General features: G+C 35.4%; 3 protein-coding genes and 1 pseudogene across 6 annotated transcripts; 1 reads left to right on the top strand and 3 right to left on the bottom strand.

Annotated features, from left to right (window-relative positions):
• Positions 1–18,785: 18,785 nt before the first annotated feature.
• On the top strand, positions 18,786–24,953 carry LOC127948862 (interferon-induced GTP-binding protein MxA). Its single transcript, XM_052545651.1, has 12 exons — positions 18,786–19,127; positions 19,628–19,765; positions 19,844–19,998; positions 20,111–20,249; positions 21,051–21,249; positions 21,538–21,616; positions 21,706–21,828; positions 21,921–22,062; positions 22,321–22,479; positions 22,844–22,920; positions 23,339–23,599; positions 23,689–24,953. Exons 1-12 carry the CDS (start codon positions 18,929–18,931, stop codon positions 23,911–23,913), a joined length of 1,896 nt encoding a protein of 631 aa, XP_052401611.1. The 5' UTR covers positions 18,786–18,928; the 3' UTR covers positions 23,914–24,953.
• A 1,072-nt stretch (positions 24,954–26,025) lies between these two features.
• Positions 26,026–29,253, bottom strand: LOC127948863 (PEST proteolytic signal-containing nuclear protein-like). Of its 4 annotated transcripts, none has more exons than XM_052545653.1 (6): positions 29,130–29,253; positions 28,321–28,347; positions 28,044–28,252; positions 27,690–27,764; positions 26,623–26,678; positions 26,026–26,517 (listed from the first exon to the last, which is right to left on the bottom strand). In XM_052545653.1, exons 1-6 carry the CDS (start codon positions 29,173–29,175, stop codon positions 26,409–26,411), a joined length of 522 nt encoding a protein of 173 aa, XP_052401613.1. In that variant the 5' UTR covers positions 29,176–29,253; the 3' UTR covers positions 26,026–26,408. The 4 variants fall into 4 exon arrangements, with proteins under 4 accessions (XP_052401613.1, XP_052401614.1, XP_052401616.1 ...); XM_052545654.1 differs by having other exon boundaries at positions 28,044–28,249; positions 29,130–29,241; XM_052545656.1 differs by lacking the exon at positions 28,321–28,347 and having other exon boundaries at positions 28,044–28,249; positions 29,130–29,245.
• A 2,032-nt stretch (positions 29,254–31,285) lies between these two features.
• On the bottom strand, positions 31,286–35,231 carry mylz3 (myosin, light polypeptide 3, skeletal muscle). Its single transcript, XM_052547237.1, has 6 exons — positions 35,111–35,231; positions 34,704–34,734; positions 33,083–33,226; positions 32,811–32,981; positions 31,985–32,062; positions 31,286–31,773 (listed from the first exon to the last, which is right to left on the bottom strand). The coding sequence occupies exons 1-6, from the start codon at positions 35,111–35,113 to the stop codon at positions 31,745–31,747; spliced, it is 456 nt and encodes a 151-aa protein (XP_052403197.1). The 5' UTR covers positions 35,114–35,231; the 3' UTR covers positions 31,286–31,744.
• Positions 35,232–38,508: 3,277 nt separating this feature from the next.
• Positions 38,509–44,321, bottom strand: LOC127948952 (glutathione S-transferase LANCL1-like; annotated as a pseudogene).
• Between the last annotated feature and the right edge of the window lie 18,689 nt (positions 44,322–63,010).

Below are 63,010 nucleotides of genomic sequence, written 5' to 3'. Positions count from 1 at the left end.
GGTTTTCCATTTCCCTGGCGACTACATAGGAAGCACATATCATTTGGTTTCATTTCCAAATGACGCATTGGGTCACAGTCCGATCATCCCTCTCCCACGGTGGGGAGTGGAGTGTGATGCATTTCAAAAGAAGCACTCACACCTCATGACCTCAGACACACTTAACCGTCTCACACAATCCTGGCTTCGCACAAACGTTCTCACACCGCGTTTGCGCTTTTTCTTACAGACTCAGATAAGGACCTCTAACCCTCCACAGCACATTATCTGTGACCCTTCCTCTACCCTCTGATGTTACAAACAATATTCCACCTTGAATACTAAGCATGTGTAGAGCAGAACAGGAAACGGTGTGTTTTGTTATTGAGGGACAGAACAATGGGGTGGTAAATCTACAAGTCATGCCAGCTGCCCATCACATTCGGCCAAAAGAAACACTTCTGTCATTTTACAAAAATCCCGCATCCTGGAATGTACTAGTTTCTGATGTTTTTTTGCAAATGCAAAATTTATTTTTCTCATCTCCTCAATCATTGAAACACGAATGGCAGTTTATTGCACACAGGTTTATATGGATATACTAAAAGTGTCTGGAGGTTGGTCAGAAGGTCTCTGTTTGTTTATAGGATATGGTTTCTGATACCGACCACCCAAAATGTCAACCAAGATGATTAAGCAGCTCATATACTCCAATTTGACAGAAACAGCTGATAAAGCCTGGTGTGTAAGGTTCTTCTTTGTGTCATTTGAGATTTTAAATACCTGGGTAAAATATGGTGTAACAAAACATACATATAATTTACCATCTCTGAATTGTTTTATTTGGCATTTAATGGGTTACTTCACCCAAAAATGAAAATTCAGTCATCAGTTACTCACCTTTATGTCATTCAAAACGTATGAGATTCATTCATTTTCGAGATCAAATGAAGTTATTTTTAACAAAACCTGACAGATTTCTGTCCCTCATCCAAAACCTTGGCACTTCAAAGAGCTTGTAAAAAAAAAAATATATATATATATATATATATATGAATCAAGTCTTTTGAAGAGTAACCTTAATAATGATCAGATTTGATGTAAGCTTTTATTCACATATTAAACACTGATCAATGCAAATACATAGTGCATAAATCAAAAAATGTGTTTAGCAGATGAATAAAAGACAACATGAGGGTGAATAAATTTGACAATATTAATTTTTGGGTAACTATGCCTTTAGTAACCCTTATCAATCAAGATCAAATTTGTAGCAATGTTTCCTGACTTGAACCTGTGAGAAAATTAAAACCAGCAGCCCAATATTCTGCCATCTGCTCCTAAACCAAAGTATAGATATCTTGAGAGTTTTTGTTCCATGCTCTTTACCTAAAAACTACTTACAATGAGTGAAATACATCATCCGCAACACACAATGCATCATTAAATCAAAGAGAGCACAGCTGAACTTGCATATCCGGAAGAAAGCACACATCTGGACTAGAAATGACAATAGACCTTTTCTAGTCGCTCCCCACGTTTACAGCTGGTTAAAAATCAGGAACAATTACTCACAATGCCTTATGCCATATTTGAATAACTTTTGGAGACGTGGCCGATTGTGCACTTTTTGTTAATGTCTGTGAGTCAGGACTCACAGGAAATGGGAAACTTTTTGTGAAAAATCAAGATATCATCATGTGGCAGGCACATTTCCTCCCACCAATGTGTGTAGGATGAAATAAAGGGCCAGTGAGGAAAAGTGGGGGTGCTGGAGGGGAGGTAGTGGGGGAAGGGAGACACATCTGTCATGCAGGGTGAGAAAAGAAAAGGGAGGAAAAGGCCTCAAGTATGTTTTTATTCCAAAGGAGAGCTATAGATCATTTCGGACCTGTCACTAAAGGTCTGTTTGAATACACTACTGTACACAGGTTTGAATTCCTGAAACGACATGAAGTTGCTTGACCTGTATTAGACTAAATCGAGGTGCTCACTTTGACTCCACAAGATGTCTAGTAGACCTGATCTAATAATGGGCTACAAAAGCATGTCTGTATAGCATTTTCATTATAAGACGCTATCGCTAATCTATAAATGTATCATTATTCTCTTGAAAGATCCAAAACTGTACGAATTTCTTTCTTCTCACAAACAAAGACTGAAATTTTGAAAAGTGTCATACAGGTTTGGAAAAACATGAGATGCACACTTTCAGTATAATTTTATATAAGATGTCACATCATTACAAAAATCACTGTAATTCCACATTTGCTCTCACAATTGGATGTTTATTATGAATTTTTCGGTTAAACCGACTTTCACTTTTTAATGTTAGCAAATGATGACAGAATTAAATTTAGTTCTTGTGAAATTTAATGAGTTCAAATATTGGTCAATAAATAAGATGTGACCCTGGACCACAAAACCTTAAGTCTTAAGTCACTGAGGTATATTTTTAACAATAGCCAAAAAAAAATAAAAAATAAAAATTGTATTGGTCAAATTTATCAATTTTCCTTTTATGCCAAAAATGATTAGGATATTAAGTAAAGGTCATATTTTGACATATATTTTGTATATTTCCTACCGTATATATATATCATAACCTAATTTTCGATTAGTAATATGCATTGCCAAGAACTTAATTTGGACAACCTTAAAGGCGATTTTCTTAATATTTCAATTTATTTGCACCCTCAGAATCCAGATTTTCAAATAGTTGTATTTCTGCCAAACATTGTCAGATCCTAATAAACAATACATAAATCAAAAGGTTGTTTATTCAGCTCACTATAAAAGAAATATACTCTTATGATGTTTTGTGGTCCAGGGTCTCATACTGATTAAGTGCACAAAGTACTCAACCTAACAATTTTCCCATGCTAATTTGGAAAATACATCAGTACATAAGTTGGAGGGAGGAAGTAATAAGATATCAAGGTCACAAATTATAAATTAATTCCATGGCCATGTTAGGATCATGGAACAAATTAGTACAAAGTGGTCACAGGCAGCTGACCTAAAAAGACAGAACAAATTAGTAAAATGTAGCCACAACTTAAGTACATTCATATAGGGAACATTAAATATATATATATATATGTATGAAGCCATTCCTAAAAGCAATATCCCAATATTAAATTGGAAGCAATAAGTTGCGAGTAAATGCAGAGCACAAAAGAAAAAAACGCAATCACTCAGACCTGCAGACAAACTGCCTGCGGATGAAGCCTTCAAAGTTACCCGAAATTTCAGTCTGTCTCTCAACTTCATATATCAGCCTCCTAACGTTCAAGTGAAAGGGAAAGTGGAGGAAAGATTAAGGGCTTGTGCACCAAGGAATGTTAAGTGTGGTTGAAGCATGTGTGCTGAGTATAGACTAGCGCACGTTCAAGGCCAAATGGTTTGGAAACAATTAAAGTAATGGAGAAGGAAAAGGCGTTCTGCCTCCTCTCACCCCAACCATCCTCACCCAAGCAGATGACTAACAGTCCCACCGAGCCCCAGTGTCACCTTTTTGATTGTGCCTTTATCTCATTTCTCACATTCTAGAGCCTAGTGTCACTGCTGGCAACGGCTTGGTGCATCCCGCAACTTCAAGGTTTAATAAAGGGTGTGAAAACATTTAAAAAACACATCCATTCTCTAGCTCGACTACACTTAATGCACAGGGCACAGGGTTAAAAGCTCGATTAAATCTGGCCGCCTTTCCAGCACTTCATACCAATGGACTCGAGGTCAAAAAAAATCTTCCTTTAAGAAATCGTGTGCATACAGCAGCATCACAACCAGTGTTAAAATGGCAAATGCTTCTACATTTGTTCCACCACCCAGTAAAAGTAAACCCACATTCAGCTGAAAGGAACGCACATTGACAGCCAGATGTGCTGTCTGTCGTCTATTTGGCTCTAGAAAGACTTTTGCCCAAGGGTGTGGAGTTCCCCTTCTGTTAAAGCTGTGATGTGACATCCTTGTCTGGAGGCCTTTTTTTTTATTTTAAGTATCTGCCGCTTCATTCAAGGTGTCAGCAATTTAGTCTTTGTAAAGTTAGTCAAAGCACTGAATTTAAAACATGACTCAATGAAAGCAGTTTGAAAGAGATGCAGACATCATTCTAGGGAAACAATTAGTGGAGTTCAACCCCTCAAAGCTGACCTCGTAAACCATGAGGACCATTCATTGGAAAGCCATCTGATTGCATTTTGTTACAGATCATTATGAAGAATGAGAGGTGGGAGGGGATGAATATCTAATCAGATCGCCAAAGAAACAATCTAACGTATGTTCATCTATCTATCTGTCTGTCTGTCTGTCCGTCCGTCCGTCCGTCTGTCTGTTGATACCTCGCATGTGCGACAGACATGAATGACTTCTCAAGTTTTATAAATTATTGGAGGATGTGAGACTTATGGTGAAATAAGAGGAAATAAATCTCAGCCTATAGCCTCACTGGAAAAAAAATTACCAACAGAAAATACCTACAAAACTAAAAAAAAACCTACTTAAGAGTATAGTTGTCTGCAGTTTTTGGCTAAAACGAACAGTAGAAGAAGTAAAACACCAACGACCTTTATTCTGTTTCAAGGTAAATTATGAATACAGAAACAGATTATCAATGAATAAATACTTATTTCTGTGTGCTTTCTTGCACAACACTATGTTATGACCTCAAAACATAATGCATGATGTGTAAACAAATACATTTTGATGTTTGTATCACATAACCAGCTCTATATGGCTTTTCTGATGTAAACTTGCTCAGTAGCTCACCTGGTACAACACTACAGTTGTAATGCAGAGCACTCAGATAATCCAATGAAATACAACTTATGATAAAAATACATACATACAATAGATACATACAAAAACCTGCGTAATAAAGCGGCCAGATTTACGTTCACCTCTGTTAAAGCTCCATTAACCTGACATTTCACTTTATAAAGTGGTGAAATGTGCAAGAAGCAACATAGTATCATTTTGCATGTAATATCCTTTTCCTCAATGAGCCAGAGTTGAACAATATCTTAGAAGTGCACTGAAAGAGGGGTCCAAATAGCTATTTTGACTTTGGGTTGTAAGCTAGGGAGACGTCTTTAAAAGAGCTTAGCAACAACATAGCAACCACCAGAATGTTCTGGAAACCATGTAGAACACCTTGGCAAGAGAATAGAAAACACTGGGAAAGATGTCAAGCCAACTTCAACAGCATGGTAGATGGGCTTTGTACAATCAAGCACTTCTAAGCTCTTCAGAAAAAAAAAGAAAAAAATAAAAAAAAAAATACTTATTTTATTATAAACAGCTAAGACAGAGGGAACAAAGCCCCCAGATCAAACCTCTATAGAGAGATTAGCTTTGTAGAGAAGTGTGAAATGTTTGCATGGAAACAGGTGAGAGCCAAACACGCTGTGAGAGCCTTACGGCACAGCACAAACAGTCCGCCTGCCACCTTCATTTCTACCCTCGCAGCCAACTGGTTTGTCTGCTGTCGCTCGCTCTGTAAATCACTCTTGCTAGTAGATTTCACACCCAGATAGAAGCAGCTCTAATTGGTAGTGTGTGGACCACAAAAGAAGATGACACCTTTGAACATTTGCTCTTACAACTCTGCAAACCTTTTGTTTGCCACATTATAATTGAATTAGAGCCTGCTAAGGTTACGTCTCGATGATAAAAGCTAGCATGTGGAATCTGCAATAAAAACATCTGTTGCAAATGATCACCATTTTTCCAAGCGAGTATATTACCAGTTTCCATTTAGAGTTGATGTTTCTTTGTTGTGACAGGTAAACGGGAATCGAATGGACAGGTTTGCTGGTGAACCTCTACTTTCATTGCAAAGCACTGGCACTGTTGCATGTGCATTTAGTCCACAGGTTACATGTCACATCCAATATTCAGGGTCCAAAAAAGTACAGACTTGCCAAAAGAATAAGTAAAATGAAGCTTGGGTAATTTGCAAGCAATTTTAAAATGTTAAATGCAATCTGTTTAAAGGAAAAAGGAACTGTAATGGAGAAGCAATAATAAGGGTGAATTTTCTAATGTTGTTCTCTTGCGAAAAGCCAAAACCGGTCATCACTGAAGCACTTTGATACAAAAGTGGCCTCTTGAGTGAAATATAAATCATGACAGCATTCTTCCTGAAAATTTGAATCGGATCAAGGATTTATGACTATGGAGATAACAAGCATTTGGGGAGCTTTTGATTCTAATAACTTTCTACTGCTGAGAAACAGATCCCATGCTGAACATCTGTGTGACATTGACTCTAAACAGGCTTAAATGGCTTCCACCGTGCCTTTCACATGCTCATGAATTCCCTCATCTCGAACGTCTTCGATTTCTGATTGAATACACAGTACAACCTATCACTCTCCATTGTGAGCGATCCTTTGCCTGAGAATAATGTTCAATCACGGGCTTTTCAATCTTGCGGAACTGCCGCTGGCAATTCAGGAAGATTTGTGGAACGTGCCAGCAGGATTTTGGATGTTTCTGCCGATTCGACAGAATCGAGAAACGCAACTCGGTTCACCAGCAACCTCCCCATTCTCAAGCAAATGTGCGATTTGACACAAAAGTGCCACTCCAGTGAGCTTGAGGCCATATGGGCGCCCTGTTGTAACAAGCATGCAATTAATCCTGAATTAGTCCACCCAATCTGCCACACGCTACAGTCTGATGAAGTCTCTGTGTGCACCCTGGGAAGCGGGCTAGAGAAGAGAGGAGAGCGTGTTAACGCTACGGTACACACACGGCTTCCAGGAAACATCAGAGCATCCATTCCACATTTGCTTGACACCTGAGTGATCATTCCAGCTCCTACCATCTCCAGAGATTCAACACAGCAAGACACGACGTTGAATCATTTAAACAAACAATAAAATCCATCCCGAGTTGTTGCACGGGAGAGACTACAATGTTTCAGTGGAATATGGTGGATCTGCACGGCTGCAGGATTTAGATAGTCCTGATTACAGTTTTAATATTTAGCTTTATAGTCATGAAAATAAAGTAAATAAATGAAAGAAGCTTTGGCATTCAAAAGAAGACAAATTCTATTGTAGGTTGTTACTGTAAGTCACGTATGAAGATCTCAGCCAATGACTTTTGAAATTCTACTACATGAGGATCAATGGAAAGTAAGAAAGTAAGACACACATATAGTTTTCTTGTCATAGTAAAATGAAAAAAAAGTCATAATAAAAGATGTTATACTACACTGTTTTAGTTAATTAAATGATTTATTTATTAAACATCATTACAAACTATACTCCCCACCCCCAAGATTTTCTACTTTTTATTTTTTGTTTATTTTTTCATATCATCCATAAAAATAAATAAACAAATAAAAAAATTAATTAATTGAGGCTTTTAATTTGGTTAATTTAATTTAATTTACCTTGTATTTGTATTTGAACCAGTATACCTGCAAAATGATTAGACGTGGTAAAAACTTGAATGAAATGAACAGGCCAATTTAATAAATTCAGATCAGTATGCACTAACACAGACTTGCAAGCTATTAAATCTGTCATATGTAAATATGAAGAAACTGTGCTGTGAACTATATGCTACATTACACACATTAAACTTTCAAAGTAATTATTAAAGTAACCAAATGTCATTAGCAGACAATTTTTAATGGTTCATGACATATTTCTGAGTGTAAGAGGAAATAAATAAAAAAAGGCACTTTTTCCCACAGGGAATTATTTAAATTGCAAAAAGTTGACTCTATATGACAGGTGGTTGGAGGATGATGGATCACGAAGATAAACATTTTTTTTTCTTTGGAATCGCATGCGCTGATTAATCATTCCCAATAAGACCGGTAATGTGTACTAAAAAAGTAAATAGAGTCCATTTTGATTCCATGCAGAAAAGTAAATCAAAAATGTTGGCCGCTACATCAGACAGTAAATCAAACTGAGTAAAGGCTTTTTAAAAGCTGTTTTAGTTTTTTGTCTCTAACAATCATTATTTAATCATGTTGAAATAAATTGCTATTGGCCATGTCAATACTGCTCTTCACTTTCGATCCATCCCCATTTAAAACATTTAAAGCCACAGTATTTTTCCAGCTTAGCCACAAGCACCATCTTTACTTTGTTTAAACTCTGCAGCTTCTGTGTTTGTTTTGAAAAAGAGACCACTACTGTTGTGTCTATGGAACCCATGAATCACAGAAAACCACAGCCATGCCACATACTGCCCAATGTACATGCACATCCTGCTTTGACTCCTGAGGTTCAGATTCTTATCTATCTAATTACTAATTATCACGGCTGTATTTTGGTTAAGTTAACTAGAACAAATCCGTGAATCGATTATGAAATGTTTCTTCCTCCTCCTTCAATTATCAGTAGCCTAAGTTGCATGCTTCTTTTAGGATTTAATTATATCTTATCTTGCATAAAGGTAGTTAACCAAAAAATTAACATATTTTTATTTCCATCATTTATTCATCGACCACCTGCTCCAAACCCAAATGAATTTCTTTCTTGTCTTGAACACAAAAGAAGATATTCTGAAGAATGTTACTGAACAGTTGACTGTAGCCATTGACTATCATAGTATTGGTTTCAATAAATGTATCAGTATCAACTGATTGGTTATTAAAGGTCACGTTTTTCGTGGGTTTTTTTTAAGCTTTGATTGTGTTTACTGTGTGCAATATAACGTGTTCATGTTTCGCGTGTAAAAAAAAAAAAACAACAGTATTTTTCACACAATTCACTTACCTGTATACCGCTGTTTTCACTGTCATAAAAACGAGCTGATGTTTTCCTTGTTCTATAAAGTCCCTCCTTTAGAAATACGTAACAAGTTCTGATTGCGCCAGCGGCTCCTGTGTTGTGATTCGACAGCAGCTGAGTGCACGCTTCTCTCCTGGAAACGCGATTGGGCTAGATTTGGACAAGTTTTGAGAAGCAAGTGGGTAGGATTTGTTTGAAAACCTGGCAATCCTGATCTGAACCATAGACAGTAAAAGAACGCATGTGCTGGAGATGTACTTATAATCACAGAAGCGTTTTTACTAATGAGATGCGCATGAAAATCGCATTCGATTTTTTTAACAGCCCATCTAGTTAACAAAGTTAAACAGCGTTGCCCTTTGTGTAATAAGTTACAGAAACTGTTAAAGGGCACCAATTTAAATAATAAAATACACTTACCGGTTGTGGTCCATAAGCAACGCCTTCTCCAGACAAAGAGGGAACTGCTCCATCTTTCAGGAATAATCTTTGTGCGAATCCGGCATTAAACTGATTGAGATTGAGGAAGCTGTCCTCAGCAAAATGTGCTGCACATAGTTGTGGATTATAATTTTCAAGAACCGAGTTAAACATTAATTGTAACCATTGATCTCTAAGTACAGCGTCCCTGGGAAGCCCAAACAAAGGTGATTGGACTCCGAGATGAAACAGCGTTTCGACGACATGGTGACAAACGCACTCTTCAAACATAACTCTTCCTCTTCTCTGTCGGAGCGCAACAAGACCACGCCCCCCTTTTTTGTGTATTCCTGTGGGTAGAGGTTAGTCAAAAAACTTTTATAGTGACATAATTAATGTAGGAAGTAGAGGGATGTAGTCCAAACAGGTTTGTTCATTGTAGGCGAATTCTGTTAAATAAAATATCTCGCTTGGCATTCAATTTTGAGTTTTAGAATTTTACAGATATTATTTATACTCCAACAACAACATTACACATTAACTGAAGTTTGAAACATGGGAATACGAAGAACGGGACCTTTAACATTCTTCAAAATTGTGTTGTTTTTTCAGAACATGTGTGTGCTTCCATAGCTTTTGTTTTCTTAGAATTACCCAGAAGGCAGTGGGGCAAAGGTTGATTGCTGTCAGGGTGTGTCCGCGCAACACTGGACTTGCATGGGCGCATTTCTAGGGCCCACTGCTTCTCTAAGATCCCGTGGTAGGTTTGCCTGAGGCTGCAAAACACACAGCTATTATGTGAAGACCAAGCAGTAGTTCTGGTACTAGAGAGGTTTTATATCAATAGAGATGCAAAGCTAGCAAGGAGCAGAAGTATATGTACTATATGCAGCAGCCTAGCATTTAGTTCATAAGGTGCAACACATGCACCCTGCAAGTGCATGCAAATATGCAAGTTACAGCAAAAGACAAGTCACTGTGAAAGAGAGAGTGAAATTAGAGAAGTGAAAGAAAAAAGATAAAGGGGAAAATAACACACAGAGAGAAAAAGACAGAAAAAGTAGGCCTGGAAAATATTCGGTGTAAAAAAAAACATAATTTCCTCTGACTGGTTTCTGCAGTGAGGGGGAAGGGAAGAGAGCAGTTGTAGCAAGGCTGACATCATGCCACGGCAGTGCTACTATAACTATAATATATAAGCAATAATATAAGACATATATACATACACACACACACACACACACACACACATATATATATATATATATATATATATATATATATATATATTTATATATATATAATTTAGCATAAATCAGTTTCGTCATATTCTAGGGTTATTATGTATTAAATCCCTTATACAAAACTGATAATAATAAATAATAATAATGGACTGGAATCCCACCAGTCACTGTTGTTGCCATCAACATGTTTAATCATCAAAACTAAATATTTCTGAATTCATATATTAATGCTAAACACCTCTGAGAATAAATTTACCAAAAGTGTTTGTCATATCTTTATGTTAACATACTTTACTAGCCTTTTGTTTTGGATCTCTGATGCAGCCATAACCTTCAATTGGTGCCAGCAGGAAGTAATTGTCATGTGACAATTTGCACTATCCATGTGACACTGTACATATTTAATTGAGACCCTTTATTTTTTCACGTCATTCAGTAACATTTTCAGAGCTTTATAAATGAAAGTTAGGGACATGCGCAAGTATTATGACAATAAGTCAGCAAACTGTAAAATCTACACTATGTTTTAAAGAAGCTGAACTACTTAGTCCCAATGCTAATGCACAGTTTATTAATCATATATATGTTTAAATAAAAACAAAAATTTTTATTAAAATATTTGAATTTCTTTGTAAGACACAGGAATCATGAGCTCTTAAGTACTTTTTTATAGGCTTTATACAAAAATGCATAGCACATATTTGCACTCTGAAATATGTAAATTGCAGGATAATGTAAATGCAAAATGTACAGAATTTAACAGATCATACTGAGTGAAATATTGCATCCCATGATGCAATGGGCTTGACTAGTGTGGAATGTTCTGGAAGTATTATCAGCTTTTTCTTTCATTCATTAATTAATAAGACACAATTTTACATTAAACTGGATTAAAAATGCAAAATAATTTTTTGACTGCACTAGAAGTTGTTCACTGCATTAAAGAGGTCACGTGGCAATAATGCAGCATCCGTCTTCTTGAAACTTTTAACGTTGCGTTCACGTGTTTTTTTTATTTTTATAAATAGAATAGGCAACACTAGTGAGTAGTTAGCTAATTTTGCATTCCGAACAGACTTTAGTTTGTCGTTTTTGTCTCATTTGTCTTTCTTTCTGTCTCTCTTTTCCTCTCAAAGTCTCTATGTGCATTGCACTTGCACCTAAATACCTTTTTTCCACTTGTGTGGTAATTGTATAGCGAGCTGTGTATGTGAACGGATTTCCAGGCCTGCCGTGAGGGGACCGTTTCATAGTCCAGAAGGTTCCAATTTAATCACACAGAATGTATATTTTGTATGGGGGACATTCTCAACATGTCAGAGAAAAATGGCTGGTGTATATCTGTAAAAATATATAATTATAAGTCACAAAAATCGTTTTAGACTGTTTCGTTTGCAAAAAGGGGTTAACAAAACATTTCACTGTCACAAGTGCAGGCTCCGAGCGTCTAGGGAGTGAAAGTTAATAAATGCTTTTCACAGCTTGTGTTTTGCCTTCCCGCTTTACTTTGACTAGGCAGTCAGCATTCGCCTCAGCAGCCATAAATTACAGTGCGGTGTGTTTGCCTCGGGTCCTGATGGTTTATTTCAACCCTGTTCCTTCATGACAGATTTGACAATGTGGCCGTGAGATTCTCTCCATTTCTGCTTTTTAGCATGTTGGATTGCGTGTGATTCTGTGGCAGAACATCTGTGAAGCCATGGAGGAGATACTGTCAGTTTTGTCAGGTGAGCATTTCAGCATCTGACGGAGGATCTGGCACAATCACACTCGCTCCAGTTTGAGTTTGCGCACTGAAAGGTGCAGAAGTCTGTAAGGCATTGAGGTGTGCGTGTGTGTGTGAACGAGGGAGCAGGAAAAATGATTTCGCCCCAGAGGAGACTCGCTGTATTATTTCAAGCCTGCATTAGCCAGATTCTGCTAATGGAGCAGGACTATAACTCAGCAGTTTGTAAGAGCTGTTGCCCTGAAGCACAAGTGTCCCTTTGACCCGAAATCTGAATATGAATTGCAATGCTGATGTGCAGTGACTGTACATAAATAGTGTTCACATGCAAACAAATATAGAGTGCATTCAGGGGCAGAAACACAGATTTGCGCTCTCTTTCACTTAGGTATGATGTAATTCATTGCATTATGGTCAAACAACCACAAAATGATGAAGCAGCATTGGTAGTTAATGTTTCTTGTGTAGCAAATCAGCAAATGTAGAATAATTTCTGAAGGAATCACAGGAATAAATGACATTTGAAAATAAATTCAAATTCAAAAACAGTTATTTGTAATTGTAATATTTCACAGTATTACTGATTTTATTGTGCATGTGTGTGTGTGTGTGTATATGTATGAGCCTATCTAATGATTAAGTGAAAGATAAAATTAGCTTTCAGTCAAAATTAAAAATATATTTACTTACCCTCATGTCATTCCAAAATCATTTGTGGATTTTTTTTTTCATGAAGCATGAAAGAGGAATTTTTGAAAAATATTCATGCATGCTATTTTTCATTCATTGACTGGAAAATCTTGGACTGTAAAGACAAAATTCTATATATATATATATATATATATATATTATATATATATATATATATATATATATATATATATATATATATATATATATATATAGTAGTCCACATTAATCATGTTACCAATTATTTTGAAACCATACAATATATCCTTATGTGAGGAACACTGAAAATGTAATAATTATTCACGAAAAATGTTGCCCTCTTCACAAACAAACAAACAAAACTATTGTATCTGTACTGTAAATTCTTGGAAAGTTTTGTGTTTAGTGATATTGTGGCTGAGATATTTCCAGTGAGCTTCTAAAACGGTCATTTTAATAAATGACTTCACTTTTCCTGTGTTTAAAGAACAAACACAGAAGAGACTGTTGCTAAGCAAATATCTAGGCTTGATCCAGCCACCAGTTTCATCCTGGTTTCATCTGCTTTTCAGTTTGAGTTCTTTAATTAACTCCATAACAAATATTGTCCAAGATAAGAAGGGACCAGAACTCTCTTTCTGCTGCTTCTCAAGGCAGAGAGGGAAGAGAGGAAAGGAAAGGAGGCACAATGTGGCGACAGAGTGCTCTGGTCCACACCCGGACTCAGACAATAGGGGAAGTCCTGCCTCATAATGCATTGTGTTTCATACAGAGCCAGGACGGAGAGAGGGAATTTGTAAATCTAGCTGTGGGCTGTAACACGGTACACAAATCAAACTGCCGGCATCGTGCCAAACCTTTGGAGGGTTCTCATGTGAGAGAAAACAAGCAATTTTTCTTCATCGTGTTGTACAGAGGTCTCAAAAGCACAAGATACTGCTTTAATGGGCTCTGTAAACAGGTGACTGCCATATGTACCCATACCCATGGCATGGCAGACATTTATGATTTAGTACTATTTACAAACTTTGGTGGGGAAATGAATGTGGTGTAAACATGTAGACTATTGTACACATTAAATACGGAAAAGCCTTGTCTTCATTATTTAGCCTAATGGGTTTGCATGGCATGAGCACACTGTTTGGATTGCTTACTGCTTAATGTAAAGTTACTTTACTGAAAGCGAACTAAAACAATTTCTGTTTATTTGCGAAAAAGTTAAAACATTATTATTATTTTATTATTATGCTGTTGGTTGGTCTTGTTAGTACATAGTGAATTAATCATATATCTAAAAAAAAAAATGTCTGCATGTAATGCGTTTTTGTGTAATTAAAAAAGTAATAATAATAAAATAAAAACAACAACAACAACTTAAAATTAGTGAAACTGAGTTCTCAATTAGAATTAGTTACGGATTTACTGTACACTGTAAATACTTAATCTCATGTGTAATTCAACAAATTAAAGATTAAATAATTTTTCTGTTTTTACAAGTTTCAATTTTAATTACTAATTAAAAACAACAAAGTTATCCAAATTAAACTTCATTCAAATGTTTAAAAATGTTGGGAAACAAACTGCAATTTCAACATTCCTCAACTTCTTTGGTTTAAAAAAATACTTACATTTTTTTTGTGTAAATATCCAATGAGATCAGTCATATTGTGGAATATTATTACAATTTTGACAATAAAACTGCTTTCTATTTGAATATATTTTAAAATGTAATTTATTCCTTTGATTCAAAGCTGAATTGTTATCATCATTACTCCAGTCTTCAGGTGTCACATGATCCTTCAGAAATCATTATCATTTGCCGATTTGCTGCTCAACGTTGAAAACAGTTGTTCTGCTTAATATTTTTGTGAAAACCATGATATATATTTTTTTAAACTTCGATGAATAGAAAGTTCATTTTTATTTGAAATATATATGTATGTATGTCACTTTTGATAAATTCATCCTTGCAAAGCAAAAGAGAACAAAACAAACAAACAAAAAGTTTCCTTGGAAAAGCAGATTAGGTTAATTTGATTACAGAAGTGCTTTTAACAAGTATGTTTATAAAGGCATTCTGTATGGCTTTTTCTCTCAGTAAGGCCAACTAATTAGAGCAAAATATACATTCTATAGACCCTAAAAGTTCATTTGCATTCAATTTCCATTAAGGTTGAAGCACGGTTATTTGAAAAACGTTCAAAAAATATAATCAAGTACCATACTCAAGTTTCATGATGAATCGCTTACAAAATACTAAAAGGTAATTTTTCCAGAGAGATTTGGAAGTTTATAACAAATCATTTTTTAAAAGACGGTCAACGTTTGCAGTGACTCTTTCAGACATGATTTGAAAGAAGTCGTTGTATAACGTTTTCAGCGAAGGGGAACACATCTGTTCATTGCCAAGCAATATGAGACCATTCTATATTACAGCACAGACAGCAACATAAGCAAACTGGCAGTTGTTATTGCAAATGACTTATGACAGTATTACAGTGATTAATCAGGAGAGAATTCTTTTAATGCATGGCTTTACATATGCATCGCATAAATCATGAAAAAATAGACGAGTAACGAATCCAAAGAATGAGGCGTTTCATGTTCTAATAAAAAGAAATAACAGCTTGTGGTGAACAAATGCATAAAAATACAGCCTGCCCAGACGCACAGACATCACTAAGCCAAAAGTGGTGATCCCACTCAAGAGATTTTGACAAAGTGACCAAACAAAGGCAGAAATAGAGGAAGACGTTTCAGCTTAGAGGTAGCTACAAGTCTCAATATGAAGGACAACATGGTCTCTGTGGGCTACATCAGGCAGGAGCGCGTGGGTGAGACAGTTTCATGCTTCTTGGACTATGTCATGCCTCCCATTTTCAGCCTGCCAGCATCTATGATTCCAGGCAACCGAGGGACCTTCACTCAGTGTGTGGTGGGCGACAACAGTGTAAAGAAGTACGATATGCAACAATGAACTGTTGCAGTGTTTATTCTTATGACAGATAGTTGGAAAGGATGCATAACCATTATCATGCATTAACTTTAGTGAGATCAAAGCTAAAGCTACAACGGAAATGGAAACATGCACAGGCAGGATTACGTAGCCTGTTGTTTTTAAAAGCTGAACTTGTGCATCAAGTATACAGAAAGACAAAATTAATGCTGTTTCTTAAATATGTTGTTGATAGTGACAGAGGTTATAAAAATAATGTCATTATGTATTTCTTTTAGACTGTGGTAAAAGAAAGGGGGAGAAAAAAAACGAGAAAAAAAAAACAACACTCCTGGTGTATGTCAAATTCAGCTCTGATTAAGCTCTGACATGCTTGAGTATAAAAATGTCCCTTGGGGAGGGCCATATGCTTAGACTAGTCTTCTTTCCATTGTCAAAGTTGATTTGACCTTTTTACATAATAACTTTGAACTAGACATTGAAATTGTCTTTGCGAGTAGTTTTTAATTCCGGGTATTTCTTTTTTTGTTCTCCAGATTCTTGTGCAAATGCCCAAACATGCAGCATACAGCATGTGATGTTAGCATGTTGAACTCTAGGCCTGTTTTTTGTTATTTTTAATCTCAGGCTCTCTAAACAAGTGCCTGATGGACTTTTTAAATAACTGGGTGGCTCTCCATACAAAAGCATCTGGGAAAAGGAAGGAAGCATTTCTCAATGAGGGGAAGATGTGTGTGTGTGCGTTTCATTTGCATGGGAAAGATTCAAGTCATAACAGACTGGACATTGTAGGTTACTCAAGCACATATGGTTCAGAGTGTCAAAAATAACATCTGTGAACAAAAAGTCTGGAATTGCAAACTTTACAGAAAAAAAGCCAGGTTCTGAAAAAAAAGAAAAAAAGTTCATACTCAGAAAAAAAACCTTCATTCTCTCTCACTAATGGGTCATCTTAGTGAATGGGTGCCATCAGAGAGTACAAACAGATGATAAGAACATTGAAATAATCCACAATTAACTCATATGACTTCAGTCCATCAATTTACAGAACCCTCTCGTGAAGCAATGTTCATAGTAAACAAATCCATCAAAATGTTTTATTTCTCTGAAATAGGATAGAAATGTGCAGATGAAGCATGTTTTGAGGCAACAGGACATTAATGAAGTGTTATTATAATTTTTTTTTTTTTTTTTTAATGAAGCAATGCTTAAAATATAAATGCCTTGTTGGAATTTTTTCTTAGAAAAGCAGCTTTTTTTTTTACTTTACAAGATGTTAACTTCTAAAAAGAGGATTCTAAAAGATTAAAAAAAAAAAGCACTTTTCCTGATTGGACTCTAAAAGTACTGAATGACAGACGATAAGTAGCTGCTAAAATTGGAAGATTGTCCTGCAAACAACAGATAGCACATCCAATAAAGGCAATGCACAACACAGTTTATTCTGTGGTTACGCACCATAGTTTTTAACATTTGTTAAGAAATATCGCAAAAGTTTATGTCCTTAGATCAATATGTGAAAAATTGTGCTACTAATGAAAAGGTCATCAGTTCAATTCCAAGGTAATGCATTAATCATAAATAAAAAAAGGATCTTAAGTGCAATGCAAATCACTTTGGATAAAAACATCTGTCAATTGTGTTATTGTAAATTTAATTGAAATTTTTTGTTGTGAAAATATGATCAATATGAGTGTCCAATCAAACAAAAACTTCAGGATGGCTTGTTTTCAGACTTTCCAGACACATAAAACCACAGTACAGCATGCAAGGCCTGAGATTGAGTCTTGGATGTGCTCTGCTTTGAGAACCAGCTAATGTAAAAAGTCACACAATCAAATATGGTCGATAAATCTTCTTCAACACTCTAGATGTAATGGGAAATATCTTACACAGAATAAATAAAGCTAATTTACAACAATATTTACGACATCTTTCAATGTCCCTGAAAATGTGTTCTGGTCAATAAACTCTGGTCAAACAGCTGGTGATACTAACAGTTCTCAAAGGCATTGAGCTGAGCTCGGTGCATTACTTTGAACTTGTGCCTTGTGGGTTTTGGGAAGTAAAATTGTCCAAATGCAAGAACAGAATGAATGAAAACACTTCTTTGAAGCAGTTTTGGCAAACAAACAGCATAAACAACTGCTGTAATTTTTGTTCTGTAACAATTTATGAAAACTTCATAGTTGAAATTATGCAGGGCACAATATATTGACAGTTTACAGTGCTAAAAATGATGTGATGACTTGTAGAATGAAAGAATTTGCATTTGGCAAGAGTGAGCTCAAAGGGAATTGATTTCAGCTGTTCTAGGACAAATTGGTTTAACTTTTAAATGCTTTTACTTAAGTCATGATACATAATACAGCACATATGGGTTCAAACTTAACCTCAAATCACTTATTCCTGGTGCTTGAATGGTCAAGGTCAAAAGAGCTGCTAGTCAGACAGTACTGCTCTGTTCACATAACTGATTACATTTAAACACTCCCCTCTAGAGGATATTTCAGATATTACAGAAAACAGTTTGAACAGGAACTATTACCACAGCCTAATAATACAAATTTAACATAAACATTCATACAGCAAATTTACAATAAATAAATATATTCTTTAAAATACCAATGTATTTAGATAACAACACATTATTGTTGTTTATTAGTATCTCATCTAGGCTTGTTAAACTCTAACCATTAATTTCAAATATGGCTATAACTTAATGTAAGGGATTAATATGCTAAATAAGATAACTAATTAATATTCTTAAGGCCTCATCATTGTGCCCGTACGTTTGGTGACTTCGACGTTTTTTTTTTTTTTTTTTTTTGTAACTTCTAAGCCAGTCGGTTGATGCTATGTGCGAAAAAAATTTTATTTGGGAGGTTAAGTACTCTTTTGTTAGGTATAAATTAATCGTTTTTTTTTTCAATTTCATTGTAATTGTATATTTGCTTTGATCTGCATTCCTTTAACCAGCGCTGAGTTTTATTTTTGTTGAAACGAAACTTATTGTACTGTATCTAGGAAATGAAACTTAGCAGCGCACAAAACCGGTCTAAGATTCAGCTTACAGCCGGGATACATCATCACTCTGTTCAAAACGACTGCACCTTGTCGTGTTGCGGAAAGAAGGATTCCTGTCATTTTGATATTTCGAAGTTATTTAAAGATGGAGAAAATGAGCTACACGTTCAGTCAGCAATATGAGGAAAAAATCCGTCCTTGCATCGACACCATCGACAGTTTACGGTCTCTGGGAGTCGAGAAGGACTTGGCGCTGCCTGCCATCGCCGTCATTGGAGACCAGAGCTCAGGAAAGAGTTCAGTTCTCGAGGCGCTGTCTGGAGTAGCGTTACCCAGGGGTAGTGGTAAGGACAACATATGATAAATTAATATACGTAGTATATAACATAAATTATATTACTTTTACGTAATACAGACAATCCCGCCAATGCTGTGGATGTTCAATGGCAGAGTAATGCTGCATTACTCTTGGAGTTTACCATGTTGAAAAAACATTAGGAACCATCACAGAATTTGTAATGTTTTTTTTTTTTTTTTTTTTTTTTTTTTAATGGATACTGTAATGTCCCTGTGGGTCTCTACCGGTAAATTTGTCGCCGTCTATTGGTGGCTTATTAAAACTGCTAAATGTTAATGGAATATTTTCCAAAACAGGTAGTTAAAGGTAAGCATTTTTAATGGTGTTAGTGGTTAATAGTTGATTGATTCTAATGATATTTGTTGTGGAAACCATTATAATTTCTGTAATGGATTCCGTTTTTTTTAGCAGGATAAATAGTACTGTAAGACACTTCAAAGAACAGCATGGTGAAACAATGTCTGCACCCTTTCATGTTTTGTTTAGGAATTGTTACAAGATGCCCTCTTGAACTCAAGATGATAAGAACTAAAGATGAAGATAAGTGGCATGGAAGAATCAGCTACAATGAAACAGAGGAAGATATTTATGACCCAGCAGAAGTGGAGAAAAAGATTTGTGAAGGTAGAGTGACTGCTTAGAATGGATCTGGAGATCTTACAAAAGAGTGTATATAATTTCTTTCTTGTATCTAATTTGTAGCCCAGGATAAGATGGCTGGAAAAGGTGTTGGTATTAGTGATGAACTTATCAGTCTGCAGATCACCTCTGCCAGTGTTCCTGACCTCACTCTCATTGACCTCCCTGGTATCGCACGGGTGGCAGTCAAGGGGCAGCCTGAGAATATTGGAGATCAGGTAAACATTTTATATTTACTATTTTCTTCATATCACATTTTATATATATATAAAAAAAAAGACTTTAGTGAGAGAGAGATACTGATACATCAAACAAATGCATTTCTTTTAGATAAAGAGATTGATCAAGAAGTTTGTTACAAAGCAAGAAACGATTAACCTGGTTGTGGTGCCATGCAACGTTGACATTGCAACCACAGAAGCATTACAGATGGCTCAGAAGGAGGATCCTGAGGGTGAAAGAACATTAGGTATGCATTACTGATTGCATTTCAATGATATCCACCTTATTTCTGAAATGCGGAAGTTAGCTATTTTCTTTGAATTTACAAGACTTACAATTAACCGGCTGCTATAGGTGAATAACTAGATTAACAAAGTGCTGTAAAAGGTACTATTAATAATGGACTGTTTTTGTACATGCACAGGTATCTATGAAAATGACATTCTAAATCTGGCACAGTCAAGTTAACAATGGCCACGTCTACTCTTACATTAAAAATAAGGTGTATACATCAAACAGAGTCAGTAAAACCAAAGGTTGCCATGCATATGATTTCTGATTATATATTGAATATAAACCTAACAGACCACTCAGATCACTAGGATCGAGTAAGTTAGAAATACTAAGGGTTCACACAAAACAAGGGGAGTCCACCTTCAGTTACTATGCTGCTCGCAGTTGGAATCAACTTCCAGAAGAGATCAGATGTGCTTAAACACCAGTCACATTTAAATCTAGACTTAAGACTTATCTGTTTAGCTGTGCATTTATTGAATGAGCACTGTGCAATGTCCGAACTGATTGCACTATATTTTCACAGTTTTTAAAAAAAAATGTAAAATCATTTTCTAACTGTTTTTAAATTCATTTTAAGTACATTTTTTAATCATTTTAAAAGTTTAAAAATTGCTGGTTTTATTTTTGTTATTTTTCTTCATGATTATTTTACTTTATGTAAAGCACTTTGAATTACCATTGTGTAGGAAATGTGCTATATAAATAAACTTGCCTTGCCTTGCCTATATTCTGATCATTTGTCTATCTACAGGGATCTTAACAAAGCCGGATCTGGTGGATAAGGGCACTGAACAGACAGTTGTAGACATTGTGCACAATGAGGTCATTCATCTTACTAAAGGCTACATGATTGTAAGGTGCAGAGGACAAAAAGAGATTATAGATCAAGTCACTCTCCATGAGGCCACAGCAACAGAAGATGCCTTCTTCAAAGATCATCCTCATTTTAGGTTCTTTGCTTTTGTAAATCACCTGTAGTATGCCCACACGGTGCACACACAGATTAGTACCTCTTATTTGGGATTTAGTTAATGTAATTAATTATGTATATATGGAATTTTGGGGAAGTCGTGGCCTAATGGTTAGAGAGTCGGACTCCCAATCGAAAGGTGTCAATCTGCGTGTGTGCACTTCGGATGGGTTAAATGCAGAAATTACAAATTCATACAAATTCTGAGTATGGGTCACCATACTTGGCTGAATGTCACATCACTTTAACTTTCACTTTTTTTCCCCAGCAAACTTCATGACGAAGGTTTTGCCACTATTCCAAAGTTGGCTGAGAAACTAACAATTGAGTTGGTGCATCACATTCAGGTGAAATTATTGTTCTTTTTACCAAAAGTAAACTATGGCCTTTTTGGGACTCGTAATTACATATCTCATATTTATAATATGTTATGTAGAAATCCCTGCCTCGTTTAGAAGAACAAATCGAGACAAAACTGGCTGAAACACAGAAGGAACTGGAGGCATATGGCACTGGACCCCCATCAGACCCTGCAGAAAGACTGAGCTTTCTCATTGATGTGAGCATGGAATCTACACAGCTACTATATCAAAGTATTAATATTTAAGTAAAAAGTCATTGAAATGTTTCATATCTCATCGCTACATTTAGAAAGTTACAGCTTTCACTCATGATATGTTCAACCTGACCACTGGGGAGGAAGTTAAATGTGCTTCAGATCTACTGGTTTTCCCAGAACTTCGGAACGAATTTGCAGAATGGAATATCTTCTTGTATCATTCAGGAGTTTCCTGTGAGTGAGGCATTTACTTGGTATCTCCTGATTGCACTGCTGCTTTTGGCCAGTGTGCTATGTTATGATTTTGCTTAAAAGGTTTAACATTTTAAAATCAGAAGCATCCCCTTTTAGCAAAATAGCAAACAATTAGTTACCAAACTAAACTTCTAACGTAATCTGAGTTGCTTAATTTCACCAAAAAACACACTTTTAGAAGCTCTAGAAGCTGTTTGATTGAATGTGTTTTTTTTGTATTCAAAAACCCCTTTGCAGTCAGCAGGAAGATTGAGAAAGAAGTGGATAACTATGAAGCCAAGTATCGTGGAAGAGAGCTTCCGGGATTCATCAATTACAAGACTTTTGAGGGGCTTGTTAGGGAACAGATCAAGCTGTTGGAGAAACCTGCATTGAAGACACTGAAGACTGTCTCTGGTCAGTGTTGTATGCTATTTGAAATACATTTTTAGGTTGTTGCTACATTGCATGTTGTAAAGCTATTCTGACAGTACTTTTCTACTTGATTATACTCCATACATGACTAAATTGGCGAAACTTCAAACATCTAAATCTCAAACCACTGAGTAATGAGTATCAAAGAACACCTTGTAAGATGACCCATGAACTCAACATTCTGTTCTTGAGTAAATCATGTAACACAAGATTGCTCCCGGTGCATTTGTTTAAACATTTTTTTTTATTAAAGGCATTGTGAAATTCTTCAGATAAAGGTAGCTATTAAGTCATTAGTGAAGTTTCTTGTGACAAAAATGAATGAACATTTGGTTTGCATTTACAGATGTGGTTAAAAGGAAGTTCATCCAGCTGGCCCAGTACAGTTTCATTGGGTTCCCTAATCTTCTGAAAATAGCAAAGGTAGGTTTTTGTGTGTTTATGGCAAAGTTTCTGGGAGCCATAACTCATCAGTTGGGCCAGGTGGGGCATTAGTAAACAGAGCTCTATATAAACTGAATCGGTAATAAATTAACTTGTAAATGTGTTCAGCAGTTTCTAGACTACTGTTGTAAAGCGTGCTGGATATATTGAAATGTAGCGCATTGGTTTGAAAGACAGGCTATGTAATGATCGTACGAAAGGGTGCTGCTGCCCTCCCATCTCACCATTCTCCATTATAAATCTATGGTGCTAAATAGAAATGCAATTTATGGGCTTTTATAAATGCTCTAAATGATAACTCACATTACTTTTCAGTGTTCAATAATGCCATTTAATTGTAATAGAAATTTAGTCTCACTAGAGCTTACCAAAACATATCTTTTATATACTTTCTTAGACTCAGATCGAAGCCATCAAGCAGGATAAAGAATGCCTGGCAGAATCCATGCTGAAGACCCAATTCAAGATGGAGCTCATTGTTTACAGTCAAGATGGCACATACAGCCAGAGCCTGAAACATGCAAAGGACAAGCAGGAAGAGGAAGAAAATTTCAAGCTTCAATCTAAACCGAAAAAGAGTATTGTGAGTGTAGACATTGGCACAGATAATCATGCCACTTTGCGTGAGATGCAGTTGCATCTTGAGTCCTATTACATGGTAAGTGTGCTAACTAAAACTTTCAGTACTGTCAGAGGTAGCTCGAATTTAAATGTATATCTGAAACATTGTCTTATCTACTTTACTAGATTGCAAGCAAGCGTCTAGCTGACCAGATCCCAATGGTGATCCGCTATCTGCTGCTCCAGGAAGCAGCTTTGGAGCTGCAAAGGAACATGCTGCAGTTACTGCATGATAAAGATGGCATAGACAACCTGCTTAAAGAAGACTTTGATATTGGCCAAAAGCGGGAGAACTTACTGAAACGGCAGAAACGGCTGATGAAGGCACGCAGCCTTTTGGTTACCTTTTAGAATTCACTTCAAATACTCGACTGCAACTATTTTGTTTATATACACTTAAGAGCAGCAAAGAATGCAGGGCTTCAAACAAAAAAAATCAAGTACGGAGCCACTAGCTCCAATAAGAAAAAAAAATTAATATATATTTTTTGGGTGTCACAGAATAAACGTGTTTTATTTTATTATTTTTTATATTTCAATCATACTGCCATTTCTTTAGGTCTCATCTTTCCTTGACTTTATCAGCATTTTAATCCATCTTGTAGATTACCTGGGAGCTAAGGTTCACTTAAAGTGGGAAAATGTCTTTTCAAACTTGAAATATACAGCCACACATTGTTTATTACATAGAATCTGTACCAATATCATGGACCATAAGCATCATCACTTGGCCACAGAGTGCCATAGAAGAACCTTTTTTTGTCTAAATGGTTTCGTAAAGAACCTTTAACATCTGAAGAACCTTTACGTTTCACAAGAGGTTCTTTGTGGCGGAAGAGGGTTCTTCAGATTACAAAAAGTTGAAAAAGAGATGGTTCTTTAAAAAACCTTTGACAGAATTGTTCTTTATGGAACCAGAAATTACTCTTGTAGAAGAGTGTATAATTTTTCACACTTTCAGTCTGTTTTTCTTAATTGGTAAACTTTTATTTTATAGGAAGAGTAGAATCATGTAGACAACAGGTTAAGTGAAAAATGCAATAGCGCATAAATATAGCAAAATGCTCTTCTTTATAGTTACTTTTCTAGCTGACTGAGCTTATGGACACCAAATGTTTATTCTGAGGTAAATGTAGACTATTTTTACATTGCAATAAGTTAGATGTACTGTAGGCCCTCATAAAATAACCTACCTTTTGAGGTTAATTCATGTTCATTAAATGGGTTACTTGCTGCTTGAACTGAGACGCTTGAGCTATTGCGCATGACGCATTAAAGAGCACCAAAACTGTATTTATTGTTTGTTATGAATTTTAAAGTATCGTCTCAGTTTTGTACTTGAACTGTAATGCGATCACAAAACAATCAATAAAAAAGGCATTACATGGAAATTTGTAAGAAATTCTTAAGGCAATATTAATGCACTTTTTATTGTTCAGTGTCAAATTTTGTACTGCTTTTGGGTCTAGTGCTGGACATTGTTGTATCTTAAGAGTATCTAAGTGAAGTGTCAACTTTTATATATAAAAATTATATATAAAAACCCTTCATTGCACCTAAAATGTATAATAATAATGGATTAAGTGGAGTTTAATACGTTTTACCAAAGTTTCTGAAATAAAGTTCTTGTAGTTTATCAATAAATACATTTTTAAATAGGAATACTGCAACGAATATTCTCTTAAATACTATATTCTTCCATTAAATTCAAGTCATTTCCTTTGCTTATTTTAATGACTGCAAGTCACTGTCCTCAAAAACGCCAAGCTGTGCTGAAAAAAGTTACTTGTATTAGTTTTGGGGCTTAATCAATTGTAGTATCTTTTCATAATATCAGTGATGTAGCAAAACTTGTTTTTCAACAAATTATGATTTAACATTGTACTTAACGGAATGACAGAAATCCATAATTGTTATAATAACTATTATGACGGTTTTTTCATGCAATTGTTGAACAACATTTCAGGAACAGTATAAAGTCATTGTAGTCTCTACATTAATAAAAAATATTATTAGATACTAGTAGTTTTATTTGCATGTCTTAAAACTGATCATGCCATTTCTCTGAAACTTGGTTACCAAAAAAAAACAACAACAACAACACCTTTAGCTTTCTTAAGGTAGGTATGAAAATCTGTCTTTCCCAATCTATAGTAAAAATGCATGTTGAAATGACAGACTTTCTTCAGGTTACATTTACCAAACCTTTCCAACCATCAGTTCATTTAGTTTTAAACCTCTCTTTGTTACAATCATCACCAAACTCAAATCTGTCCAATCAATTACCTTACCTACATTCTTTCTGCTTAATAACCAATTACCTTTGATGTACAATAAAAGGAAAATTTAATGGGTAATATATGAATTTATAATAATATATGAAATAAAAAATATATATTTTACTTATCTTCATGTTGTTTAACTGTCTACCACATTGATTACAACATAAAAAAGCTCTTCAAAGTGATTCAACATCTCTCATTTATTAATGACTTTATAAACTACAATGTCTTGATGAAACGATCCTAAATGATTGGGACACTACATTCCTTCTCTGGAGAACAATTCAACTAAAAGAGAATGATAACAGAGGTCGGTGTGGCACAAACCATATTGTACAGCGAGAAAGAGTATTCTAATTTTCTCTGTTGTGGTTTGCATCTTACACAGGAAGGCATTATTTAACCATGTGGTAAAAGAAAAAAAATCAAAGTAGCTACAATAAAAAGATGCTTTATAGTGTAAACATTCATTACATAAATACATTTGTACATTGTTCATCAAACAAAGAGACAAAAGGGGCAAATATTTCGCTACCAAAAAGCAAACTAGAAAGCAGCCAGACACTATTGATCTGGCTGGGTTTTAAACTTCCTCTCCCAGAGTTTCTGACAGTCTGAGAATCCCTGCTTTCCTTTGTTAAAGGAATTGGGTCCAGCAGATGTGGGCGTTTCTCTGCATATCAAAATAACATATGAAGATGTAGTAAACAGATCTGTATTATATTTTGACTTTCAATGAAATCTAAAATTTAAAGTTTTAAAAATGTGTAAATCCAACCTGCCAATATTCTTCATTCTCATCTTTGCCTCAGGTGGCATTTCTTCAGGCTCGCTCTGAAACGGAAAATAAAAAGCTTAGGACACTGGGTCCATATTCACAAAAAATCTTAAGGCTAAAAGTAGCTTGTAACTCACGGATTTAGCAGAAAATCTTAAAAATAAGTCCTAAATTATTGCTCTAAAAGTAATTCATAAATCATTAAATCTTTAAAACTAGCTCCTAATTCTGTGTAACATTAGGAGTAGGGAAGAGAGGAATCCTAAGAAAGACCAAACATACTATCCTTAAAATGGCTGTTGACTCAGAATGTAAACATTTTAGAATTATTTGACGATAATGAGCTTTTATGAAAGGTATCGCCTTTGGTTTTAAAGGTTATCCCAACTCCAATATTTTTCTCCAATCTTTATTTGAATGTGGCAACATTTTAATTTTTAAACCTTTTTCTTTAATATTTCTATGAATAAATCTCTGACAGAGACTATCAGCCAATAACTGTGTGCATAGTTAGTAAGCATACTGACATCATCCATAGCAATGAGGTTAACCCCGCCCTTACTCTAGCTTCAGACTTCTCTCTATTCCTTTGTAAAAGTTTGTCTCAGCAGCTTAGTGAATAGGCTTAAGAGAAAACTCTTAGCTAAAAACTTCTACTGTAGAACTCTTAGTGGTAAGATAAAATGTTTTGTGAATAGGGGTCCTGATCTTTTAACATATAAGGTAGTTTTGTCAAACTACAATAAAAAGATGCTTTATAGTGTAAACATTCATTACATAAATACATTTGTACATTGTTCATCAAACAGAGAGACAAAAAGGCCAAATATTTTGCTGCCAAAAAGCAAACTAGAAAGCAGCCCAGACACTATTAATCTTGCTAGGTTTTAAGTTTCCTCTCCTCTTCCCTCCACTCCCTTCAGTACCAGTCTGTACTGAAGTTTTAAAAACATCCATTTCAGCTCAAATTTGAGCGCTGCTGAGCCAATTCTTAAAATAATGGTTTTTAAAATTTCAGTACCAGCTGGTACCGAAGTAGATCCTTTTGAATACAGAATAATACGTACATCATCATCCTCATTAAAAACTGATGCAAGTCCAGCTTTCTTGGCAGGTAAGGCAGGTGTGGGTTCTTTAGGTTTCTAAAAGAGAAGAAGCAAAACACAATTTTTAAATGTTCAAAATTAAATGGTTAAATTTAATGGTCAAGCAAGCATTATTTTTAGTTCTTTTAAAAGAGATTAATAGTAGATATACACACATACACACATATACATACACACACATATTATATATATATATATATATATATATATATATATATATATATATATATATATATATATATATATATATATATATATATATAATAACATTGTATCTATCTATCACACACAGGCTATATAATAAAATGAACATACACTTGCTCCCAGCTTGATAGAGATTGGTGTAGGCTTCTTCGCAGTCATGCTAAACCCCAGTTTAGATATTTTAGATGGTGCTGGCTTGCTTTTAGACTCATCTTCGAGGCCGATCTCATCAGCAGACCGCTTTCGCAGACTGTCTCCTGATGCCGTGCTGGAAGAGACAGTCTTAGTTTTCACACTGCCTCCCTTCTCTTCCGGTCCTGCTGGAGGCGAAACAACTTACCAAGGTGAGCGACTGTTGGCTTGGAGACCAAAGATGAGCTACAGTTACCTGAAAGACGAGGGATGCCAGGAGGACCTGCTCAGAGAGACGCTGTTGAGCTTAAAATCTAATTGATTAGTCTGATTCATTTGATTAGCACTAACGGTCTTCAAATAGCCTCAACTGACACATCAATAAAGCTGAGATGTGCCACTGTCTATAATTACAAACATTAATACAGCAGTACCATGGTATTAGATGGTAATACTTTACCATGATACTGAATTATCACCATAACACCTATTTAATTTACATGGTACACCATGGTAGGTTCACTATACCATAGTTCTTTTTAAAAGTATTACTGAAAGAGAATTTATGTTTTTCCAAGTAAACCACAATTATAGCATAAAAAGGTAATTTTATATATACCATGGTATTAATTCATGTGCAATAGTATTTGCATGGTACACCAGCGCACTTGAAAAAATGACTAATGTGTTTATTAGTAACGTTAGTGGTACTATTAATGGTACGTTACTATGGTACGTTTTTATATTAGTTTATAGATCAAAGCCTTACAAAGTAAAACTTTGTTGAACTTATTATATGCAACAAACTTATATATTTTGCATTGATATTTTAAATCCAACATTAGCGTTAAATACTACATATCTACATTAGAAAACCCAAAATTGAGAAAAAACAGCTCGTTACCGGCTAACGTAGCTAGCGTGCTAAACTTAGCTAGAAAAGTCCAAATCTATAGCTATAACTTCACTTTAAACCTACATTTACAAAATACAAGCATTACAGTTATTCTCGAAGACCTTCGATTGTAAATTAACTGTAAACAAAAACAGTTTTGACAGTTTCACCTCCTTGTTGTGAAGGGCCTTCGCTGCAGCACTTCGCACTCGCCATCGTTAGAATCTGTTTTCAGAACGGCTTCTTCTACTTCTTTTAGTTTAATGGCGGATTACAATCATAATTTGTCAGGTGCATACCGCCACCTACTGTACCGGAGCATGGATTATCATAGCTTTACGTAATCTTAGCAACAAAAAAAAAACCCTCCTGTCTCCCCACAGGGGTTTGATTTGGAACAATAAAGATATTAAATATAAGAATAAGACACTTTTTTTCGATTATTGGTTCAGAAATAATATTATATTGGTGACACAGTTGTTTCGTCCTGATGGTGTTTTACTCTCATATGGAGAATTTTTAAATACGTTTAAACTTCCAATTTCTGCAAAGGATTATGCAGTGGTCTTTGATGCTATACCTTCTGGTCTTCTTCAGTTGATGCGAGCTCCTGATGCTTTTGATTTGAACATAACTAGTGACTTAAATGTAAAGTTAGATGGTATAAGTATTCTTGATAAAAAGTGCAATAATAATTTTCTTAGACAGATTTGTCGGCCATTTAGAATACCCCCAGCTAAAAGTTTTTGGAATTCCCGCTTTAAGGACATTAATTTGGAGGAGGCTTTTATAATCTCCAGGAGATACTGTGTCATCAATAAGATTCGCGAGGTTTCATTTAAAAATATTCATTGTATTTATCCAGTAAATGAGGTTATTCAAAGATTTAAGAAGGATATTGATTTGAAATGTGTTTTTTTTTTTGTAATTTGAATGATGAAAGTATATGTGATCTTTTTTTTTATTGTATTTGTACTCAATTATTCTGGTGTGATTTTAGGATCTTCTTTGAAGAGATTTCAGTAATTGACATTACTTTAGAAGAAACGAATGTTTTATTTTATTATGATAAGCCTTTAGAGAATACATTTTATTTTGTTATTAATTTGTTTATTATACTAGCGAAATATCACATTCATAAATGTCGATGGTCAAAGAGTACACCTAGTTTTTTACTATTTGAATTTGAGTTACCTCAGTAGTATCTTAAAGTGATGGAATGTGTAAGGAACTCTAAAGCAAAAAAGACTATAGATTGTTGTAAAGCCTTGAAACGTTATCCTTTTTAAGGAACTTTTGTATACTTATTTTGTAGTTGGAGATATTGATTTGTTTTTCATACCCCTCTGTATATAGTTCTTATTTTTGTTGATTTATTTAGTATTTACCTTTTTTTCCACAATTATTGTCAGGTTGAATATACAGTATTTATATTTTTGCTTTTATTGTTCATTTGTATGTGAATCGTCACTAAATAAAGCATTAAAAAAAAAAAAATAAAAAAAAAACCCTCCTGTTTTTTAGGAACACCATTCGACGAGTGTAAAAACAGCGCTCTCTAGCGTACAGACTGAGTAAACCACCCTAAACAATTAGAAAAAATAAATAATCAGATCTTTATCTATCTATCTATCTATCTATCTATCTATCTATCTATCTATCTATCTATCTATCTATCTATCTATCTATCTATCTATCTATCTATCTATCTATCTATCTATCTATCTATCTATCTATCTATCTATCTATCTATCTATCTATCTATCTATCTGCTTTTCGGTTACACTTTACAATGAGATCCTATTAATTAGCATCAGTTAATGCACTAACCTAAATCAACTGCACTGACCGACAATTATTTTCTTTTTCTTTTTTTTGGCTTATAATTATTTAATTATCTTTCCTAACATAGGTTAACACAAATAAAAAAAAATTCTAGTTCATGTATTAAATAAGCTATTATCTTCTGACTTGAATAATTTATTAGTAAATGCTGAAATTAACATATACAACTCAGATCCTCTATATTAATAACCAGCTGTGATCTTTTATAAAAAAAATAAATATTGATGTGTGGCTGTACATTTACTTACACTTCCTCAGACAAACTTCCAGTATGAGGGGAATTTACCTCCGACATAAGAAAAATCTTACACTTTCTTAGCAATTTTATGTTTATTTTTTTACTTTTGTCAGTGACCTGCAAATGATGTAAGATGATTTTAAACTTGCATCACCCACATAGTTGTCTCTTATATAGTATTTAAACAGAAACAGTTGTGTTTCATGTTGCAAACAAATTAGCGCACAAAAGAACAACTCTGTGTACTTTTGGAAAAAAGTTTATTGTGAAATGACTGTGTGAAAATCGGGATGGGGGAAACTGGCAGCCTGGCCACAGCAATGTCATGTGCCTTTAACACACAGCTAGCGGTGCTGTTGTAACCCTGGATGGGTGGAGAAAGAAGAAACCAACCCTCACTTCATGAGTGGCCTTTTCTTTCTTCCCCGGTCTCCATCCCACTGTGGAAGGCCGCCCCGGGCGGAACAGAAGGCAAGGAGGGTCAACTGCATGAAAGGACGATGTAACTTCAAAAAAAAAAAAAAAAAAAAAAAAGTGGGCGAGAGGGGAGAAAACAAATAAAGGGGAACAACTGAATGGTTTAGAAGTGACATCCCATAGTCCTTTTATTTATTGGTCTTCAAAACAGAATGGATGTCCTGACACCATGGGGTCTGCAGATATAGTTCAGCCTTCTTCACCACTCTCTCAGCGGACGGCCTCTTACACGGACATGATGTGCTTGACGAAATCTGTAAGATGAGAAGCAGACATGCATAAGGAATGATCATCACTACTGACTCGCCATACAAGGCCTGAGGGGGCTGCTAAAAATAATGGACGGGATGATTCAGTGACAGGTGAGCTTATTATATCATTTTAATAAGTGCCGAAAAGACTCAGTACAGTCACCGTTAAGCAATGTGTCTTAAAAGAAGCTAGAAGGGTTGAATCTGAACATACCCTCATAGTGGACACTGCCGTTCTCGTCCTCCTGTCCCTGCATGAGAGAGTCGATCTCGGGCTCGGTCATCTTCTCACCTGTCGGTGCCATGAAACGTATTGGTTAGGAATAATTTATTTCAGATACTTTTTCCTAAATAAAAAAGTATCACAGTATTAGATGCTATTTTGGACGTGCACCATGGTCATGTTTATTTCACATTTATTTCATTCATAGATAGATAGATAGATAGATAGATAGATAGATAGATAGATAGATAGATAGATAGATAGATAGATAGATAGATAGATAGATGGATAGATGGATAGATAGATAAAATACATAAAAATATAATGAATATTAGAAAGTCGTGGCCTAGTGGTTCGAGAGTTTTACTGCTCCAGGTGTGTGTTCACAGTGTGTGTGTGTGTGTGTGTGTTCACTGCTCTGTGTGTGTGCACTTTGGATGGGTTAAATGCAGAGCACGAATTCTGAGTATGGGTCACCATACTTGGCTGTATGTCACATCAAATTATTTTTATTATTATTATTATATAAAAAAAATATATAATTACATAATTACATAATTTTTTTATATATTTCAACATTTCATAATTTAAATTTTATTTTTAATTAAATAAATGTAGCCTTTGTGAGCATTAGTGACTTCTATATATATATAAAAAAAGAATAAACATTTGATTATTTCTTTTTTTTAACAGTAAATCAAAATACTGACACTACCATTTGAAAACTGTGCCAAGATGCAATAGTTTGTTAAATAGTTGTTGCAAATTACTTTCCCATGTGTGGTGTGAACAACAACATCATTTCATCTTCACTCACCCAGTGTTGAGAGCACAATGCGCAGCTCAGCGCCCATCACTGTGCCGTTGCCCTCTTTGTCGAAGACGCGCAGACCCTCAACGTAGTCATCATAGGTACCCTTCTGGACGGCGTCAACGGTCTTCAGCATTGGCAGGAAAGCATCAAAGTCAATTCTTTTGTTGGCCATATCTGTGTGCATATAGTTCCACATACACATCATAAATCATGAAGTGTTTGTAAAGCATTTAGAATTATGCCCATTCCTTTTTAATATAAAGTACATATCTCACCGTCAGCAGATGGGTCACCCAGGATTTTCTTCACGTCTTTGTTGGTGGGGTTCTGTCCCAGGGCACGCATGATGTCAGCAACCTGGTTGTAGGCAACCTTGTTGTCACCAACTCTGTCGAAGAGACCAAAGGCCTCTTTGAAGTCTGTAACAGAAGGACAGCAGAAGGTTACCTGGGAGTAGATTTTAAGGGTGGATCATAATGTCATAATTTGAACTAATGCAAAAAATAGGAATGCAGAAAACAGCATTTTACCTCACAACATAGCCAGACAAAAAATAAAAATAACAATAAATAAATTAGTAAATATTTTAATTTAATTTAATTTAATTTAATTTAATTTAATTTAATTTAATTTAATTTAATTTAATTTAATTTAATTTAATTTAATTTTATTTTATTTTATTTTATTTTATAACAGTTTAGGGACATCATTGCTTTAAAATGAGTTAAAGTCGAGGAAACATGGTATCTTAGCAGTGCCTCCTCTCCCACATTTCTCCTTTGCCAACTGTACGTGCAGCAGAGGAGGAAGGAAGCCAGTTTAAAAAGAGCATAGCAACTGCATTTCCAAGGGCCGTGAGGGAGACTAAGTTGAAAGTGATCTGCTCACAGAAAAATAGCATCCTATGACAGGTGATACCCTCACAGAAAGTAGCTTTTGCCTTACATGGTTACATTGCTTTACGACTGACCATAGTCAAATACAAGAATGCTGACAGCAACGTAACCTACACCTACAACCAACCGCATACTTTCTGCACCTAAATGAGCAACACCGTGCTGTGAGGTTTGGGGCTCATGAATTCTTTCTGTAGAGAAATATATGGATGAAATGTTTTTGAATATCTACTACATCACAAAATTCATTCGACAGGCACACTGAACCAACTGACAAAGTACTCAATTTATCAGTTAACTAAAACAAATATGTTTTAAAATTAATCTTGCTTCATGGTTTGCAATCAAGGTCTCAAATATTCAGATTTATCATTAATCTTTTAATAATAATAATAATAATAATAATAATAATAATAATAAACTATTATTATACTATTATTATATTATTAACTATTATTGAGCAGTCTGCACTTCAAATTACAATATATATGAATTGTAATAAATTATATTATATAATTCATAAACAAACTAACATTAATAATAATAATGATAATAATAATTCAAAAAAGTATTTTTCTAATTTATAATTTTTTGGTTTCTATTCTCCAATACAAATAATTTTTTAACCTCTTATTCATCCAGTTATAAAAATGTCTGTATATATTTAAAAGCTTTCCAAGGTATTATTTAGTACATTTAGGACCAATTTCAACTTCATTTGATCTTCAATTTATATATATATATATATATATATATATATATATATATATATATATATATATATATATATATATATATGTATATATATATATATTTTTTTTATATATATATTTTTTTTTTAAGTCTGTTGCTATGATTTTTTTTTTTAAGAGGAAGAACTACCCTTCATAAATTCATGACATCATACATTTCCATCATCCCCATTACATTGATAACAATAAATACTACAGTCATAAAACCATTTCCAAATCATATTGTGCTCAGATATGCAAAGACTCACCCTCAATCTGGTCAGCAGAGAATTCTCCAGCCTGCCAGAAAGACAACAATGAATCAATCCCACTGGCAAACCTGCCAACATCTCACAACACACATAACAGTCTGATATAAGGGATTATTTTAAAAGACAGCAGGTAACAGAAGCCCTTTTTGGACATGAGCAAAACAACAGCTTGGAAAGTGCACGTATATCCAGCAGGGGAACAGACCAGCTGCATGATTTTCTCTTTAACAGTGACAAACAGACCGGGGTTCTTTATATGACACCGTTGTGTCTTGCCCCACCAAAGTCAATTTGAAAATCGAAGAGGGTATCCTACTTCATTTGAGTGGGCTTATTGCCAGTTTTTGAGCCAGATGAATATGAAAAAGGAACGATAAAACAGCAAGAGTAATCCAAGTACACACCATGATGGAGTTTTGGGGTGCAGGAGCGGAGGGGCAGAAGTCAAGAAGCCGGAGTCCCAGGAGAGTGGTCCTGAGCCATGGAGCAGCTCCTTCTTATTTATGCTATGCTAATGATGTCACGGGGCGGATCTTGCGATGCTGTTGAACTTCTTTAACTTTCTTAGGTCAAGCTGGAAGGAAGGCTGCTGCTTCTTCTAGTGTACATGTGTGGCGGTATTTTTAGACTATACTCCAGGCTGCTTGTAAGAGCCCTTGGCCTCGGTCAGCACTTTAATTTGATGTATTGTGTCGGAATTTTTTTATCCTTAGTCAGGGATGATTGAATGTAAATCCTTATGCCACTTGTTATGCCGACACAACATCTCCGGAAGTCTTTTGATTACAAATGTTGATATTTTTAACTTGTATATGGAGGTCTCGGCCACTCACGGTTATATGGGAAGTCAGGAAATACAGCTCTTAAAGCTTATTTTTCACAACATGAATGCACTTACATTTCTCTCTTAAAATAGGACATTTTCCATGTTAAAAATGTGTATTTTTGTTACACTCAGATCAGTCCATGAGGCCTATGAAACTGAAAGAAAACAAGTTGACAATAAGATTGAATCCAAGATTTGGTAATAATATAGAACAATAATGAGATATTTTATTAGTAAAAAGTGGGAATAATCCTCAAAAAGTACAAAAATTACCTCTCTTTTTTAGCCAAGTTGTTATATCTTGTGTGTGCAAATCAGGAAAGTTTAGGCCAGTGCAACAACACTAACTAGTATTTTCATGAAAAGAAAATCATTGAGGGTTAAATATCACATTACAAATACGAGGTCTGCTATTCACTATGAGAATGTCCTGGTGAAACATCTAGAACTAACCCGTGCAGTTAGCAGATCAGTCATTACAGTATTGCTCTGTGTTTTTCATTAGAGTTATGTTGTTAAGACATTTTACGCGGGGATTGTAGCACCACAGTGCACGCATTCAGTCTTTCATGTGACAAGCTCTTTAACATTTTTGCTAATCCTTATTTTCATCTCATTCTACATTCGCATGTGATTATGCTGTGTTTATGCTGTCATATTTCCTCAGAAGACACATAACACACTACAGAGCAATCACATGGCTTTGGAAGATCTGTAGTTCTGTGCATCATTTGGGCTGTACGTAGACTATTTAGTTAAATAAATGAACAGCTAAATAAATAAATCATTACCCACACACAAGTTTATGCAACACAAGGCACTGATTAGGCTGCCTTGGTTTATCAATAATACATCAGCAATGTTTGCCCCAAGGCACTCATTTTTTACTTTTTGAAAAAAAAAAAAAAAAAAAAGAAATAATTTTTTTTTTTTTACATGTAAAAACAAGCTAACATGTTTTTTTTTTTTTTTTTAACATATATATTAAGAAAAAATAGAATGACACACACACACATACACACAAATAATGTTAATGGTTTTGCAATGGGAGTGCTTTAAAAAGTGGAATGAAAAATACAAATTAGAATATTTAAGTCACAAAACATGCATAATGCTCAAAAGTTTATAATCTATAAGACTATTTATTTATTTAAGAAGTCCCATATGCACACCAAGCTGCATTTATTCTCATATTATCACATCCCAGACTGTAAGCTTTTCGCACTGGCTCCTCGCTGCAAACTGTGAACATTTGCACCCCCCCCCCCCCCACACTTTACATATTCTGCACAAATAGAGTTAATGTTCATGATTATTTACTTATTTTATATTTTTATCTTTTAAAGACAAATTCCTTGTACATGTATACATACAGCATTTGGCAATAAACATGATTCTGAATCTGATTTATTTGCAAATGTCGATCTTGTTCTTGTTGGTGATGTTTGTATTTATTTGTCAAATGTTTGTGATTCGGGGTATGCATGGAGATTGGTATTTTATATATATCATGGAATGAAGAAAAGATTATCTGCCATGTCATAATGATTTTGTCAAACTATGAGCAGAGAGGCCATGTATTCCTGAAATAATTTTCAACATGAAACTGTCACTTTTGATCAGTTTAATGAATATCTTAATGACCTCACAATTGGTAACAATCACTATCATTTTTGCAATCTGGTCCATATCATAATATTGCATTTTGTTTATTTTTTTTTCATGCTGTGTAACTGCCCTTCAGCTACTTAGATGTGTTACTGCAAGCTAACAGTGCAGCCAATGCAGAGACATTCCAGTCCTCTGAATGCTGCAGAAGTCATGGAGCTGAATTCAAGACCTCGCCCCTGGGCAGATGAGCTCTATATTTAGCCATTCTTTTAGGAGGTGTAGAGTTTCTCTAGAGCTTCTCTGAGAGAGTCGGTAGCACCTCAAGGGTGGTTGACACGTCTTAGCCCTTTACACCCCCACATCTAACCGAGCGAGCTAACTCCAGATCGTAAAACGACTGCTCAGGTTACACTGCTCTCTTCTGACGTGGGATCAGTTCCTCAGATCTCTGGGACTGCCGGTGCAATTACACCTCACACACAGCGAGACTGACCTCAGATCAGCTGGAAGCATCACTGAGGAGACCAGCGTTTAAAAAAAGCCATCGTATGGGCCAAGCATTGTCCATCAGCCCTTGAGAAAGTGTGAGCCTTATTTGGATTTGCAAGGGGGTTTTCAAGTGAGAGTAAATGACTCCTTAACTCACTCATCTTTATGTGAAATATAGTGGGCTCAAAAAAAGAGAGCACTGGTGAAAAAGTTTCCAATTCGCATTTTTGAATCCAATGCTTAAAATTTCACATTTTTAGCAATTTTAGTAAAAACACAATTAAATTAACATTAAAATGAAAATATCCTCTTTTTTGGTTTATTAAGCTTGAGTTGCATTAAACAAAAGCTGATGATTGGACATGAAGTTCCAACCAGTGGGAAAATACAGAGTATAAATCAAATCTAAAAGGTTTAAGATTTCTTGAAAATTGGCAAATAAAGGCAAAGCAATTCTTTAATCAATTCTAACAAACAAACGAGGCATTTCTGCATCACTCTGGTGGGATGCTCTATTTGTAAGCAGTGTTTTTATTTCCTCCTTGACTTTTTTATTTAGATAAAAGCAAATGCATGCTCACCAAGGCTGCATTTATTTGTTCAAACATACAATATAACATTGATTATTGTGAAACATAAATGCAATTTTATAAAAACAGCTTTCTATTTTAAAATGGTATTTATTCCTGCGATAGCAAAGGTACATTTTCAGCAGCCATTACTCCATTCAGCATCACATCATCCTTCAGAAATCAAAAGTGGAAAACAAACACTTCAATATGTGTATATATATATATATATATATATATATATATATATATATATATATATATATATATATAAATTATTAATTTAACAAATCTTTTCCTGATAAAAATACTATTTCTTTTTCTTTCTTTAAAAAAACTAAACAAAACATGCTGACCCTAAATTTAAAATGGTGTGTTATTAAATGTAAAGTAATATCCAGATACAAGTATCATTGAACTTCATACAGCAAAATGGAAGCTCAACTCTTATTATTTTGAAAAACACAGCATCTTCTTAGATTCACTTCTTCATTACCTGTGTGGACAGCATCCTGTAGTGCTCACATAATACTATACCAACTATGACAAAAACCAGCACTGGTACACAAATGTTTTCCAGAATCAAGTAATTTTGAGGTTAGACTTCTGGAAAATGGAATGTTTTAAGTTGCTACACACTGACTGAATTTGTCCAAATTTGCAACCCACAAAAAAGTATCTTTCTCTCTCTCTTACACACTATATATAAAATACACAAAGTGACACACTGAATTGTGCTAGTATACATTTTGGTCTGTGGATTTGATCTCCTTTCATTCATTTTGAAATAAAATAAAGCTCACGTACATCTACAGAAAGTGTAGCTAAATTAAAAGATCACAACTTCCCAAAGATGTACGAAATGGTTTAAACAACAGAGTTTTTAGCTCCATCTAGTGGAAGAAAGTTGTGGCAGTCACTGTAAGACAAGACACCACCTATCAGATATAACATCTGGTTTCCCCTTAATTGTTATTGCTGTGCAGATGAAAATGTACAAATACTGATGGAAAAAGTCAAATGAAAATGCAAAAAAATATTCCACCACCTAATAAAACCTAAAATCATGTTGGCAGTGCATCCTCTGATATAACAAGAGAGAAAAAAGGGGGATTTTCAATGAGTCATTTTAATTAAAGTAATACTAACAACATGAAAAATTCACAAACAAAATTAGTGCAATCTGTTAAGCCTATTGAACTATTTAAAACTTAATAGTTCTAATCTATAACCCTAATCTATACAGCCTAGATTCCGATCCACCTTCCAGTAAAGGCAAAAATAACATCTCCTGCGTACTGTTCTCCACATGTACAGCAGCTCTCAAAAGACTTAGCGTGAATTGTGACAGATCAGCGACACATGCAGAGTGAGACAGTACTTTTCCACCATTACAGGACAAGTTCTTCTGGCTCCAGGAAGCTTAAGCGAAAAAGCTCAGTCATCTGGAACAGTCTGGAATGAGGAACTTCCAGACGTTAACAAGGGTTTTATTTGCATAATAATGTCTAGACAGTTAAACATTTAAAAGCAGACCTATATTTACCTTTACACCACAAAAGCAGGGAACTTGGCTTTAGTCGGTTGCAGCAAGTCAGCCAGGAAATAAATTGTGCCTGCCATCCCTTCAAGAGGAAATATGATAGACAGGGAGGTATTTTAATATTATTCAAGAGCCAAACCTGTTCATCTATCAGATAGATCAGACAGACAGACAGATAGATGTATTGAGCAGTAAATCATATTAGAGTGATTTCTGAAGGATCATGTGACACTGAAGAATGGAGGAATGATGCTGAGAATTCAGATCTGCATCACAGGAATAAAAAACTATAAAATAGGGGTGCTCCGATCACGATCGGCCGATCGTTATGCGCATCTCGTCAGTAAAGCCGGTTTTCTAATCAGCGGTTAATTCCATCAGGTGCCTGATTTCTCATAGAGCAGCTGTTACTACACAGAGCCGTTGTTAATAGAGAAGATGCGCAAATCACGTTAATTTTCAGCGTTTATTGGCCCATCTTCTCAGTTAACAACGGCTCTGTGTAGTAACAGCTGCTCTATGTGAAATCACGCACCTGATGGAATTTACCGCTGATTAAATAACCGGCTTTACTGACGAGATGCGCATTAACGATCGGCCGATCGTGATCGGAGCACCCCTACTATAAAATTGTAATTATATTTCACAATCTTAGTTTTTTTTTCTTCTTTTGATCAAATAAATGCAGCTTTGGTAAGCTTAAGAGAATTCTTGCATGAGCTTAAAAAAATACAAATACAAATCGGTAGTCTAGATATACATGTGTAATGTTTGCTCTACCTTCAAACGTGTATCTGGAGTCCATGTTTTCCATAATTCATGCACCAGTCTGCAAACTGCAGATGAGAAGACATCAAATCCCATCATCCTTCTGCACACACAACAGGTAATGACAGGTCCCTCTTGACAGCACAATGATTTATAACGGCCTTCATGTGTTGCACAGAACATGCATAAATTAACCCGGAGACAAAGTCATTTCATTGAAGTGGTTTGAAAAATATTAGAAATACTTTATGTGTGAACAAACACTTTGCTTCATGTAGGGACTGCAGCTTTCCCTGGAGTCCACTAATAATGTTAGTCAAGGTCTTTTGAATCAAAAATATAATGTAGTACTTCACGACCATTTATTGCTACTGTATTTTTAAAAATCTGAATTCTTATTTAATCTTTATTTATAACACAACATGTATTGTCAGGTCGAGAGGGGTCAGACTCACCATGCAGGCTCTGTAGAGGTGTTTGGGATCCTGGGTGAAGGATCTTGTATAGAGCCAGGAAGCTGTATGCGTTTCCGACGGCTCCATGACAAGAGGCCATAGCCCTTCTTCAGCAAACCCCTCTGCCAGATCACCTCTCCACAGCGCAGCGTGTCCTCCACATACTGCTTCACATCAAACACCTGGAGAAGAAATCTTATTTTTTCTGGATGCTTCTGTATGTCTGCTTGTGTGTAATGTTGTTTACTCACACTTGATGGCAGTGTAATACCAAGAGCTAAAAACTAGAAAGAGCTTTAAAAGGTTTCTGCTGGTCTCAACCCCACAACAACAAGAAAATGTACACAAAAACAAACTATAACATTGATATCAACAAAGTTTTGATTCAGAGAAGAGATATCATAGTTAACTATGACCATAAAACAAACACACAAACAAACACCTTCTGTGGCTCAGTGGTAGAGCATTGTGTTAGCAGCGCAAAAGGTTGTGGGTTCAATTCCCAGGGAACACACACACTTTAAAAAAAAATAAATTAACTAAAAATGTATAGCCTGAATGCACTGTCTATTTGGATAAAAGTGTCTGCTAAATGCAATATATATATATGCGTGTGTGACCCTGGACCACAAAACCAGTCTTATTGTCGCTGGGGTATATTTTTAGCAATAGCAAATAGAACATTGTATGGGTCAAAATAATCGATTTTTCTTTCATGCCAATAATCATTAGGATATAAAGTAAAGATTTCCTACCATAAATATATCAAAATTTAATTTTTGATTAGTAATATGCATTCATTTGGAGGCGATTTTCGTATTTAGATTTTTTTGCACCCTCATATTCCAGATTTTCAAATAGTTGTATCTCGGCCAAATGTTGTCCGATCCTAATAAGCCATATATCAATGAAAAGCTTATTCATTCAGATTTTGGGTGATGTATAAATCAAAATTTAGAAAAAATTATGCTTAAGACTTGTTTTGTGGTCCTGGGTCACACACACACACACACACACACACACACACACACACACACACACACACACACACACACACACACACACACACACACACACACACACACACACACACACACACACACACATATATATATTTGAAATAGAAATATTATGTTCATCTATAATCTATTTAATATATTAAATAGAAAGAATTATGTTTTACTACCACTTTTGTTCAGTTTAATACATTTTGATCAATTGTTCTCCTTGCTGAATAGAACATTAATTTCTGTCAAAAAATATCACTGACAACAAACTTTAAATGGTGTCAACTGGTCATCTGGCCTGCTTTCATTACATTACAGTCACTGAAAACAAACGAACATCTTTTTAACACTAGAAATAATGGAGGTCTTGGTTTCATCCATTGGGATTGGATTATGAAAGTTAGACTACAATATCATCTTTTGTTTTTGTCTATAAACAACAAATATTTCCAATGTGTTATATTTCACTGTCTGCATGTCCTTGGTTACATCAGCAGATGACAGAAGCAATTCCAGAAATTGGGAAATATATCATATTTTAATGATAAACAATAAGAGCAGGGCATTTAGAAAGGGCAGATCGTGATCATATTGAGTGCAACATATTGTCTTTATCATACATAACTCATTCTAGACATGCATCCTGTGTTTAAATGTGAGGTCATGTGCATTCTGTCAGGTCTGAGGCCAAAAGAATGGTGGCTGCCCTGTTGAATGTATTGAATGGGGATCTTCTCCTGCTGAAATTGCTGGTTAATGAAGATGAGGGAGTAAAGGTAGCCCACTCTGCCATAGAGCAGCTCATCAGGAAGCCTGCCTTTCCCCTGCACTACTGACTGGTGCAAATGCAACAGCCTGAACACAATGCAGCAAATAGATCACAATAAGATCCCATGGGAATGAAACCCAGTCAAGACTGAGAAAGAGAAACAGGAAACAGAAGCTGAGCTGCCCTACAGACCAAGAAATCTTCCACATTTCACAATTGTTCTGGAATCGTAGTATGAGATTTCTAATGAACACCGGCTCTTGGGAGAATTCCAGCTCAATTTCATTAAAGTGGTAATAAGTCCTAAACAAGCCAACAATCCAAAGGAAATTAGATTCAATGTGGACAGCCGACAGCAGACAACACATTTTGATAGCCGTTCCTTCCATAACTTCCCTTTTCTGACCAAATTAAATGATATTTAACTATACTACTTGATTAAAAAAATAATCTAAATTCCAAATGTAAATCAAGTTTATGTGGGTCAGTGACAAATAAGGATGTCTGAGATGATGACAAAGGGACAAAGTTCATATATAATTTATTATTCTTTGAAGAGTGATGTCACTGACTCTGGAGCAGGGTCAAACAACATCTGACCTGTTCACACACTCCTCAGCCTCTTGAGGTTTCTGGAGTCGATGATAGACCACTGCAGAAACAGGCAGCGGCCCTGCATCCCCTCACAGGAAGGTCACTCAGCTTTGTTAACCTCCTCAGACTGTGGCTGACATAGTCCAGAGCCTTCTGGAGGAAAGAGAAGTCTCCAAAGATGCTGTGGAGGTGCAGGTAGAGCAGGGCAATGCCTGCAGTAGGGGGAGGAGGGACTTAGCAATATGGGCCAAGGAAATTTATGACATACAACCATGAACATGAGAAGCATTGATGTGATAATAATCAAATTTTTTATCAACTTCATTTGAAATATCTTCTTTTGTGTTCATCAGAAGAAAAAAATCTTACAGCTTTGGAAAGATGGGGTAGATAGGGATGAGTAAATTATGCAGTATTAATTCAGTTTTAACACACATGTACTGTATGTGTATTCTCACCTGCCCAGCCCGTGTATCCAGTACAGTCCCTGGGGTCAGCGTTTTTTAGTCCATGCTCCATGATTGCCAGAAGCTCACTGATCTTGCTGCTTATACAACTGGCACAATGCTGGGTCAACTGCACAGAGCAAAAGATTCATGAATAAGATATGACGATGATTAAAGTTATGAAACACATATTAATTCAGTAGGGTAATGAATGTGTATTATATTCTAAGAACAGCACAGTATGATTTATTATAATTATTTATAGGAAAACTGTAAGTCTGATCAGTCTGAAAAGATATCGCACACTTCTCACAATCAGGGCCCAAGTCTCCCCAAGTTTGGGGCTTGAAGCCCAAGGATGAGTTGGAGTTAGAAAATGTGTTCTAAGAAAAAATACAACAAAAATATGTTGTTGGCTTTGTCCCAAGTCCCGTTTTGCAATCACTCACATTTCTCTGCATGTCAAATGGGTCTTGTGCACATTCAGGCCGTAGTAATCTGGATAGGGATTCTTTAAGGCTCGTTGTTCAGACATTTTTTGGAGTGACCTGAAATGAAGTCTATAAAACAAGAGGAGATTTTAAATTGACAGAGGGTTAGATGCATTCAATACTGGTTGTATTCAATGCTTACACACACACACACACAGACACACACAGACACACACACACACACGTACATACAAAAAAAGATGTTTGGAGCATCACAGGCGCGTTCTAGCATTTCAGGGACTCAGAGGCATATTTAAATTTTCAGTTACAACATTTGATCATGACAGGTGAATTTAGGGATCAATTTAAGCATGTCATTTGAACACTTTGGGCATCGTTAGCACAGTAGGACCGAACATCTGAGGGCAGCTTGAATTTGCACCTTATCGGTGTCTTTAGGAGACCGAACTGAAGATTTCTGTCGCATTATTGACGCACTGGGACGTTCTTCATAAACTAAGTCAGTGCTCAAAAGCCTATTATGTTTTGATTCACGATTAGGGCATTTCGCATGAACACACACAGGCCCAAAGTCCCGTTATAAACCAGTAAAATAGTAACTATTCCATCTTTACTTAATCAGCTGTTCTATAAACCTGCAAATCACTTATTTGGGATAAATTATAAAGTTTAGGGATATGAAACTGGGGTCAATAAACACACGCCCCCTTTTGCGTCATGCGTTAGGATGCTACTTGTGTCAAACGCACGCAGTACAGTATAACGTTACAGGCTACAAATCAACAGTACGTGTTTCTAATCAAATGCAACCCTGCTAAATAACTTTATAAACAACGCTTATTTTATTTTTAATAATAGTCAACATACCGCTGTTGTAGAGCTGCACTGTTGAATTCTTCTCGTCTGATCGCAGGACGGTCTGTTTGTGAACAGCTCACTGCAGCCATCTGGTGTTGAGAAGGGTTACTACTTTACTACACTATTTAGCTCATAAGAGGCCAGAATGAGATGATACTGCTGAGATGATACTGTTTTCCCCATTGCATAACGTGGTAAACCAAAGTTAAAGTTAGAAAATGTAATTCAACTTATTACGGTGATCTTTAATAAGAATTGAAGAAGAATATAATAGCAAATATTTAAGAATAACACCATAGACAATAAATGAAGTGAAACCAGAATGCCTTATAAGATTATGTGCATTTGTTTATACATTTTGGACATCAAATGCATAATTGTAATTATTTTAAAAGGAAACACTGGTTTACAATATAGCTTCAAGTGGGAAGAGATAATAATACGATAATAATATTGCAGTCATTTATAGGATAGTAATTTGAATAATATAAAATATATGAGATCACACTGAATGACAAGTATATGGCAGCAGCTCAACAAATAACCAATGATTCATACATTTCATAAATATTAATATTATTAAGCAGAGAAACACAAACAAAGTTCAGATATTTAAATCAGCATGACATCTAACAAAGGAATTACCTAAAAGAAACTTTGAGAAAGTAATAACTGGTAAGAGATGATTTCTTTTGAATATGTATCATCTGATTTGCTCTAACCTCTTTGAGAGTCTCATCAGAACTTAAATCATTTATGAGGGACTGAATGATAGTGATGGATCCTGAAACACTGAAGAGCGTGATCATGTTGCTGCCATGGCGATGGAGCTCTGATAGACTGATGTTCAGTAATGCATTTGACTCAAGAAAACATATGCATGTTTCATGGTATCCAAACTTTCCATGAACTTTCCAAATCTGTGATTTTTAAAACTCACAGAATAAATCTAAACAATTGTTAGTGTTTGAATGTCTCAAAAGTGGCAGAAATCACTGAAGTAAATCCTCATATTTTAATGCAACTCCAAGAGAAATCTCTCTCTCTCTCTCTCTCTCTCTCTCTCCCTCACACACACACACACACACACACACACACACACAATATACTTCTGATGTTTCAACAACTACATTTTTTTAAATTTACATGACCTTTCCATATAAAATTATAGTTCATTGACTATAGAAACCATGCATTATCTTTCAGTTTTAGAAAGCAGTGCTTTATTTTTGTCCATAAGAAGCACATTTGATGTGGAATATCCTCAGTGCTTTTACCTGAAAGGTCACTCTGTCATGAAATGATGGAGATGCATATAGAGCTGACAATAAAAGAGCACTTTTATGATTGTACAACCCAAGTTGTTATATAACTTTTATAAGGTTTAGATTTTTCTACTGCGAAATCTCCCTGTGGTCCTTTAAAAACCATTCAATGTAATGTGATCCACTTTTTCTTCACTTCTTCTCAACCTGTAGGAACGTAAATAGCACAAGTGAGATATGAGATATATTGTTAGTAATATTTCAAGACAAAAAAAACTTACTCGACTGAAACAAGCGTCTGCTAAATGCATATATATATATATATATATATATATATATATATATATATATATATATATACTGTATGTCTGTGTGTGTGTCAGGCTTGACAGCATAACTCCATAACTGTCTGTGAAGTCTCATGATTATTATTACTATATCTGCTATTATTACATACATATCATACTTCTTAGCAAACAGCATACAGTAAGTACAAAAACACTCACGATATTGTGATGGGATCGACAATGTCACTGGAAAGGTGCATTGCATGGGCAAAGGCACTAGAGCTTTACCAGTGTGCTCAATCCTCAACATGCAAACCTCCGCCAAATTGAGTAATGGAAATTTGATCAGAACGTTAAAGCAAAAATGGCCCAGTACAGTCCACTCCCACTACTGCCAACAATGTGGATAATCAGACTGCCACTCTCCTACTTAATAGAAGCATGGCAAGAACTCAGCCTGAATACTGATCTCCTCTCTATTCTTCACTAACCCTCAAAGGACAAAGTTCAGCAATGTTCTTTGTGCGTAACGACCTACAGTACGGCACGCGGGTTTAACAAAGAATAGTTCTGTTATGTTTGTGATTACAGTGTCGCTGAATGGGTTTGAGCGTGTGGGTGGTCATTATGCTTGAATATGTACAGGATGATTACTGTTGGTGTCATTGGCTAACTCCAGCTCTGTGAATGACGATGCTGTATGGAATTTGTAGAGTGAACAATGGCTTTTCTCTGGTGGCAATCACCTGTATAATTACTGTGCAGTTTGGGAACAATGGCTAGATCTAAGAGGTAATTGCACAGGTATATAATCCCTGTCTCTCACCACTCAGAAAAGTTTTAAATATCCAATAGACGCACTTGGAGATGAATATTAAGTGTTTTTGAAAAGCCCTTAGTGTGTGTCCCTTCAAACAAAGGATTTGGGTTTGAGAGCAAGACATTAATTATATTAAGAGGATGAAAATCAGACTTTTCTTTTTCTCCGGTGTATGTCCGCTTGGCTGTTGAGTCAATTACAAATCAGTCAGAATACAGTTATACAACAAAGGCAATTCTAAGATTGTTCTATGCCAAATCAAAGATATTTTGAGATGATTGTGATGATTTAACCTTTCACAATTGAATTAGAATTCTTGATTTTTTTTTTTTTTTTTACCTTTACAGTATATTAAAAATAGTCCTTTACAAAACAATCAGCCTATATTGCTTATAAGGCAAACTCTACCTATTACAGTAATTTTCACTACAAGTTAAATTTTTGGAATTTAAATAAAGCGAAAATAAAATAAAATTTAGAGCAAAAATTTAGATTAAAATGTATAGTTCGCCCAAAAAATGAAAATTATGTAATTAATTACTCACCCTCCTGTACTTCCAAACCTGACGACCTTTGTTCATCTTTGTAAAGCAACATAAAATATTTTTGATGAAATTCAAGAGCTTTCTGACGCTCCATAGACAGCAAGGGCCCAGAAACGTAGTAAGGAAAAGTTAAAACAGTCCATGTGACATCAGTGGTTCAAACCTAATTTTACAAAGCTATTTTTTTTTTTGTGCGCAAAGAAAACAAAAATATTGAGTTACCATGCATCTTCCGCAATTATCGTGAGTAACATGACACATGCATGTGTTCCTCTGCATGTAAACAATGCATGTGCATGGTGCTGCTGTGCCCTGTCAACAAGCAAAGGAATCAAACGCTGTACACACTGCAACCAAATTGGACAACAACTTCCCTGCACTATTAAACTAAATCTATGACGTCTGCCATGAATGAAGTGAAAACAAAATGAAAAGTGTCAATTAAGTTTTTACAGCACTGAGCTGTGTTGAGTTAATGGATGCAATGGCCAATCAGAGGGGTTTAGATTAGTCATGGCTAATGCGCTGACGTTTTGTTCATTGTGTGTGGCCGCTGACTGAATTCAGTACTCTCATTAATTCTCTTCTCATAAACAACAAAGCGCAGATGTACATGCGATTTCACACTGTAGACAGAGTCACTGATTAAAACAGGAGTTTGTTTAAGAGCGCTTAAACTGGCCCTAGACTGAGTCAGTGATCTTTTTCTTTTGCTCGCTTTGTATATTTAATTATTAGTTTTCTAAACAACCATGTTCATTAAAGAATTAGTAACTTCCAATGTTTTCATTTTCCTTTTTTAATATTTGATTAAATATATTATATGAAATGTCTGTTACTTGCCTAAAAAGACGGTTTTATGACGTGCATAGTTAATAAATTACGCTACTAGACCACTTTTATTTATACATTGATTTCTTTATTTTCCTTTTAGTTAGTTAAATAAAGAAATAATCTAAAATGGTCTGCTGTGTCTTCAAGGCATGATAACCTTTGTTCAGTGAAAAATCTCAGAGTAGACCTACACCTGAATCTTGCGAGTTTTGCAGACTGGTGTCACGACCAAACCTCTTGTGTAGTGGCTAGACGGGATACAGATAAAACCGGAAGCTAGCAATAAGTTAAAGACATACCCATTGCAAAGCAAAAACAATATTGTTATAAAATATCAATATATATTGATATTATGCAATATTGATGTTCGCATGTCCAGTAGCCACAGCGGTGTCCCTTCTAGCCTTAACCAACTTCTTGTAGCAATTCGTGATGCGGCTTCCCTGATCTGATCTCAGCTCTGGAGCTCTGGATGTCGTATCGTAGGAGGCCTATAGGTGGCAGTATTGCCATAAGCACCGTATCAGCTCCCTCTGCCAGCGCGGAACACACGCTTTATTTGGTCTGACTCATTTTCTTTGTCTCCCCCCAACACAGTGTCTCCCTCTCTGAAACTACACCTGTGATATCAGTGAACCACACACCTCTAAACCAGACAGTTTGGGTTCTCATTTACCAGACTGGTATCCACCCTCCCTTCTGAAGTGTCTTTCACTCTCTCTCCCCGTCAATCTTGGCTCTAGCCGATGTGCTAACGGTCAAAAAATAGATTGTGTACCATACCATATTAACAACTTCTGCCCCCCAAAACAAAAAAGGACTCGCTACTTTCTTGCTACCAGCTCTTGAGACTGCTTAGACTTCCTAATCAGAGAGCAATGCTAACAGCCTCTGTGGACAAGTCCCTGAATGGACTTAATAAACACACTCCTCATTAAAAAAGAACTTGATTTAATTGCATGGGGGGGCTGAGCCTCCCCATCTTAGGGTCCCGCTGGGAGATCTCTTAATCAGGGGTAAAGCCATACTTATTGTTCCACACCAGACACCTGAATCTGAATGCACCGAGAGAAAAGAGAGAGAGGGAAAACAGATAAAGAAAACAACTGGATGGAAGCCCCAGTGAAGGAGAATGAGAGATGATGTGAGCAAAGGACATGTCAGTCAGAGAACAAAGAGAGAGGGAGCTCTAACTTATCCACAAACTTCCCTGTGAAAATATAGACACAGACTGCTGCACGCATGATGGAAAATGAAAATCAATTAGAAGTTAATTACGGAAACATTGCGAGGTGCAGTGTACCTTTTCCCCTCAGAATATAACGTCATGGAGGGCTTCATTTTTCAATATATAACACTGATGCTTAGCTCAAATAAAATATTAACAGTTTACATATTTTAATACGTTAAATTATTTTAATAGAAAAAAAGAGTTAATCAAGAAAATAAGAAGCAGAAATATCTTATTTCGAATAATACCTATGCCGCAGATATAATACCAAAGATTGAGAGAGAATGAATGAATGAATGAATGAAAGAATGAATGAATGAGGGAATAAATAAATAAATAAATAAATAAATAAATAAATACATGCTAAGATGTGGACTTCATAGAACAAAATTGTATTTGGATAATACCTATACCACAGTTTTTAGAGGCTGGATGTAAATAGCATGCATAAATAAATAAACAAATAAATAATACAAATTTGGTCCAAAATAAAGATTTGTAAATGTTAAAAAGCCAAATTTCTAATAAAATATATTTCTAACAAAATATATTTCTCATTAAAAATATGTCTTGAAAAACAAGGACCAGTTTTTGATATGTATGTATTTATGAATGAATTAATGAACAAACAAACAAACAAACAAACAAGCAAGCTTTGGTATAAAATAAAGATTAATACATTTGAAGAAGGAGAATTTATAGAATACAAATATATTTTGAATAATAACTATAATATGACAGATTTTTAAAGCAGGGTTTTAAATTAATGTATGGGTTAAAAAAAAATCAGAATTTTAAAGTAGAAAATAAATATTTCATTGTTTTTAGATAAATACATTTGACTGTTTTTGTCATGATTGTATAGGGATAATATTTTGTGGTATGTTGTTAATGAACAATTTTATTCATCAATTTTTTTTTCTTAAATCTTTGCTGTTATTATCTTTTTTATTATTATTTCTCTGTTTTTATGCAAATAATTGTAAACTTCAATAAACAAAGTAACAATTAATAATAAAAAATATGTATATAAAAATGAATACTTTTAAAATACTTTTCATTATGCACATTCATATAAAAACAAATATATAGATATTACATTTACAAATAACTTTGTAGCTCATATAGTATGCAACCCAGAAGTGATAAACAAATGAGTCTGAATTACAAAACGGACCACCCCTCTTGAACGTGATCTCTTCTGCCCCGCTGCAGCTCTCCGTCCAATCTCTCCACTGGGGTTTAAATCTCTTGAAGCTCGGATAAAAGCTGACAGTGGTTATTTCTCATCATGGCCTGGCAGTTTCATGTGTCACAAGCGCTCAATATGGGCATGGTACAGAAGTATAGAAGACTATTATGAATCCTACTTTGTGAAAGCTAAGCACTTCTCTATCTGGGGACCTGCCAATACTGTCATGTTTTATACTCGTCCGGATGGCTCTGGAGTTTATCAGGAACACTGACAGAACATTGATAGATCCGGGTGCATTGTGTTTCTATTCATAGCTAATTTCAATTTGAACTAAAATTACTTTGATTGCAAATTAAAATTAACATCACAAATAATGAAATAAAACATCAGCTGTCAGTTCACCTTACAGTTTAATTATAAAGTAACATGAGACACAGTTCTGTGCAATGATTCGTGTATCATAGCCCAATATACTTAAAAACTTATTGGTTAAATTTGCACAGAATGTACTCACCCCAAGGAAAACTTTACTGCTCAGAACTCGCTCTTTCATCTTTACAAATCTGAGCTCTGTTTGTGACATTTAAGATCTCTTCTGAAACTCTAGAGGATACAAATGTGAGATTAGGGCCTTTTTCTCAAGAGAAAAAATTAAAAGCATGCAGTCTGAAGTCTAAAGCAAGATCAATTCCTTAACATGAGATCTATGCCTATGCTTCCATTGCTTGTAGTCATTATATGGATGGATTCATACATATGCATTCATAAGGCAAATATGGAGCACACTCAGGAATACTGCAATGAACCCAAGATGACTGAGGTTTGCTTTATCCCGGGGGAAGAAGTGACTCTTGAACTAGTCCAACTTTCCCCTTGTTCTAAAGAAAGTCAGCCTGGTTCAAACACTGAATTGGTGGGATCAGCTCTGAACGCTGTTTTGATGTGTTACATCACAGCCTGCGTACTAAAGCTTTAAAATCTCTTTTATGCGTGTCAAATTAGTCATCGTCTGTTTTCAAGGGGGAGCACTTCACATAGTTATCTAAATCTCTGCAGTAATTGATAACGATTGGCATGATGGCAAATATGGCAAATGGTTTAAGAATTTTTTTTAGAATTGTGTTTGTAAACGAGCAGAATTCTTAGCAATTTGACACTTTGCTAATACTTTAGAATAAGTTTCCATTAGTTAATGTTAGTTAACTACTTTAATTAACATGAACTAAGCAAGAACAATGCTTCTACAAATTTTGTTTAATCTTAGTCCTACCAGAAAGACTCGGGAGATAAAATGTATGAAGCATACATTTATTGACAACTCAGCGAGCATAATAATAAATTTCTTTGGCGGAAGGCCCCGTCCATGGTTCGTAATCCGAGGGTAGCGAATCTGCATTTCCTGCCTGAAGACGAAGGCAGGGGCGCAGCCGACCCCCCTGGAAGGTAAGGACAGGACCATCCTGGTTGTGGTGGGGAGGGTGGAGGTTGTTGTCGCGTCGGCATCTGCAAACTCAAACATGTGTAAGTACGATCTTTTATACACCGAAGTATAAAAGACGTGATAGGATAATGATGAAGGTAATTAGTGACGAAGTAATTGAGTCTTCCTGGCAGAACTTTGGCTAAAGCTTCCATTTATTGTTAATTTCAACATTTACTAATTGCATTATTCAAATCAAAAGTTGCTTGTTAACATTAGTTAATGCACTGTGAATTAGCATGAACTAACAATGAATTACTGTATTTTCATTAACTTTTCTTAGAATATAAATGTGAAGGTTTTTGGTCAGCTGGGTAATAATGAGAGGTAATGGATTGGACTTGATATTTCGTTGCTGCCTATGTCTTATTTAGGTTTCTAAATACTGCGATATTGGCTAAATCGAGTTAACATGTTTATAAGATGCGTACATAATTGGAATAAGATCCAGTTCTGATTAATAGTTCGAGCACACATTGATAATCATTGAAAATCTGCATATTAGAATAATTTCTGAAGGATCATTTGACATTGAAGATTGGAGTAATGATGCTTAAAAATCAGCTTTGCATCACAGTATTAAATGGCAGTTTTAAAGAATATTATAATACAAAGCAATGAATAATTTTTCACAATATCACTTTATTTTTGATCAAATATATGCAGCACAGTTTGAGCAAAACAGACTTAACCGCAGTGTTTATGCATATGATATTCCTATATAAACAGCATAATCCAAATAAACTGAGGCAAGAAACAACATTTGCTGCTTAATGTCTTTGTATGACAAATGCATAGTCAGAATATGATCATATTTCAAATAATAGAGAAAGAATCTTGCAGTAGAATTCTTGGATTGTTGTGGAAGTTTTGAAAGAGACATTTGAAATCTTTTAAAGTCGTGCTGTCTTAGACTGAATTTATTCTCCATACAAGTTAAACACGCAAGACACATGACATGAATACAACTGTAGCATTATTTCCTTGTGAACCCAAGCAGATTTAACTGAAATGTGTGAAGCTGAAAGGATCTAACGCACAGTGTGAAAGATGACTGTTGCTTCTTTTATTGGCTGCAGGTACTTAACACACTGTTTTAAATTCCTATTAGGCGCCTCTCTGTGTTTCCAGCTACAGTGCTTGATTAATAGCTATATAGTGCTAGTGGTGGGCTTTAAAAACTGATCATTTAGCCCTGCTTATGCTGGGCTGAACGGGCCCTGGTGCATTGCTCAGGCTGTTTAGCTGTCTATAGTTGAAAACAGAAAAGCACTGAAAATTTCAAGCCACCCAAACATCTCAGCAGGATCTTTCTCGTTTCATCAGGCTCATTCGATTGGAGGATTCTTCTTTAGACGCCATGACTCCTACATGTTTCTGGGTTGATATCCCTTTACACAGCATGACAAAAGACTCAAGTGTAGAAAGGTAAGCACACAAGTTTTTAAAAATGCCTCAGATGTGCTTCGTTCACTAGCAGTTACCAATATTTTGCTAGGCTGCAATACACTGCCAGTTATTATTTAACCTTATTTTGCCTTTTTACTCTCTCATGTAACCAAACTTGAAAGCAATCTCTAAATCCCCTCTTCAATAAAACCAGTGCTTTTTCACTGTTAAAGAACCAGCTTTAAGTGGGTGGTGTGTATCTTTCATACTCTGGACATTCTGCAGCCTGGGAGATAAAAAAAATGTATTAATGGATGGCTTTAACAAAGGTATGTTTCAGTGCAAACTGTCTGAAGCTGCTTGTAGTCACACAGAAAGCATCAACATAAGAGCAAACCCTGAACTCTTCAGACTTTAGTCAGTTCGGGTGAGATCTTTATTCTGTAAAACAAATATAGCCTTCAGCTGCTGCATTTCATTTTTATTTTAAGGTCAAGAATGCATGTTTAAAAGCCAAGTGAATGTGTTTAACATTCAGGAAAATACAGAAATACTTCTCAAGTTTGAAATTACTGTATATTTTAGATATAATTTTTAGAGCTTGCAATGACAGTGGCTTATTGTGTATTTCTAAGCTAGTTAAAATTGTTGTATTATTTTTTTCTCCTCCTATTACAGACTGCTATTATTTGGGAAAACTGAGGCATGCTTCAATAGATTTACAAAACGCTTGAGGTTAGTAAGATTTTTCCCCTTTATTTTAAGAAGATTTATTTTATTTTATTTTTACTTTTATTCAGCAAGGTATTAAATGATGGATAAACAAACAAACAAACAAAGCAAGCTTTGGAGTTAAAAATTATTTAATTGATGATAATAATAAGAAATGTTTTTGAGCACCAAATCAGCACATCCTGGTCATTTCAAGCGGGGTCTTATGAAAACCAAAAAAAAATACAGTGGACATGGCTAATAACTGCATATTACTGCTACTAAACAACAAAAACAACCTAGCATATCAACTAACTTTATTTTTAATTGATTAATCAATTGCAATTGGCAAACAATGTGTTCAAACTTTAAAGTGTTAGTTCACCCAAAAATTCAAATTATGTCATTAATGACTCACCCACATGTCGTTCCAAACCCGTGAGACCTCCGTTCATCTTCAGAAAAAAGTTTAAGATATTATAGACTTAGTCCGAGAGCTTTCTGGCCCTCCACTGAACATGTGTACGGTCTACTGTCCATGTCCACATCATCAAAGTAGTCCATGTGACATCTGAGGGTCAGTAAGAATTTGTTGAAGCATTGAAAATACATTTTGGTCCAAAAATAGCAAAAACTACGACTTTATTCAGCATGGTCTTCTCTTCTGTGTCTGTTGTGAGCGCATTCACTGCAGTGTATGATATCCGGTTCGCAGACGAATCACTGGATCTTTTTGAACAAGTTCACCAAATCGAACTGAATCGTTTCAAACGGTTCGCGTCTCCAATACGCATTAATCCACAAATGACTTAAGCTGTTAACTATTTTAAAGTGGCTGACACTCCCTCTGAGTTAAAACAAACCAATATCCCGGAGTAATTCATTTACTCAAACAGTACACTGACTGAACTGCTGTGAAGAGAGAACTGAAGATGAACACAGAGCCGAGCCAGATAACGTACAAAAAATTGACTCGTTCTAGAGTCAAGATCCAGTTGCATCGGTTTTCAGATCACCAGTAGTGATGGGAAGCTTGGTTCTATTCTGTGAACTGGTTTTTGAACAGTTCGATTCAATAAACCAGCTGAAAAAAAAAAAAAACGGTTCACCGGTTCTTTTGCGCTCGACGTAATGTCATTGGCGATGATTGGCCTTGATTCAAGCCTTCGGTTTACCTGCGCTCATAACATTAGCACAGAATCAGTTCAGAATCAATCACCAAAAAAACAGTTTGGTTCAGACGCTCTGTGTATCAGTCTGTTTCACGCTGAATCACACATGCGCAGTTTCATCAGCAACTCGGTTCTCGAATTTTGAATAAATGTTGAATAAATGATTAATTATTGTTCTGCGTAGTTTGAAGAGAAACATTTTTTTTATCTTTATCCTGGATATATATATATATATACATATACATATACATATACATATATATACATATACATATACATATACATATACATATACATACATATACATATACATATACATACATATACATACATATACATACATATATATACATATATATATATATATATATATATATATATATATATATATATATATATATATATATATATATATTAATCAGGAAGAGGGTGGGGAGTTAAATGGGTGGTCAAGGCGTTTTTTTGGCAGGGTCTTGAGACCCCCCAAGACCCCCCCTGGCACCGCCGGTGCATACGGATGATTTCTGAAAGATCATTTGACATTGAAAACTGGAGTAATGATACTGAAAATTCATCTTTATCATTACAGTAATAAATTAAATGTTAAACTTTATTCAAATAGAGAATAGTTAAATAAATTGTAATAATATTACACAATATTACTGATTTTACTGCATTTTACTGCATATTGTATCAGCCCTAGTAAGCATAAGATACTTTTTTTCCCAAAAAATCTTACCAATCCCAACCTTTTCAAAAACATTGCATAAGCTTCCTATCCACTTTATGTAAATTCATAATTAATATTTTAATATTCTTTCAATATCTCATACTTCTGGCCTCCATTATTGATAATTACCGGCCGTCTCTATGGTAAAATTGGCCTTTGGTTCTGTCGTCAGCCTGGTTTTGATTGACTGGACATTCTATATTGATGTGTCTGCTAATAATCAGTAAAACAGCAGGTGGAGAGCTGATGATGGCCGAAAAGCTCGACAGTCTTGATTACGAACCTCAGCTCACAGCGAGAGAGTCAAACTTCACATAAAACACCCCGGGACCCAACGACTCTGCTGTAGTCCTTTCCTGTTTAACCAAGTCCACAAGAACTCACTTACATAAAGGGAACTCCACTGATTGGTTAGATGGTAACAAGCAGGCACTGACTCTCAGTTATGTTTACTTAATCTCTGTCCCACTCTTCAGTTTACTTCAGCCTTGTAGCTCTTGTTGAAGCCGCCCCTGTGGATGCTGTTGTTATGGACAGAAGTGGCGGTGACTCAGAGTCGAGGTCTCAGCAGTGTTCCTCACTCTCCTGCTGGTCTTCCGTGCCCAGTCAAGAGGTCCCGTCATGATGAGCATTATGGTAACGGAACACCACAGGAGGTGAGATGAAGAGAAGCGAGACACAAACCAGCATGGCTGTCTAGCTCCTAAGTGTTCCAGCCATTGCTCACAATAAACTTCTCCTTTTTTCTTCTTCCTTTGATTTCAGCTCTGGGTTCAGGAAGTTGAGTTTGATGTATTTAAAGGTGCACATTAAGGAAGTTTTACAGCCAAATAGTACTTTAAAATTATTCACACTCACATGAGGCTCCAGTCATATCTGAGGTGTTGCCCAACCACTTTGACTTAAAATATTTACATTTTCATTTACATTTAGTCATTTTGCAGATGCTTTTATCCAAAAGTGACTTACAATTGGAGGATACATAAAGCGATTCTTCTTAAAGAGGCAAACAGACACAGGAAGTGCTTGTAATGCCAAGTTTTAGACATTGTTCCAATAAGTACAAGCTAGAAAAAGAAGGAATAAATAAAGAGAAAGTTAGATAGATGGGGTGGGAAGATCATTCCACCAGCCAGGAATGGTGTACGAGAATGTTCTGGAAAGTAATTTTGAGCCTCTCTGTGATGGTACCATGAGGCATCGCTACCTAAGCGGATCTCAGACATCTAGAGGGGATTTAGATTCGTAATAGTCAGTGGAAGTAGGTGGGTGCTGAGCCTGTGGCTGTTCTATAAGCAAGCATCAATTTCTTGAACTTAATGCGAGGCGCAACCAGAACTTACTTGAAGTAGAATTTAATTGAGCATTTAAGGTTTGCATGTTTACAATTCTCTCTCTTCTTTTTTAATGTTTTATTTAAAAAATGTTTTAGTTCACAATTTTATGATCAATTATTAGTTTTGCAACCGCACTTTGAACAGTGTATTTCTACCAAAACTATTTCTAATTTCTAGCGTTTCCATTACCTTCCAAATTGCACAAATTGAAACTGCGAATTGAAAATACGACTAATGGAAACACAACATTTATCGTAAACTTTTTTTTTTTCTACACATGAGGTGGTTTTTCAGGCAATTTTAAAAAGGAATATATCGCAGAACTGAAATGGAAATAGTTTTTTCCTGCATTTACAGGCATACATAAAATTAAATTACAATTTTTTTAATGTACTATAACCTCTGAGAAACACCTCATAGGTGGCTGCTCACAAGTATAAGGGACTTTCCTTGCATTTAATTCTTGGATGTACAACACTGTTATGGTACAATTTTCACTTTCAAACTTTGGGTTTGTCTGTGTAGGCGACTAATGAACAATTCTCATGCAGACCCTTCCTGAACTACATCTCAGAGCCAATCTGCATAAGTGCTGCAGAATGTGTTGAACAGCCAAAGGGGCTTTGGCCCATTCTGACGTGAGTGTCAGCTTCTTCTCCACCTGTGAGGGGATGCTGACCATGAGCATGCCCGAGGGACACCTCTGAGGGCCTGGCAGATGAGGCAGCTGTCCACCGCTTGCATACTAATAGGCAGCCATTCTTCCCAATAGATGTTTTCCACAGATTTAGTCTGAATACCAACACACACACTGCTTTACCCTCTCTAAAACAATTGCTGGTAACCTTAACGCAAGCTTTTGAAATGATAAGTGAGTGCACTTGTCATTTTTCAACTGAGCAGCTATGTGAATTGTTCTGTATTGTTCTGTATGGTGCAATTAAGATATAAAAGTGTGAGTTTTTACAAAGAAGGGAACTCGTAAATGCATATGGTCACCATTCACTTTACAATGCATGTGTGTATCAGACTGATATAATTAAAAGCAGGGCAGTAATTTATTACAAGTACTCTGGATTATGTAATCAGATTTCCAAAATTAAGTACTTCTAATTAGGTTATATTACATTTTAAAATTACTTTGAATAAGATTACTTCGTTTTGTATTTACTTGTATACATATTCATAATTTAGATTCAGCCTAATTATTTTTTTTTTCTCCCTTAAATTTTTCTTCCTAAAATATTTGAAAGTCTTCCAGTTTCATGAAACTGCATACACACACAAGCCACTATTATAGGTCATATAATTAGCAATTAGTAACAGACTACAGTTTGTAAGTAATACAGTTATATATGTGTGTGTGTGTGTGTTTGACAAATAGTGAACTTGCAAGAACATGCTGTCACAATACACGTGTGTGTCAAATTCATTTTGTTTCACAAACAGCTCATCTTCTGGAGAAGCACATTTATCCTTATCCACAACTGCGAACGCTACACTACTTGTCTTACAGGTCGGACATGGTAGGATGCCACCACCGTATGTCTAAATGACATGCCTTTACCAGCGGCGCTCGACTCTGCTGACCTGACTAAGACTGTAATTGAATGCTTGCCTGTGCGGTTTGGGGTGACTGCTATATATAAGGTGGTTGTCAGCTGGCTCAGGATAGTGGCTGAGCTGCTTCAGTGGTTTGTAATAGGAACGCTGCCTGTGCATCTCCAATGATCTAGCTCTCGGGAATGGCTCATCTACCACAATATCTCCCTCATAAAATGCTGAGCGAAGAGGTATTGATCAGCAACAGCGGCGTACTGATGGCAGTTCTCACGCAGTGATGCAATGTTTTAAAAGATTAGCAATGCAATTAATATGACAAGGGATGCCCTTAAGGCCCATTTTCAGTTCAGAATCTGTCATTAAACATCCACATTGGTCAATATTTTGTCAGTCTTCTCAACCTCTATTCAATGGGGTTAGATTTTGGCATGGTCCAGTAAGACCCTGCTGGTAGATGGTGATTCTCTATATAATTTACATTATAATCACGCTTTATAAATAAATATGTAAACAAACAAATAAATAAATAAAGAAAGAAAGAAAGAAAGAAAGAAAGAAAGAAAGAAAGAAAGAAAGAAAGAAAATTTTTTTTATGGAAGTTATGGATTATATATATATATATATATATATATATATATATATATATATATATATATATATATATATATATATATATATATATATATATATATATATATATAAAATTCAGCCTTTCTACTTCAAATTTTCATATATTTAATTTATGAAATTTAATTGTTTGAATCTTCTTGTCTATGCGATTGTTTATGAAATTCCCCGAAATTAATTTTTTATGAAATACACAGTAAATTCTTTAAAAAATTCCTTTGTGTGTGTGTGTACAAACACACACACTGTATAAATGTTAATTGCATTTTATTAGGCTTTATTATTATTATTATTATTATTATTATTATTATTTTAGTACGTTTTGCATTTTATTATAATTCCTGATTGCACATCTTCATATTAAATCTCCAAATAAATGCAGAAAACAGCGACGGCATATTTAAATTTATTTATTTAGTTATAATGATTATTTACTTAAAAATTAATTTTGACACACAGACACACACTGTTGTTGATGTAATTATTGATGTAAAATGTTAATGTAAAATTGAATTTCTTTATCTAATATTAGATGTTTTACTAGTTCTTGGTTTTTGGAAGGCTATTAAAAGTATGAAATGTATTCACATCTGTGGAGTAATGATTAATGATAACTTCCATTTCAGATGATTGTTTCAAAATGAACTGAAAATGACATGGCAATGAGCAGCAAACTGTGTTCTTCAAGGCTGGTCATACAATAGTCAAGCACCTGCCATTGAAATGAATGGGAATTGCAACCTGAACATTTCACCAGGTTTTCACAAACCTAGTTGCATGTAAAAAGTAAAGACATAATGTATGCACATAAATGACTCAAGAGACAGATTTACTTACAATTTCACAGAGGTCTGCACCATTTTAATAATCTTCTGAAACTCACACTGAAGTCATACCGTTGCTAGATGACACACAGTGGCTTTTGCCCTAAAATCTATTGAAACAGCATTTTTAAGCTTGATGTTTCATGTATAATTTGTGAGTCCAATACTGGCATCGAAGAAAGACTCCTTTTAATTATTTCATTGCGGTGTAATTTCCTTGCTGGAGGCTGTGAATGGCTTGCTGAGACGGCATTAACATAATCATCATCCAGTACCAACAAACCCATGAGTCAAGGCTCTCTGACAGTGGCCCAAACAGCTGAAATAGACTGTGGTTTATTCTATGCTGTTTTGTACTTTTGAGCATTTTCGAGTAATGCCAGGGTCAAGGGTTTGATCCCTGAACTCAAGCAGATAAAATGGATGGCTAGAATGCACTGTTGATTTGGATTAAAGCAGCTGCCAAATGAATAAATGTAGTTGCATGGTAATTATGTCTCATGCTCATCGATAGCTGTTTTTTTCTTCATATGAAATAAATAAACATTTACCAGAATGTTATTGCCCCGAAGCATTTTATTGTGAGGGCCAACAACGTTATATTATCATTATTATTATTATTATTATTATTATCATTGTAATAGTTTCCCCCCTGTGACATTGTATGAGAAAACAAAAAGACATTTCAAATTATATTTGAATATAAACTGGTAAGTTTAAACAAGCATTGACCAAGCTGAGAGGTGGAGGACTAACCAAAGACAAAATACTGTTGTCATAACAAAATAGATAGATTTCCACTTGTGAAAACATGTAAATACTAAGAACTGTAACAATAGATGATTGAAAAACAGGGTTAGAAAATTGAAGTTACCTCTGAGATTCATCTGTGCTTTGATATTTTGTTATCTAATGCAATGAAATGTATTTGTTGTAGTGTGGCTGCAGTGTCCAGATTCTTTTCAGAGTATTTGCATGACCAATTTGCTCAGGTTTACATGGATTCTTTTTTTTATTTATGTTGGATTAAAATATGTAGTTATATTCAAACAAAGAAGGCAAAACAGGAGACGCAATAAAGTTACTAAAGAGGTTAGATTATTGAAAAATGTAAAATGGGGGGTGAAATGCTATTTCATGCATACTGAGTTTTTTACACTGTTAAAGAGTTGGATTCCCATGCTAAACATGAACAAAGTTTCAAAAATTATGTTGCACGTTTGAAAGAGTACTTCTGTTCCAAAAATACCTCTTCCGGTTTGTCACAAGTTTCGGAAAGTTTTTTTCGAGTATGGCTCTGTGTGACGTTAGATGGAGCGGAATTTCCTTATATGGGTCCTGAGGGCACTTCTCCCGGAAGAGCGCGCGCTCCTGTATAGCAGAGCACTGAGAGAGCACAACAGACTTCACTGATCAGAGCGAGAGCATCGCGAAATGTCACAAAAGGAGTGTGTTTTTGGTTGCCAGGGCAAGACAACCCTGCACAGATTACCAAAAAAAAAAACAGCATTAAGGGACCAGTGGATGGAGTTTATTTTTACAGAGCATCAACGGAGTTGTGCAAGTGTTTTTGTTTGTTCCCTGCATTTCGAAGATGCTTGTTTTACAAACAAGGCCCAGTTTGACGCCGGATTTGCACATCATTTATTTCTTAAGGATAATACAGACCCAACGAAAAAGGGTCACGATCATGTGTTGGAACCGCAGGCGGTGAGTAAAACTGCTTCAAATATCTCTGTGTTGTTAACTTAGCTATCGGCGCGTAAGCACATCAAGTAAACAACATGCGACGTTGTCATAAAAAAAAAAAAAAAAAAAAGACGACATAAAGTGGAACTTAGTCATTTTCCAAAACCGCTAAGCAAATATACACAGTTTCAATACATACCACATAGAGACGCCTTTGC

The sequence above is a fragment of the Carassius gibelio genome, chromosome B1 (assembly GCF_023724105.1).
Source record: "Carassius gibelio isolate Cgi1373 ecotype wild population from Czech Republic chromosome B1, carGib1.2-hapl.c, whole genome shotgun sequence".
Lineage (NCBI taxonomy): Eukaryota > Metazoa > Chordata > Actinopteri > Cypriniformes > Cyprinidae > Carassius > Carassius gibelio.
Note: the sequence above shows the minus strand (reverse complement) of the source record. Positions and strands in the feature narration are given on the sequence as shown.

Coding starts and splice junctions, on each gene's coding strand:
- mylz3 (XM_052547237.1), bottom strand. Junction 33,227..34,703: donor CTCTGCTGACCAGATTGAGG/GTGAGTCTTTGC, acceptor CTTCTGTTACAG/ACTTCAAAGAGGCCTTTGGT. Junction 31,774..31,984: donor CGGCAGTGTCCACTATGAGG/GTATGTTCAGAT, acceptor CTCATCTTACAG/ATTTCGTCAAGCACATCATG.
- LOC127948862 (XM_052545651.1), top strand. CDS start 18,929: ATGGAGAAAATGAGCTACACGTTCAGTCAGCAATATGAGGAAAAAATC. Junction 21,829..21,920: donor GACTGAGCTTTCTCATTGAT/GTGAGCATGGAA, acceptor CGCTACATTTAG/AAAGTTACAGCTTTCACTCA. Junction 22,480..22,843: donor GACACTGAAGACTGTCTCTG/GTCAGTGTTGTA, acceptor TTGCATTTACAG/ATGTGGTTAAAAGGAAGTTC.
- LOC127948863 (XM_052545653.1), bottom strand. CDS start 29,175: ATGGCGAGTGCGAAGTGCTGCAGCGAAGGCCCTTCACAACAAGGAG. Junction 28,348..29,129: donor AGGCCCTTCACAACAAGGAG/GTGAAACTGTCA, acceptor CTCTCTGAGCAG/GTCCTCCTGGCATCCCTCGT. Junction 28,253..28,320: donor TGGCATCCCTCGTCTTTCAG/GTAACTGTAGCT, acceptor TTTCGCCTCCAG/CAGGACCGGAAGAGAAGGGA.